Below are 72,089 nucleotides of genomic sequence, written 5' to 3' on the forward strand. Positions count from 1 at the left end.
ATATTATGTTGCTAAAATTTAATAATAAAAACAGAATACAATGAGGTCATTTGACAGCTGCTAGTTGACAGGTATGGATATTTTTTTCAAAAGTGTATTCCTGTTTGGTCCTTTCAAAGACCTTGTAAAAGAATATGATTTACCTCTCTATCAATTAGAACTCAATGGGAGACAGGATAATCTCTGGGCATTTTAAGTAGACAGAGATTATTTACAAGGAATTAAAAGATTACAAAATAATTGGAAAGGCTAGAGATAGCCGTTCAAAGCTGGGCATCGAGAAATGTTTCCAGAATATCCTACAAGCGATTCACAGGGTGACTACTGTTTCTGCCTCTACGAGGAAGGTGGCAAACGCAGAATTTCCAATAAAATCATCATCAAATTTGCCACTGCAATTACAACGAAAGGACCAGGGACCACCACAGCTGTCACTCAACAGGCTCTCAGACCAGTGCATCTATAACTCAGATGCGGATCCCTATCATAGATGAGCCTTTCTCCCACAAGGTCACTTCGCACAAAGCAAAGCCAGTGGCAGGAAGGCGACTTTGGCCTCTAACTGAATCTAATCTGCTTTCTGAAACTTCCATGGCATGGGAATCTGGGGAATTCCATTTTCGGCCCTTTGGTCTCTGCGGTGCAAAAATGCACTCTATAAAGAAGCAAGAATGGTTACAACTGGCCATATCCATCATCGGGATCAAAGTTTTGGGAAATGCTACAGCAACAAGCTTGAAGTCCAAGATTCTGGCCCTTTGCCCGGCCTTCTTTCCAGCCCATCAGCCTGCAGTCCTGATTGCTCTAGAGACACTTGCCAGGAGAGACATATTTTCAAATCGTGTGCTAATTGTATTTTTCACTGAAGCATTAATTCGGGCATCTGCAAAAACTGTTACCTTTTAGTCTCCTGTCAAAGCTAGTTTTCCTTCCAAACTTGGACTTAATCTCATTCTATAGTACTTACAGTTAAACCAACACTGCTAGGGTTTAATACCTCCGAGCATTTTCTCAGCAGGCTTGCTGTTTAATCCTTTTAATGTCAGCGCTACACAAGCCTCCTTATTCAAGGGGGAAAGAACATTATTGCAAGCTGCATTAGTGCGTTTCTTGGTGCCCTTGAAAGCTACCAAATGGCAATATTTGTAGCTTTTTTTCTTTACTTTAATTCGTGCTGTCTGAGGACCACACACAGAAAAAGGAAAGAGCTGAGGTATTAAATTCTCTTAAATTTTAATCATGCATAATAGAAATAGTATGTAAGATTTCAAAATCAAATTCTCTTAGATGTATAACTTAATGTTGAATATTATGTAATCTGCAAATAAAACATATGAATAAAATGGAAAAATTGACTGGACCTTAAATGTCTCATTCATTTTCAATTACATTATAATTTTCTCCAAATACGTCTTAAAATGGCTTTGGAGATGTGTGTGTGTGTGTGTGTGTGTGTGTGTGTGTTTGTGCTCAATGATGTAAGTACAAAATGTCCTGATTTATACCTGAAAAGAGAATTTAAATTTATAGTACGCTTCTGTTTATATTTATGATCAAACTGTTTTTGTTAGTTTGTTATATCTAAGGCTGTTTCCTTTATTAATATTTCATGGAGGCCATGTTCATAGGTAATTGGGGAAATTCTGTTTAGACCTAAGTGAAATATTAGGTTAAAATTCAAGAGATGATGAAATTTATATAAGAATTCAGTCACTCGAGATAGTTAAAATGGATCAGTGTTCTCTGTAAAAATGAACAACATGACTGGCCTAAAGTTGTTGTCCGGGGTGCATCTGTTTGTTTTGTACTATAAACATATAGACAAAGGGATATTCAACTTTTAGAAATATGTGTCGTTAAGGATGAAATGATTGGCGTCAACGTGCCTTAGTCTTGAGTTGATTAAGTGATTTGTAAATTGGAGTTTTCCCAAAACCTTTAAACAAACTGCCACTTAGCGACTTGACATGTTAGATATAACTACAGCGTCTAGTGGGAAGGTGTCTCATAGTTCACTTTCTACAAGAGTGGATTTTTCTTTCCTTAGGAGACTTTGAAAACACAAGGAAACAGTTATGGGGCGGCAGCAATTATGGACCTTTTCGTGCTGCTGTGACATTTGATTTCTTAAGAGTGACGGAAAATGAAGGCTTTGACAATAAAGACAGTTCGGTGCCTGGAAATCACAGCCAACTTCGAAAGAGCTGGTGCATCGAATAAACGTCTCAAAGTATGAGCTGTTTTATATTTCCTTTATCGATATATGGTGTGGGATATGCTTACAAGTAATTGGAGGAAATTCTATCAGAATGTCACCTTCTATACGCCACCCCACAGGCAAATTCAATGAGGGAACACCAAGGGTTGGGGCACTGTGCTGCCTGATATTGGCTTCCACTTGTCACGTGGTTCCGCTAACACCATTTTCTCTGAAGTGAGCCTTCTGCTCTGAATTCAAGGGAAGCCCAAGAGAGCCATTGTTTTCACCTTTACAGCTTCTAAAATCAAAGCCTGTCAGTGGGCTTCAAAGTGGGGATTTTATAGAGTGCATATTGACTTTACTTTCAATGGCGATGTGCATTTAAAGAAATCTTTTGAATATTTGGCATAAGTAAGACACTAGCAAAATGTTCTTTTATTAGTGAACCCTATAACTTTCCTATGGGAAAATGACATGTGAATGTTTTAAAGTAAGTTCTCAAAAAGCTTGATTTCTAGGTTTAAAAAGTTCATATTACCAAAAAAATTGATTTAATTTTTTAGTATGTTTTTTGATCACCAATGCGTTGTCATCTGTTTGATTTGTAGCTGTTCCCTGTGGAAAGTTTGCTCAGTGTAAATATGTTCATTTGCCCGTGTATTTATTCTCTGTGGTAACAGAGGATGAACCCAGGACTTCGTGTATACTAAATAAGCTGTCTCCACAGATGAGCCCAGCCCTGTGTGACTTCTTCAGCATAATCAAAAGGATTCAACTCACAGCAGAGGTGGGCAGGATGTCAACGTTGTCTATGAAGTAGAATAAACTGAACCCCTAACTCATTTCTATTGGGCCTCCTCCAAGCACCCGGGAATTCCATCTGTGTATAGGCCGGGAAGTCACTCAGCTCAAACGCAGAGCTTCACAGGGGACATTCTCACAGCCTGATTAAGAGAAGGGTTGTGAACGTGCTGCTTTCCAGAACATTCTGCTCCTTGCCATTAAATATGCAACTAGGTCAATCAGGGAACGACAGAACTTTCTTTTTCTTTTGATTCCTTATAGCACCGTCTTTGGATAGCACTTTTCCTAAGATGGGTACCAAAGCACTCATTGTAATATGTAAGTCCTGACTACATATGTGTTATAAAGTCTTCTTAACAGGGAAAGTTCATAAAGGAAAAAAGGCCAGTAGTTTTGGACTAAAAACAAAGTATTTGCATGAAATACCGTCAGTGTTCATTTTAGGGTATCTGGATACATATATGAATAATTTGTGTTTAACCTGTTCTGAATTACATGGCCAACTACACATATGTTCTTTGGCTCTTTCATGTTAGAATAATATGCAAAACGGATTAGGGATCACTGTCTACAAGACTGATTGAATGCAAGCTGAACATTTCTCAGGAATATATTACCCTGTCGCTTGTTCTGCGTAAGAACGTGTTAGTCTTTCCAGGTTGGCAAACTTATTTTAAAAGGTTAAAGACTTTTAGATTCAGTTCCATTATCATTTATCTTTCTGTAACATTTCAAAAGCTAATATCATTTTCTCTTTTTAGAATAAATTTATTTTCTTTTCACCTTGTTCTATATTTTTGGCTTAACATGCAGAAAGCACATATTGTTATTCCAACCTCAAATATATTTATCTCCGAAGTTGAATATCTTTACACATATATATTACAAAATGTTTACTAAATAGGATATGAACCTTGTCGTGTGAAATATAGAAATCTTCTTCATCAACTTCCTCATGATTTCACATATATTAAAATAAGAGGCCCTGAAAATAAAGCATTAGCATTTAAACATAAGAATGTTGGGCCAGCAGGGTTGCTGGTAGGTAAAGTAACTCAAGACCATGCCTGACTGCCTGAGTTCAATTCTCAGAACTCACGTGGAGGGAAAAAAAGTATGGCTCCCACAAGTTGTCCTCTGACCTACACATGTGTGACATGACACAATGTGCTCATATACATACAGTGCCCTCTCCCACACAGATAGATAGATAGATAGATAGATAGATAGATAGATAGATAGATAGATAGATAGACAGACAGACAGACAGACAGACAGACAGATGATAGATAGATAGATAGATAGATAGATAGATAGATAGATAGATAGATGATAGATAGATAGATGATAGATAGATAGATAGATAGATAGATGATAGATAGATGATAGATAGATAGATAGATAGATAGATAGATAGATATAGATATAGATATAGATATAAATATAGATATAGAGACAGATACATAAATGTGAATAAACCTCTTGATGACCCCTAGGTAAAAGAAAGTAACTTTGACTGCTAACAAATAATGCTTACGTTTTATTGTAGGTTCTTTGTCAAGGACGACGCCAATTACCCTTGTCAGTCTCACCCTTGTTTACAGAATCCTTCCACCTCTTAAGTCTTTGTTCCTTCTGACTCTGGCATTATGGGAGAACACCCACACCAGTAAAGGAGAAATCAGGCATCTAGAAATAACTGTGACACATAACTAGAGTCTTCAGTTCTGCACCCCAAAGAAGCAGTGTTTAAGAAATGAATTAAAGCAGACTGGAGAGAGATAAGCTATATTTGAACTGCAGAGTTGACAAGCCCTAGAATCTAAACTTGTCTCTGTGGGCCTGAAGTTTCTGGCTTCTTAAGTGAAGAGCAGAAAGATGTCAGGGTTTTCTAAACTTTATTTTTTAACAATATTTTAAGTGTATCCATAAGTTTTACAGGACTTGTAGGCAAAAGAAAAAGCAGTTGAATTTATTAAGTGGTTATTTTCAAACTTATGTATGTCTAAGAACTTAGAAGTCTTCCAACATAGAAGCTATATAAAAAACAATAGACACACATTAGATACTTTATATCATTCTTATTAGGCTATTCATCAGTGCAGTATGTTACTTATAGTCAGAGAGCAAACAACTTCATTTTGTGTTCCACAATAATTCCTCATCATTGTATTTTATGATAGCAGTGTATAGAAACTTAGCCTCACACCAATATGGCAGAGGAACGGAGTAGTTAAATGCTTAGGTTTGGACTATTCTAAGTTAGTTGTGTGTGTGGTGTGATCTCACTAATGCTGGCCTTCAAAATTTGAATATCTATCTAACACAGTTCCTTTCTGAATTTGTCATTTCGGTCAGCTCAGTACACAGTTTGGAAGTCATGGACTACCATCTTTAAAGAGCAAAACAAACAAAGAAAAAAACCTAAAGTGTGTCACCGGAGAAATAGAAAAGCATGGCAGGTGGTAAAGAGATACAGAACTGAAGAGGAGGGAAAGCGAGTGTTCCAAACGCCCTCTGCCTGAAACAGCCTCCCCTCTACACTTGCAAAACGCCCGTTCCTATTGTGAGACTCGGTTGGGCTGCTTCAGAGGACAACAAATCAAGACCACTTGTGACACAACCCATAGTATTCCTGAGAGCATGCATCATGAATGCAGCTACACACTTACATACACGACCACTTGATTAGCTGTTCTTTCTTCTATGACAAGGTAGGGTCTATTAGGGAATCTGTTAACGCTAATGAGTTACACAGTGTCTGACTTCTTGGGGAAATTCAATATATTAGCAACATGAATGGATACAAGCATTGCCACAGAATTGGTTTAGGATTATTTTAGTTATTTTCCTTCCTTATAGAAGAATTATATTTATAATATTCCTAAAATGTGCTGTTCTCATACTTGGTGAAGTAGTTGGGTGTTAATGGATTATTACAAATTATTGCAAGAAAAAACATGTTTCTAGATGACAGAAAACAAAGTATCTTTGTGAGGGGCCATACATGATAATTTGAGAGCCATGTTCTGCAGTGGTACTTGGAAGCATTGTTGGCTAGAAAGTATCGGCTGTGTTATGTTGTTGTTTTTACTACCTCACAGGAAAGACTGGCTTTATCAGCACACTGATTATTAAGGGAACTTTATACTGTCATTACTGAAATGAAATGAATTCCTGAAATTTGATTGTGAACATTAGACCGTTAATCTTGACCATACAAAAATTTATTACCTAAGACTGAATATGAGAACATAGCACGATATGACTCCTGTATAATGTTTTAGTCAAACACAGAAAGTAAGATAGGACTAACCACCATTTAAAAAATGACTTTAAAAACAAACAAAAAACCCACTAAGAGTCTAGTACAACCCCTTCCTGTAGAGGAGCGATGACTGATCAGTCAATGGACTGTTTTGTGTGTTTTACACTTTAGGTTGCTAAGCAAAGTGGAAATTATTCTTTTCCAGTTAAAGCATGTTGGCATAGAATGATCCATCTACGTGGATGAAGGAATGGAAGAAAAGATTTTGGTTTTTGCCCTTGATTTGTTGATCAATGTGAATATGTGAATAGTCTCTCCAGAAGGAGTCTCTCTCTCTCTCTCTCTCTCTCTCTCTCTCTCTCTCTCTCTCTCTCTCTGTCTGTCTCTCTCTCTCTCTCTCTCTCTCTCTCTCTCTCTCTCTCTCTCTCTCTCTGGATTATTTGAGAGGGATATGTATGAGGGACACTGCGTTGATGCCCACCTTCCTGTTGTCATTTCCCAGATCACTTTTAAACCATGCTTTTCTAAAATTAAATTAAAACAAAACTACTAACCACGGGGCACACCCATTTCTCTACAGCTCAGGCTAAACTTCCCTGCCTATTGTATTTTCCCTGTGACCTTTATCAGTGGACTCTGTCTCATTGGTATGTCCCCTCTCCCTCTACCTACTACACAGCACTCAATCTCAAAGAGCTGGATCACCTGGAAGGCCTTATTAAGTCAGAACTGGCTCAGTATGGATACCGGAGAACTCAGGAACCCTGCATTTCTTTTTTTTTACCCCACTCCCCTTTAAGATAAAAACCATACTCCATTGCTTAGACTGGCCTTGAACTTTTAGGCACTGTCCTGCCTCAGCACACCAAGTTCTGGGAGTACAGGTGTGAGCCACAAAGGCCCTGGTCCCCATGAGAAGCTATGGAGACTTTGAAAAACAAAGTCCCTGAAGCATTGCTTTGGCTCTTAGCATTCCATTGCAGCCCTGACCTTGTTTCTGCTTTGGCACGTTCCGGGCTCTCCTACTAATATATACCGTTCCTTATTGCCCTTTGTCTTTCTACGGAGTCAACTTCTGCTCCTCTTTTCTGAAGATGTAGCACCCATTATCCCCCATAAAACCAACCCCATATTATTTTTAATTAATAATTAATAACGGGGCCTCCCAATTTAGTTCAGACTAGCCTCTGAATCTTGGATCTCTTGTCTCAGGCTTCTGAGTAGTTGACATTAGAGGGCTATTTTCACCTTCGCCTCCACCAGCGGACCCAGCTCTCCCATGTGGGGCTCTGGAGTTTTCAGTTTTCAGTTCTGCTGTTCTTTCGCAGGTCCACATGGCATCGCCCTGTTCTCTTTACTTGTCCACCAGCAAATGGCCTCTAAAACACAGCTCCAGCTTGTCCTTGAACTGGTACACTCAACATCTTTCCACAGATGCCTTAGCTATATTCCAAACCTAGGAAGCATGAAGCCAGGTGATAATTTCTCCCTGGTATTGCCTGCCATTAGTACTCAGCCAGAAACATAGCTGAGAAAGTTATTATTTTTAACTTTTAAGTTTGTTCCTAATATTAGCATACAACTTAATGGGCTTAACCAAATGTGTGCACTTTCAAACTCTGATTCTGTTGCCTCCCCCAACTCCTTGCTGCATTCCTGCTGCCCCTCCCGTTCCCCAGGAGCCCCTCTTCTGTTTCAAGTCATTGTATTCTCTTAACCTCTTATTTTCTCTTCTCACCCCCTCGGGAGCTCCTTTTCCTTTCTCACGTTCTCCTTCCTAGTCTTATTTATACAAATCAAACTCTAGGACCTACAAGAGAGAGAACACAAGGTATTTGTCCTTCTGTGTCCACCGTGCTTCACATAGCAATTCCAAGTTCCATTCATTTCCCTGCAAATGTCGTGATTTCATTTTCCTTATGGTTCACTAAAATTCCACGTCTTGATGTGCAAGTAACCTAGGTCCACTTCTTAAGCTGTTATGACCGAGAGTCCTTCAGGTGTGCACACAGAAGTAGTACAGCAGGTCATAAGGTAGCTCTGTCTTTAACTTGTTGAGAAACTCCATACAGTTCCACAGTGGCCGGACCAGTTTACACAACCACCCACAGTAATTAAGGGTTCCTCTTTCTCCACGACCTCGCCACCATTGGGGCTCTTAGTTTTCTGGATATATCCTTTTCCTTTTTTGTCATGTATCCTTTCTTCTAATATCTCTTCCAAATCTATTAAACAAATCAAAATCATCGCCACCATCACCCCCGACTCCCAAAATGCACTTCTCTGCCTCTGCTCTCTTGAAGCTACCCGCTCTCTCCCTTCAGTCCTCTCTTCTTCCCCATCCCCACTGTTGTCATTGGACTTGCACCTGGATCACCTCATCAATTTCCCAAGGACTCTTTCTTCATCCATTCTGCTCTCCAGTCACAGAGTTCTCACCGTTTTCCACAGTGACTTTCTCAAGGCAGAGCACGAACATCAACTTCCAAAGGAAACTTTTAAAAAGCCTTCCATTGCCTACAGATTGAAACCCAAGATCTTCATCAAGGCTTTGTGATTTGCTTCTAGAATTCCTGAATATCCATTCCAGTTTTTCTCTCCGGCTCTACCAGACTACTGACAAAAGCTCCACTCTGACCACACCAGTACCCATCCAGCGATGCCTCAACACTCCTAGGCTACTTTCGAGGAAAAGTATTTTATGGTCGACTGTGGAGCTACAGTAAAAGTGGGAGGGAAGAACTGTAAAGCGCTTAGCCTAGAGGCCTCGGCTTTGTAGGGCATTTCTGAAGCCCTTCCCCTCTCCCCAGCTGCAGTATTTATCTCCCAGCTCACTGTAATTGTTTGCCAAAAATGAGGTGACTCAACTCTAGGAGGAGCTAAGCTCTTTGCCTAGTCCATCTTGATGTCTGGCTGCAAGGAATTTGCCTGGGCATAATCAGGCCTCACACCCCTCCTAGGCTGGAAAACAGGTACAGGGTGAACACTGCCTCTGCCCAGAACCTCTGGAAGAGGGCTAAGAAAGGGAGTCACTACGTGCTGCGTCATCACGCGCTAGGAAGAGGGGTGGAGCCCCCCTGGGAGCCGCGAGGGGCGGGACCGAGCTGGTGGGGCGTGGCCAAGGGGCGTGGCCGGGCTGCGCGGGGTCGCGGCTGCGGAGGAGCCGGTCGGCGGCGGGCGGCAGCGCGTGTGTGCGGTCCCCTCGACGCTCGGTGCCCGGCGCGTGCTCGGGAGAGGCTCGGCCCGGGGCGAGCGCGCGGACGGACGGGTGGACGGACGGACGGACTCGGAGGGGAGGTGGCAGCGGAGCCGGCCCCTGAGCGGCGGCACACGGCGGGAGCCGGTAAGCCCCAGAGCACCGCGGCGCCTCCGGGTCCCCGGCACGGAGCGCGGCGGGCGAGCGTGCGGGCTCCTCCTCCGCGGCCACCCCGGCAGCCCCGCGTCCTCTCCGTCGTCGCCCGCACCTGCGCGTCGCGGTCGGTCCCGCCCTCGGCGGTGGCGGCTCACCTGGGCGCAGCGCGGGCCGGGCGCCGCCTCCGGGACGCAGGTGGAGCGGGCAGGGCGCGGGCACCATGAGCAGCGGCGCCAACATCACCTATGCCAGCCGCAAGCGGCGCAAGCCGGTGCAGAAAACGTGAGTGACGGCGGGCCCGGGCGCTCGGCGGGGGCGGGAGGTCTCCACGCGGGCTGCCGACCGGGAACCGGGTCCGCTCTATGCATTTAAAAATCCATCCCCGCTCCGGGCACCGCACCCTCGCAGCTCGGCGACCTTGGCTGGCCCCATTCTTTGACAGCTCTGACCTACCTAGTGCCGCTCTGGATTATTTAGCTATTTGCTAAGCCTGTCCTGAAATCCTCCTCCACTCCAGATCGCCACCTTGGTGAGCTTTAGAGGACGTGTAGGGTCCTCGGTAGGCAGCTCGCTGAGGTGAGGTGCTGGGAAGCGCTAACTAAACACGTACAGGTTTGAAAGAGGGGGTCCTGGCCTCTGAAGGCATTCCTTTCTGTTCGCAGCAGCTAGCTTTCTGTTCCGCTGTCTCGTTTACTTGCTAGGCAGCAAGTTTGCAGGGCTCAGTATAGGAGCAGAGTCGGTAGCAGGTTGGAGTGTATAGTGGACAGGTTGTCCCGTGGCTCGGTGGCCTTCTTAGCCACCCTTTGGCGAGGCTCTGCACTTCCTTTTGGAGTAGTTTTAGGGCCTATAAGATCAAAAAGAAAAAAAGGAAGAAGAAAAAGAACAGGACTTATAAATTATTCTCAGTCTCTACCTGTAATTAATTCATTTCCCAGTTTTAACAGGGTGATTGCAGTCTTCTGCGTGAGATGGGAAATGCTTTTAAATCCTTTTCCCCAGAGAAAGATATCCATACTTGAGACAGGTTTCCATGTAGGAGTTGACTGTATTGACGCATTCATTCATAATTATCTTGGTGTTTCTACAAGTTACCATTGCCCAGTTGTTGTTTTTAATAAATAGTTTTAGGGACACTTTCAGACAATCAGTAGTGTGCATTTTGCTTAAAATTTGACTTAGCTATCATACTAGCAAACCAGAAAAATAACATTTTAAGATTATACCACGCTTACAACTGGTTACTCGCTCAAAAGTTTGGTTATTCGTGAATTTTAATCTCCTTTAAGAATTTCAGCTGTCCTAGTTCCTCATATCTCGACTTTTAAATTAGCATTGAGAGAAGATGTTTGTATGTAAGTAGTCCGACCAGAATTTGGAAGTTTTACTGTACAGCATATCTGCCTCAAATACCGCCAACTCAGCGGTTTCCTGCCGGGCCATTCTGAGGACCCCGACTCCTGGGCCTCTGCTGTTTGCTGTTTTGTAGAATGGTTTTCTTTATTAAAACGTGTTTGCTCTGCCTGACTTTGTTCCCCACGGTTAAAGTCTGAGAGGCTTTCGAGTGCCGGTTCTCTATTTTCATTACTAGCAATACTAACTCAGCATGAGGTGAAATGGGTGTACCTCAGATTTTATGTCCATGGGCAAAGAGATCTGCAGCTCCGTGCGAGTATTTAAGTCACCTGTTTCCATGGTGTCACCTAAGGACAAAACATGCTTTCTCTGGGAAATTCAGGGGCTCAGTTTTCATTCGTTATAACCTTTAATGTTTTTTTGTTTCTAGTTAATAGAGCAAGCTTCCTTTTTAACATTACAACACTTCCCTTTAAGATACAGCTTTTATTATGTTGTCTCAGTATTTTTATTACTCCCTCACTTCTGTAATATACTTGCATTTGATAATTTCTTATAACCAAACTCTTGTCCCCGCTGACTTGTGTTTGGTTTTGTTTGGTTCCTAGCTGCAGCTCATCAGATCTTGACTGAGCACTGTGGGTCGGCTGTAACCTTTCAAGTGTTTTAAAGGTCACCAGCCTGCTCTGCACAAGAGCTCAGTGTTGGCACTTAGATCACCTAGTGAAAGTGCTCACGTTTTTCCCCTCAGTGGAAAACAGCTAACTTTATAAGGCACCGAATCTAAGTTCACTCTTAAAAATTAGGTTATTAAATTTTAATATGAATCCTTGAGTTAAAAGAACAGGTTGTGTGCAGGGAGGCCCCAAATACCCCAAGTTCAGGAAAGACACATCTTTGGGTTGACCATGCTTTCTCATTTTGTTTAAACCATAGACCCTTTACGGGATAGCCATTTTATTTTACTCCAAGAGCATATGCACCATTGTTTTACGGCTTTAACAAAATGCCCACTTAAATATACAGTTCTCTGAGAATTTAGACTAAAATAGGCAACATGATTTGAACCTGAAGCACATTCAAGTCAGGATCGGGAGGCAGAATTAGCGCCCTCTAGTGGCTGGTCTCACCATGACAGTCATCTTTAGTAGGAACTGAGTTTCATCCCAGACGAGTGTCCTGTATACAGTTGACTGTGAATAGCTGTTTCCTTCCTCTTTGGTGCGATGAAAGTTAGGAAATTAAAGACTCTGAAGCAGTCTTTATCCTCATCTTCAAGGACAGAATTTCAAAGACAGCCTCCAGGAGTAGAATCTTCTGCTACATTTCTTAGCTAGTTGCTCCACACTTAGTAAGTTTGCCCCAGAAAGTGAGCAAATGTTTTCATTTATCCTGTTCTTGCTTATTCTCCTTGGGAAAGAACATTTCGTCGCATGAAGAGGGCTGGAAAACCTACCGCCTGATGATTACTCAGCCGTTGATATCTTTAAGTACATTGTTGAAGCTTTTGAAAGACAGAAATGGTTTTTCTGCTATTTCAGCTTATCATGTTCCTAGAAAGTTAGTAAAGCATGTTAGCAAACAACAGATGTTCAGTAACATCTGCATTTGAAGATGAGGCAGTCCTGATGGCCAGCAAGCCTGCCCTCGTGGATGTCGGGACAATAGCATTCAGGAGTCACGTGAGCTGCTGAGGAAAGCAGTGCAAGCAGCTTTTTACCTTATTAACGTTCCCTTCATTCTGTTAAAACCCTGCGAGCCTCACCTGTACAACAAACCTCACTAAAATTTTCGTTAGATTATGTAATGCCAAGTTTTCCACAGAGCTGTGGTATGGTGTCCTCTTCTAGAGAGCACCTAGAATTCTAGGTCCTTCTGGACACTTTATCTTTTCCTTCATTGCTTTCTCTCAAATAGCATTATTGAGAGAGCGTCTATGTTGAGGCTGCAGATAGATACGCCTCACGTTCACTAACCTGTGGATGGATCCAAATGCAAGGGCTCACATCAAACAGAGCAGAAGAAACCTCAGGTCCAGACTATTGGATGAGGCCTAGTTTCTCACTGCTGGTAATCAGGTCACGGGTTTGTTGTTGTTTGTTTGTCTGTATTAATTTTTTCCCCTCCTGCAACTCATCCCAGGCTGTCTTCGCTCCCCACCCCGCCCCATGTTCTTTCTCTCCCCCTTTCCCGCTCAAGTTGTTTAAGAATGTCAGGACAGTCTCCTGCTGTCTTACAACTGAACTAGATAGCAGAAGGTCTGGTAAAGTGGAAGGCTGCTTGAGACCTGAGTGAAGGCCTGCTGTCTACGTCCTCCTAGCTATGTGTGGCAGGCCTGAGGTGGCCCTTACAGATATGGCCGTCTCTTGCTTTCCCGGCCAGTGTGCTCAGTACAGGTGGTGTCCTCTGTTAGTTAACACCGTGACATAGAAGTGGGCACTGTGCAAATCTCCACGGCCCTCTCCTGCTTTCAAACCCCTGAACTTAATTCATTTGGCTTAGCAGTGTAAAGTAACAGAAAAATGCTGGTTTTTTTGCTTAATATGTGGTGATAGGAGCATTGAACGCAGGATTCCCTCCGGTTCACTTTCATTTTCACAGTAGAACTATGGGGTGATATTATTTCTCATTCAAAGGTGGTTCATGGAGTACGTGAAAAACCAGACTTTGGGTATTGAATCTCTAGTTTTTGGCTCCAAAACATGATGTTCTTACTAACAGGCAGGACGGCCTAGGTGAACAGGTTAATCGGTGGGCATGACAGCCTCTGTCCTGGGGATTGCTCCTTGCCTACCGCATCTTTTTGTAAACACCGAGGCAGAGAAACCCCACTTGCCGTCTCAGGATTTGATCTGTTCTTGCTCAGCTCCTGCTTTGTGTTCTTGTCCTTTCTTCCTAGACCCTTCCCCAGCTTCCTGCATGGTGGCACACGTCTCCCTGTGAAGCATTTTTAATAACTGTGTGGTGTTCTATTGAGTAGCTTCCATATTTTTCTTTCTAGGGGACATCCAGTCGTTTCTAACATTTCAGTAATTTAGCTGGTGTTTTAGAGAGCACCCTGGACATTTGTAAATTCCTGTACAACTGTATAATTTCCATAGGACAAACCTCTCCAGGTAGAAATTGGGGTCACAAAGGTGGGCATCTACTTCTAAGGTTGAAGCAAATGTACTCAGATATAATGACAAAGTTTATTATAGGATTTCTTGTGAATTATACCCCCATTGGTTGTCTATGAAACATGCCTCTATCTGCGTATTTCACTTAAAAATATTACCAGTTTGACAGGTGGAGGTGGTTGAGCTTGTGTGTTGGAACTGGGCTCGTGTGCAGTGGTGGGATCTGTATAGGGTGTGGGTTTTGGATTCTCTCCTTCCTGTATTAACTGACTTTTCAACTTCTTACTGTGTTCTTTCTCTTGTTGTGAACTAGATCTCTCTAACATGCATACACATTTAAAGTCAGTAACACACAGGCAGCGGTGCCTGGCACTCAGTGCGCTGGGCATTGTCTTTGATGCCTCCCTTTAGGACTTTAGCATCCCATCTCTCTGGCGTTTTTCTCACCTCTCCCTAGCCTCCGAGTTTTGGATTATGTATGCTTCATGTTTTTGACTGTGTAAAAATCCTCTGTTGCTGAGTAAGTAATGTCCTGTGATTGCATTTTCCTAGTATACATCGGTAATTCTTACCATCTCCAATCATCACATTCTTTTCCATCTGTGGGCAATGTCTTAGGTTTATGAGAAACAGAATTTCTGCCTTTGCACCCCCCCCCCTTTTTGGTCTTTGTTTATAAAAGAGAGTGGTAGTTGCAGAAAGTGTTGTATCCTGCCATCGTGACTCCCGAATGTCTTGCTTAGATTTAACACCTGGTTTAGAGGCCTGCGTCTTTATGGACTCTTGAGCATCCCTGCTAACCCACCCACTTCTCTGAGCAATGCAGCATCCTTGCTTGCCTTGCTGTAAAGTCTGTCTGCTCCTGTCACAGTTGTCTTTGCGGGGACCGGAGCCTCCCACATAGCAAGTGCTTGGTATTTACCAAGTTACCGGTTGATCACCACTTAACATTATCCTGGCCTTACCTTGATGACTGTGCTGTGTTGGATCGGTTATGTGTGCTCAGGGGGCAATGCTAAGAAAGACTGTGCACATGCTTAAGAAAGAGGAAGAGACAGCATCCCTCCTATGCTCGGGGTCACCTGCAGATTCACCATTCCTAGGACGTATTTCATTTTCCTTTTTTGTCTTTTTCTTGGTATGTGTTTCTTGTGTGACCTCCTGCTATTTACATAAATCTCTCCTTAACTAAAGCCATCCACAAAGTAAAGAATCCATCAGAACTAGAAAGCAGGAACAGGACAGTGGCAAGAGAATTCTGACTCAGTGTGACTTCCAGGTAGAAGGTCTGTAGATGCCTTTGGTCTCATATAGGGAAATAAAAAATCAAGCTGAACCAGCCTGGCAATGAAATTCATCTTTATGCCATATAGCGCCCCCTTCATTTTAAATTAAGCACATAGTTTATAATTGTTCACATTTGAAATTCTTGTTCAGAGAACGCCGCACTTTGGAGCTGGGGAACAGATGGAAGAACCATGGGGTTGAGGGTTGAGAGTGTTCCCTTCATTCTGACGTTATTCCCCTACCGTGTGTGTGTGTGTGTGTGTGTGTGTGTGTGCACATGAAGGCCAGAGTCAGGTATCTTCTTCACTTTCTTTCCACATTTTAAAACTATGTTTTTCTCTGAGAATTTGATACAATGTATTTTGACCATATTCATCCCCTCCCCAACTCCTCCCAATTCCTCCCCACCTCCCTACCCACCCAAGTCCCCTCATCACCATTCTATATAGACATTAAAATCCATCTACTCTATTTTTTGGGGGGCCAGCTACTCCTGGCTGTGTGTCCCTCCATGGTAGAAAATTTGCTTTTTCTTTCCAAGCAGCAATCAGGTAACAATCGCTTCTCAGCTGGATGTGGGAGCTTCAGGCTAACCTGCTCTCCTCCCTGCTGGGTTGTGGCAGGCTGGAACATTTGTAGGCCTTGTGTGTTGTTACAGTCCTGTGGGGTTGATATGTCCTCTGCTCTGATGTCACCCACCCTCTTTGCCTCTCAGGATATTTGTTCCCCTTCTTCCGTGTACATCCCTGGGCATTGTGGGTGAGGGTGTGGTATAAACCTCTGAATTAGGGTTGAGTACACTTTTTACCCTCTTTTTCTTTATCTTCTACGTGTTTGCCAGTTGAGGGTGCCTGCTGATGGCTAGCCAGCGAAACAAGGAGCTTCTGTCAAGAGAGCTGAGCAATGCTCTAATCTATGGGTGTGGCAGTAAATCATTAGGAGTCGTTTTATTGCTGTGTCCATTTAACAGAATAATGGTAGTAGGTTTTCCCCTAGCCCCATAGCTCACTAGTCACAGGCCCTTGTGTTCACTGACAGTGTCAGCTATGGGCTCCATCTCAGGGAGCAGGCCTTAAAATCCAATCAAAAAGAGAGTGTCGTGGTTCTGTACTAAGGCCATAGAAGTAATGGCAGTAACAGCACAGCGAATCTTAGTCTGTGTGAGAGGAAAAACTAAATAAAACCTTCAAGAAAGGTGAAGGAAGTAGGAATTTGAACATCAGTTGTGACGAATATGTAAATGCTTGACTGTGGAAATCAATAAACATTACAAACTCTAAAGCCAAATGCTTGTTTGATAGTAGTTTTCTAAGTAATATTTTTGCCTAAAGGCTCTCTCAGTATGGAAATACTTCTGCTGTAATTGCACAGCTCAATGGTTGTAGAGGATGTGTGCCCGGATGTTGTGAATCTCTTGGTGTTTTGGGCAGTATTTGTTATTGTCTGACCTTTATCATAGTCATGCTACTGAGAGAAAGAAAGCGCTGCGTGTAGCTGGTGTGGTAGAGGGCTTTGTTAGGAACTACTTCAGAGTTCTTGGGTAGAGAGTAGCATCCCACAAGATAATAAGAAGGGGAGCCCAGGTTCCATGAGGTATGAATGAGGACATTCAAGCACAGGAGGAGACTTAGAGATATGCAAATACTGAAGGCGTGGGCATAGATTACGATTACATTGCAGAGAAAAAAGCTAAGAGAGTGAGCTTGGGAGATACAATGATGTCTGTTGTTAGAAGACGTGACTGTAATTGTCTGGGATGGCTGAAACCATATGTTTGCATTGCTAAGCACCTACAATAACACAAACTTACGATTGACTCAAATTGTTCCCTTTTCTCCCACGTTGCTTCAAATACTGGGTACAAATGATGAGCCGAGCAGATGTAGATTAGCCTGGTGGGTCCTTAGAGACTGTAGACAGCCTGCCATTAAAACTCAGCACCAGCTACAGTGAGCTGGGCTTCTCAAACAAGCTTACCTGCCTGCGTCCAGCTGGAGCCTGTGGTCGACAGGTGGGAACAGGAGTCTTGAGGTTAATCTTTAAACAAATCATGAATTGTGTCTTTGCCCCATCAGCATCCTAAAGTCTTTCTTTCAGGAATCTGAACTCCATTTCTCCTTAATCCAAGCTTGCAGGTTCTTTACGGCTTGATTGAAGTTCAACTTTATTTAACGATTTTGTGAATTTGGTCCCATGCTAAACAATTCCGTAAAGTCTATGGCAATGCATTAAATGGTGGATGATTTTGACTTGTGGAAAGTAACAGTCTCAGAATCTAGTGCAGGGTTAAATCCTGCAAGGAGCCATCCCAAGAAGCACTACATGGCCTGTGGCTCTCGGTCATTGTTACTTCTCTGTGTCATCTTAGGGATCTCGTGTCTGTTTATATGATTCTCCCAATTGTTTCCTGGCTGTCACTGCAAAGCCATCTAGCGTGGATGGCCAGATCAAGTAAAGACTTTCATGTGCAATTATTTGTATGGTTCATCCGTTAGCAAGGTTTGCGTCATGATGCGGGGTAAGATTCAGAAGACATGGGACAGGGTAGCAATCTGTTGCAAGGCAGGTCATAAAAGGCTTCGTTGTAGACTTGAAGGGAGTGAGTCAGATCAAGGAGTTGCATGAAGGCACCAAAGTACATGTTGATAGCTGGAAGGGACTTCTTAGCCCTGGAGTACAATGGTCTAAGAAGACTTTGGCCAGATAAAGCAAAGTGGTAGATACAAACTAGAACAGTCACAAAGGGTTCTCTGTTAGCCAGGGAGCCCAGGGCTAACTAAAAGTTATATCAGAGAAGCTCCTTTGGATCTGTATTTTAGAAAGAAGTTTCTCATGACAGAATTGGGACTTGAGTGATCCCTGTCCTGCTGTCCGTATTCTCCATGACCAAGGGCAGCTTGGCAAAACACAGAACTCCTAGGGTAGACCCCAGCTGAGAGCTTACGATTGCTTCCGTTGTGAGGATCCAGTTATCTGCCATGGCTCTGCAGAGACTTGCTTCTTCCTCCTCAGTTTTCAGCCGCACCAGGCCCTCCTTTATCTTGTACACGTCAGTACCGAAATCTCAGACGGACTTCCTCCACCAATCCTTCCTTAACCTTGCTGTAGGCTGCTTCACGACAGATGTACACACTGTATGTGCGGGCACCGGTTTAGTTCCCTGTCCCCCGTGACGACAACACCAGAATGAAAGGGTTTGTGTGCCACTTTCACATCTAAGGGCTCTGCATCCGCACAGGGCGGGCATTCGGTGTTCTTGAAGCAATGTGGCCTCTGCCGTGTCCCCCGCACATTTTCCTCCTCCTCACCTCCTGGCTTCAGACCCCACTCCGTCCTTACCCCGGGACCATCCAGGTCAGATGTCATTTATATGTGACGGTCTCTTCTAAAGCAGCTCGTCATTTTATGGAGCTCCCACAATAGTTTTTAATATAATTCAATAACATCTTTATGGCAGTCCAGGATAGGACATATCTGAATTAGTAATTGTGACATCTTTAATTAACCACCAGAGAGACTTTCAGAATGAGGTAGATACACATCATGAATGAAGATTGAAACTGGATTGGTTAATTGAGAAATATGATTATTAGCTGTGACTTAAATTTTATTATATGCATATTACTGGGAGAAATACATAGGGAAACAGTTACCAATTTCTGTTTAATAAGGACACCTTAAAGAAAGTATTGATTTTTAATCTCTATACCTCTTTACTCTTTTTTTTAACAGAAATAGTATGAATTCTAATATAGAAAGCCATGTTGTTGAAGAAGTTATTTTCTAGAGAAATATAAAAAGCTTGGTAAAATTCTGAATTTTCATCCATTTTTCTATTTGAAATATTTTTTCTTCATTTGTATCATTGAAGATATAAATTGCCTAGAAATGCTTTTTCAGTCAGATTACTGCCACTCTACCCAGTCAGTTTCTGCTCTGCACGACCCTGTGACCTCATTGTTATGTCGTCAGTGGCTTCGCTGTACAGAGCTTATGCCAAGGTGTAGAGATCTGATCTAAAATTTTATTTGGTTTTCCAATTTCATTTAATTTCTTTTTAAAATGTGTGTGTGTTTGTGTGTGAGTATGTGAATGTATATAAGTATGTGTGTCTTTGAGTATGTATATGAGTCTCTGTGTGTGTGCGTGTGTGTGTATGTGAGTGTATATAAGTGTGTGTGTGTGTTTGAGTCTGTGTGAGTCTGTGTCTGAGTCTATGTGTGTGTGTGTGTGCATGTGTGAATGCACAGTCAGACCGTGGTATGCTTGTGGATATCAGGACAGCATAGGGGAGTCCATTATCTTTTTCCTTGATGTGGATCCTGGAACTTGAACACTGTTCAGCAGCCTTGGTGGCGGGCACATCTTCCCACCAGGTCGTCTCACCTGTCATTTAATGTCATCTCTGTTTTCACGTGGGTGTCTGCTGATCTATCATCTGACTTTAAGTTGTTGATTTTCACTTTGAAATCTCGGATAAGACCTTTCTGTAAACCTAGGTTCATCTCCTAACCGTATCTTTTTTTTCTTTGTTTCTTTGTGTTTTTGCTTTGTTTTTCTCTCAAAGGAACATCATACTACATGGTCAGGGTCTCCTCGGCCTTTTAATTGAGATGTAAACCATAAAACCTAATCATTATGTAGGCTTAGCCCAGGATGAGAGTAGCAATTGCCTCTAGCATTTGACATGCAGCAAATATGAATACCTGAATTCAGATTTATTCCTGTCTGTATTTAAGGACCATATTATGTAGATAGTGGAGTATCTTCAGGTTCCAGAAGGATGGGGGAAGCCGTTTGAAGTGGGATGTGTACAGGAAGCTGCTGATCCTTCTGCTTCTAGCTTCTCTGCCATCCTCAGAAGCAATGGCGGGCTGCATCCCTGGAAGAGAGCAGAAGTGTGATTTCAGCACAGCGCAGTAAAGAACTTCCCGTTGCTTTGGCCATGGCTAACGATTGTTTTCAAGGGAAAATAAAGCCTAGTAGCCTTGCTCACTGGCAGCTCCTACACTGCATATATGTGAAGTGAGTAAGCACTTTTATAAGACATATTTAACATTTCTCCATGATGAGTCGGTGAGCTTTTAATGACACACCAGTGAAGGGTGTCCCCGTTCCCTGTTACTAAGATATCAAAGGAAGATGTGGGCAAGATCCGTGCAAGCTTGAAGTCGATCTTTAAAGTTCGTTCTGTTAGAGTACTATCTGAGGAGACGTTGGAATGTAACTTGACGTTTTTGCTGTGTGTTCTAAAGGCTCTTGTGACTCTTTCTTTTTCAGAGTAAAGCCAGTCCCCGCTGAAGGAATTAAATCCAATCCTTCTAAGCGACACAGAGACCGACTGAACACAGAGTTGGACCGCCTGGCCAGCCTGCTGCCCTTCCCACAAGACGTAATTAATAAGCTCGACAAACTCTCCGTCCTCCGGCTCAGTGTCAGCTACCTGAGGGCCAAGAGCTTCTTTGATGGTAAGACACCAGGGTTGACCCTCCCAGCAATGGCTTGTAAAATACTAATGTTAAGTATGCTTCTCTTAATGTTGATGACTATAAAAACTATTGATGGGTGAAAATGGTTTGTGTCATAAACAATAGTTAAGTGACAAAGCTAAATTTGTAACTATGGTCAAATTAGCCCTCCTGTCTCATTCACCAGACAAATATAGCCGTTTGAATGGTAGGCCGTATCATCCTTTGAACGTCATGTATTTAGGAGTTATGCTCAGGTTTCATTTTTACAAAGAAATAACAAGATACTTGAAGACTGTGATTGGGGCTGGGCAGTGACTTAGTGGATAAGAGAGGATTTGCTGTGCAGACATGAAGTTCTGAGTTCAAATCTCCAGTGCCCACCTAGAAGCTTGGAATTGCCTACACCCCTAGCATGGTGGGGACAGAGACAGAAAGGTTCTGGGGCTTGTTGGGAGTCACCCCATCTGCAGGTTCAGTGAGAGAGGGAAGAATGGCTGGGAACGCTTTGGAGCCACTGCTGCGTAACCTGAGCTTGGGCCACAGCTCTGTATCCTGACCCTTGATGTTTGCTCATACACCGCGCTCTGCCACACCAGATGCCCTTCGCTCCTCCCTGACGTGGGCGGCGCCTCTGCCCTTAGACAGTTTTATGTGCAGGCCAGGGACCTCTCTCGACTCTGAGAAAGGAATATTGGCATGAGTCATTCAATTTCTTGTGCCTTTGTAATGAGGAATGTTGATATGTGTGTATGTAGAAAAAATAATGTTTATGTCTGTGTGTATATATGTGTGAGGAAATATACACATTGTCCCCTGTTTAAAAGTAAGGGGAAGACACCAAAGCTACTCGAATAACTATGACGCCATGTAAGTACTACGTAGTCCTATCCTTAAGATATATTCATTCTAAGATGTATGTATCTTTACACACATGCATGTTTAGACTGCCTTATTAGCAATGCTGTAGAGTTCCAGGCATATTAAAAGTATTTTCTCAGCCCTTCATTCATAAGTTGGGGTTTCATTCCGGTCCGTTACCTGTTTGAATGATTCATCATCCCTTCCTTAGCGTTTATCCATCTTGCTGGTTTACACTTCGGTGTACGTGAAATGTAGCTGGAGATTATGTTAAAAGATACCTTCTAAAGAATGCCTGTCCTATGCTGGTTCAGTCACTTCAATTGAGGAATCAATATTTGAGCAAATGTGTTACAAAAGCTGTGGCATGTCTTAGTTGTTTGCTTTGCCTATGAAAGTAAAAACCCAAATAGACAATTTTAGGAAGACTGTCAGAGTGGTGTGTGTGTGTGTGTGTGTGTGTGTGTGTGTGTGTGTGACGGGGGTTAATGGTGTGTATTCACTTTGAGCAATACCTTGAGCTGTTCTGTATAGGAGTGCAGAGTTAGATGGAAATTGAGGGGATAAAAATCAGTTAAAACCAAAATGACTACCCATCTTCTCTGGACCATAGGGGGCCCGCAGTGTGTCAGAGCAGAGCCTAGGACCCAAATGCACAGAGCAAACCAGGTGGTGTGGTGCTCCCGACAGTCCCAAGGGTGCCTGTCCATAGTCGGTCTCACCGTCCCTCTATTAGGAAGCAGTGTGACGAAGTGAAGGGAAGCTCACGATGAATAACAGGATGCAAACAGGGGGTGTGTAGGTTCCTGCGGAAAGAACAATATAAACGAGTAATCATACAATCTGGCTCCAAAGGAAATTCAAGTTTTACTACAACAATAGATATTTTTCCAAGAAAATACATCTATTTATTGCAAGCTCAAATAATACGTCTTGAATTGATCTTAAACTTGGGAGCCGTGACTAAGCTGTTACTACTCTGTGAAAAGCCCAGCCAAATGTTAGGTAAACATTAATGTTTATCCATTCCTAATTCACTTCTTAAGTATTTAGTGCTGCTTAGTCATAGTGTAGGTAGGGTGAAGTTTGAAATAGTTTGAAACTGCTGTCTATTACGTCTGCTGCAGGAAGCTATCACAAAGTTCAATGACTACGATCAGTAGGAGCTTGGTTTTGGAGCCTAGGATTTTGGTGGCTGCATCCAGGTCTTCGAATTGACTGGTGTTTACAGAAGGTGTTTCTTCTGAGTCATGTGTCTTACATGGTTATCAAGCAGAAGATACTATGGTTCTTGATGACCAACCTCATTAAGGGTAGCATTAGTATTTATTTAGTTATTTATTTAATTAGTTAGCTAGTTTTTGTAGGGCAGGGTTTCTCTATGTAGCTCTGGCTGTCCTAGAATTCACTCTGTAGACCAGGCTGGCCTCTAAAACTCAGAGATCTGCTTGCCTCTGCCTCTTTAGTGTTGATTAAAGGTGTATGCTCTGCCACTCCCAGCTAACAATTGATTTTTAAGAAGAATAATATTGGCATTTAAATTTTGAATGACATTTTTTACTAAATATTGAAATTTTTCAGGAAGTACTTTGTTCAAATTGGTCTACATTTAGACATTGTCTTATGGCCACTATTTATGTGATGAAACTACATGACCAAGACAACTTATAAAAGAAGACATTTAACTGGGAGATTGCTTACAGTTTCAGGGGTGAGTCCATGATCAACATGGCAGAAGGCAGGCAGCCATGGCCCTCGAGCCATGGCAGAGCGCTAACACCTGGTCCACAAGTTGCAGACAGGGAAAGCAAGAGGACCTAGTGTGGGCCTTTGAAACCTACAAGCCCACCTTCAGTGGCACACCTGCTCTAACAAGGCCACACCTCCTGATCCTTCCCTAACAGTTCCACTAACTGGGAAACTAAGCATTCAGATATATGAGCCTATGGGGCTATTCTCATTCAAACCCTCTCGTTCTGCTCCCTAACCCCATAAGCCTGTGGCCATGCCATAATCCAAAATGCATTCAGTCCAACTTCAAAAGTCCCCATAATCTTTCACAATCTCAGCACTATTTAAAAGTCCAAAGTCTCTTCTGAGACTCAAGCTAATATTTGAACCGTAACCCCCTGTAAAATTAAAAAGGCAGATTACATATGGTGGCATAGATTATAATCACCCTTCCAAACAACATACAATGGCGCAAATTACACATCACCCTTCCAAAGGGAAGAAGGGGAGCACAATGAGGAAACAGAGTTTAATGAACCTACAGTTGTCCACCGTGAGCTTGTTGCTCTTGCTTCAATTTCCCTACATCTGTGGGCTGCATTTGATTGTTGTATGACAGAATATCCCATTGATTCCTGGTCATGTCTGTGTCATGGAGGAGGCACATGTCACCCAGTGGGCCAGTTTTTGTCTTTGAGAGGCCCTTCAACCTTCCTGCATCACACTGTCCTCACCGTCTCAGTGTGGACCTAACGAGGCTTGCCTGCTCCGAGGTCTGACGTAGCTTGATGCTGAATATAAGCTAGGCTCTATGAGTAGGTTCTATAATTATTAAAATTGTTATCATGGAACCATACTTGCTTCTTACTGTTTGGAAATGTAAATATACCCATTCACACAATAATAGATTTTGGAGAACTCCCTTGTTGTGATTGCGTATGCCTAGGAACCTTTAGGGACCCAGTGTTAATGTCACCTAAGAGCTCCCATGTTGAAGAGGTGCTGCCCTTTAGCTCAGGTGGGAATTGGCTAATAAGCTCTTTACAGCCTCTCAGGGGAGTAGGTGGTCGTTGCTTGTCCATGTTTTAAATGGCTCCTGGCTCAGGTCTAGATGCGCCCAGGGAAGAGAGCTGTTGCTTGTTTGGGGGGCATGAGCCATGGACAGTGTGTTCATGGATTAACCCCGTGTGTCAGTTTCAATGCTGTGCAGCAGTTTATGTCTTGGTGAAGTTGTCGGAGGTATCTCGGAATGTCCATACTAGTAAATGTACGTGCTAAGCCTGTGGTCAGCTTAGAAAACATGGGACCCTAGAGGATATTCTGTCATTGGTCTTCAGAGAGAGGCATGTGGTTTGCTGTGTTGCCTGGGAACTGTTAATGCACACAGTGGAGTGCAGTTCTAGCTGTCGGTGCCTCCCAATCTCTGATTCCAGGGTCTGTGGAAGTTCTGTAATAACTGGTATAACTTATTAGTCACATTCTGCATTTTACAGTCATGTTTAAATCTCACTCTTGAATGTAAATAACAGTTTGACACAGTAAGGTTCATGGTCCTATCAAAAACCACAAGCTAACAGACACTTCTGCCCTGTTGCATCAGTGTAGAGAGGGACTGCGTAGAATTGCATCCAACTGAGTGTGTAACATGACGTGTGATTAGCTGAGTGTGCAACATGATGTGTGATGAACCAAGTGTGTAACATGACGTGTGATGAACCGAGTGTGTAACATGACGTGTGATTAGCTGAGTGTGCAACATGACGTGTGATGAACCGAGTGTGTAACATGACGTGTGATGAACTGAATGTGTAACATGACGTGTGATGAACTGAGTGTGTAACATGACGTGTGATGAACTGAGTGTATAACATGCCTTGTCACGAACTGAGTTTTAACATGATGTGTCACAAACTGAGTGTGTAACGTGATGTGTCACGAACTGAGTGTGTAACGTGACATGTGACGAACTGTGTAACATGATGTGTGATGAACTGAGTGTGTAACATGACGTGGTAACTAGATCATTGGAAATGGGTTTTCACTTGGAATTCAGGATGGAACTAACCTTTAAGTCCCTTTGCATTTTGAAAATGACCTGCTGAGAAAACAGTAATTTCCCAAAATGCTGTCACAAACCCAGATGCAGTGAGGCACTTCAGGGGCTGCAGGGCGGGTCAGTAGCAGACAGCACTGCCTGCCTTTCCAGATGACCGAGGCTTGATTCCCAGTGCCCACATGATGGCTCACAGACGTTTGGAGCTCCAGTCCCAGGGGATCTGATGCCATCTTCTGGCCTCTGAGAGTGCTGGGCATGCTTGGGTACACAGATGTATGCTGCAAAACATCATACAGACAATAATAAATATATATGTTTTAAAAAAGAATACATTTCATACACAGAAATAAACTTTACAATACATTAAAGTAAAATGTACCTTTTATCTCAAAGTATATAGAAAATTCTATTTAGGTAAATGTGATTTATTATTTAGAAATTTATTCCTATTTACTAAGTTGAGGGTATTTTCTTAAATTAATAAAAACTTTTTCTTAAACCATTCTATTATATGTGTGTGTGTTTCATTGATTTTAAGTCATTTCTCTTTTATGTTTACATCAATGTTGGGATGGAATTTACTTTCCCAATCAAAGTAATAAAGGAAATGATAAATATTATAAGATACACTAAATTAATAGCAATTATTAGAATAAATAGCATGCATATAGTTTCCCCCCACAAACTGTATCATGTCAAATTTCAATTTAAAGGTGAACTTCTGAGAGGAAAGTTGAAAATGTAGTTTACTGCAACACAGTATTTTGTCCTAGGAATTTTCTTTCTTCAACAATTCAAAATAATGCACCAAAGAGGAAAGCACTGTTTGAAAATGTGAGTTGGGTGGATGTTGGTTGATTTCAGATTGGAGTCGTGGGTGCTGTGTGTGCATTCACACACAAAATTCCACCACTGAATAAAATCAGTTCTTTGTGCTATGGAATCGCTTCAGGTCCCTCCAAATGAAGATATGCTTGAAATACTTTAGCATTTTACTGTCCTTACCCTGTGCTGTTGTTATATTCCCGTCCCTCCAGAAGGAGATCTGTAGCCTACTACTGGGGAGGTTTACCAGATGTCTGTCAAAGTTCAGCAGGTGTCTCTCCGGTGGCAGAGTCAGTGACAGTTTTGGTTGCTATGCTTTATTTCTACAGCCTGTCACAGATCCCAAGACTGTTAATCTTCAAGGATCATATACATTGAATTATATGCATGATTTGTGTCCCCCTTAACATCCGGAAGGTGTCAGGTGCCATATGGTCATCATAGTAATTCTACCTACTTGATGTTTATCGGAGTGCTCGGTTAAGGCTTTGGAAATGTTAGCCCCAGCGCAGCCTACTGTAGGTTTCCTGGAGTGGTCCCAGGGCATGTGAACACAGAAGGGTTTACTACCTCTGCCCTTGACTGCCTCTGAGTACCTGGCATGTTATTTTACGCTCACCAGCATTCATCTCAAATGATAGCATTGCTCTCATTTAAAGACAAGGAAACTGAGGTGAGAAGTGGTTCACTCTGTGTGTGAACTGTAGGGTAAGCAGGATGTCCATCGCCTGCCCACTGGGAGCAGGATGCTGGGATTTTCACCCAGGCTTCACCGCCTCGAGTCTGGGAACTCCAAGAAAGTCTCTTCATCTCCTTGTGTCTTAGTTCCATATCATATTGAACAAACAATACTAACCTCATAAGGTTGCTAGGGAAATTAAATGGGTCGTAATAGTTTGTAAGTGCCGGGTATAGATTATAGCCCCAAGATCATGTGTCATTATTCAGTAATTAGAGTCATTCAAATGGTAGGAAGCAGTTGCTTTCTTCCATTGATTTCTTAAGTTAAGCAACATGAACATGAGAAAAGAGTATTAATATAGAGCCTAGCAGTGTAGAAAGGGAGAGGCGATAGTTAGGAGACTAAACCTTCATGGGAAAGTGTCACGAAAGGTTGAAACAGCTTAGCCTGGACTGAGAAGTGTGGGCATAACCTCAGCTTTCTGGAGCGGCAGAGAGGGGTTTGCGGGGGACCTTGGGAAGGGAGTGCACACACTGTCTCTAGACTCGTGTTTGTGCAGTGTTGGTTTTCGTCCTTCACTGGGGGCTAAACAACAGAAATATCTCTGCTCTGTTTGGAGTAGAACCCTCCAGTGACCGTTCCCAGGAATTCGTTCATGGTGCGTATCAAATATTGTGCTTCCAAAATTTAAAACTCCAAGACTTAGGCCTTGTGAAGAGCCTGCTCATAGTCTTAGCCTCGCCACACTTTCTGTAAGGCCTTGTAAAGCTGTTCTGATGCCTGACTCCTATTGACATTCTCTTCTGGTTCTTAATTTCTGTAGCTTGTACATCGTCCTTAAGCCTGGCTAAGTCGGGTTACCTTCGTGGCTAACCTCAACACAAGCCCATCAACAGGTGGTACATTACTGAGACAAACCCTTTGGGTCCTTCTTCACTGCTCCGGTGATTCAGGGTGCACCTAAATGCTGAGCTGTTGTTTTCTGTACTGGTGACTCTAGCTGGCACCTACATGAATTCTGTTGACTACAAAATTAACGTGAAGAGACTCCAGATGATATTTGAGGTCTCTCTGTCTGGCACTGTATCTGCCGGTTTTAGGCTGCTTGTTTCGTGGGAATGTGGGGGTTTGGGTGTGGCTTTGACCCCATCTTTTCAATGGTGGGTCTTACTCGGTAAAATTCCTAACTTGTTCATTCTGTGGAAACTCTTGGCAAAGTAGCAGAGCCCTGATTTCTCTTCGGCATTGTGAGGCAGCCGGGGCTTCGCAGCGGAGTTTCCCACTGAAGTAAGCAGCCGCAGCAGCTGCTAATGCCCAGGCCAGGAGGGAGGAAAAGGCCGTGGTCTGCTCTACATCTCAGTGAGAAACATTTAGGCATTTCCTTTTCATCTTGATTAACAGTCAGCTCTCTTCACCTTACACTATTTTTTGGCCCGAGGAAGTCTGTTCTCTGGCCTTTGGGATTTTTTATACACAGAGGCCACACCCTGGCCTCTTCTCACAGAGAGATCTTTCAGCTTCTGCAAAGGCAAATGGCAGCTCGGCCTCCGATCCCAGGCGTGACACACACGCTGATGATTTACCAGAAAGTACAAACGTGAGAACAGTTCACATCATGCTTTGCTTCTAAGAAAGCTTTCCCTGAGCGGAGGGGGGGGGGACCTAAAAATGTAACAAAGCAATTCCCGAGGCCTGCTGAGTCAGCATTTAAACACCTCAGGTTAGAAAGGTATCAAGGGAGATAAGAACACAGGCATTTAGGAGAGTATTCTTTCTAATAAGGCAATCCTTAAACTCTTGCAAACACGACTGGAGCGACTGTTTATTAGAGTGTGGCTCTGCTCTGCGGTGCCCTCCTGTACACCAGCATTACTCTTTAACAAGCGTCACACCTTTGCAGGATGGACATTTTCCTTTGTAACCTCCCTTTTACATATTAGTTACAGCAGGCTCGAGAGCTGGTAGGGTTAGTAAATGGAAGAGCTAAGGCTTGCATCTGCCTCAGTCAGGAGACTTAACGGCGCACGCTGAAAAGCTGAAGTCACAGTGGTTCTGTGGAGTTATGTCACCTCTCAGCACCCTGCGCACGGCATTTCACATCCTCTCTTTGATGGTTTTTATCGTAGTCTTTTAATATGACTTGTTTAATACATACCGTTTGTGTCCTTACTTCTTCTCTTTTATCCCCCTACAGTGGCATTAAAATCCTCCCCTGCTGACCGGAACGGAGGCCAGGATCAGTGCAGAGCACAAGTCAGAGATGGGCTGCTCCTGCAGGAAGGAGAGTTCTTACTACAGGTAATTCTCGTCACACAGTCCCTTCCGCAAGGACAGTAGGGCGGCCTCGGTGGGCGGTCCTTTGGAGACTCCCTGTGCCTCTCATGGGCACTGTAGCTGGGTATTGGATTAATCATAATAGTAATACATGAACTAATCATGTGGTAGTAGCACAGGCTGAGGGAGAGAGGGACACGGAGTAGCTAGAGCCAATAGAAATAAGGAGAACACGTGAGGTGATGCGTTTAAATGAAAAAATACAGTTAGATTAAGCTGGTAGTTAATGTATGTGTTTTATAGCTGAGAATTATATTTAATTTTTTGAGTGTTACATTTTACATGCATTATGCTTTCCAGTAAAAGTTTTCATTTCTTTATAAGTCTTTGAAAGCATCTAAATTTCAATCAGTGCTGGAGGCATTTTGGCTGGAAGCCGTGCTGTCTTCTGTCTAGGTTTCTTCACTTAGAGATCCAATAAGGAGACCCGTCCCGTCATCCTGTCCCATCCCGCCACCCCTCACCCCTGACAGCTGTCCTCCCTAAAGAAGAAAGGCATGTGATTATAGTGAATGTTTGCTGTGCCGTTTATTTCATCAAACATTAGATGAAATGCCTTTAAAAAAGAAATCTGGAGCATAAGGGAAACAAAAAACCTGGTATCTTATTCATGTACCTGGTTGGACTTTAAATTTAGTTGTAAGTTTCCCTCAGCCAAGTCCGAGGCGTGGGTACGTTTGCCTCAGTCCACATGTGTGCCTGTGTTTGGGGAGTCATTTTGAGACAGTGTTTGTGATGAAGAGAAACAGCGTTTACCTAGCAGTTGGTACTTCCCAGTGACGGTCTCACACCTTCCTGTGTGCTTGTGTTTGAGGAGTCATTTTGAGAATGTTGGTGATGAAGAGAAGCAGCTTTTACCTAGCAGTTGGTACTTCCCAGTGACGGTCTCACACCTTCACACCTTCCCTCCTGCAGGCGCTGAACGGCTTTGTCCTGGTTGTCACAGCAGACGCCTTGGTCTTCTACGCTTCCTCTACTATCCAAGACTACCTGGGCTTCCAGCAAGTAAATACACTTCTCTTTCATCATTTATGATGGTTGTTGTTAGAAAATGAGCCTTCTACTGTCTTGTCTATTTTAAAATGTAAGCTCAAAGTTGGCCATTTATACATGGAAAGTCTTGACTAAAATGTGTGCTCTTAACAGAATTTAAAATATGTTTTAGGCTGTTGTGTTTTTTTCAGTATTGATAATGTGTAGCACTGATGCTTTGCTTTGTTTCATGGTTATTATGTTTCTTTTGCATCCATTAATGATATCATATATACACATACATGAAACTTTCAGGACCTTGCTGATGAAGGTCTATGTTACATAGTATCTGCTATGCTGGGTTCAGTCAGTTAGCCTGGCAGGAGGGGACCAGAGAAAGAAAATTTAAGTCAGGTCTGGTTTTGAAGCAGACAGAAAATTTGCCTTTAGATGGCATGAGCTACAGCTTAAGAAAGTTGAGGATTAATGAGACACATGAGAAGGCCCATGTGAAAGATCGCGGCCTATACTGTTAGTTCTGGTGCATCTGGAGGATGAGCATTAACCTGAAAACTGTCTTGAGGCTGAGCTGAAGTATGAAGAGCGCACAGATGGTTGATGAGGGGACACAGGGGAAGGTAGAAGAGCCGTCTGCAGCAGACAAGACATCCGGGGAGGGGGAGTGTCTGCTGTGTGTCGGCAGCCTTGAAGGGATGGTGTGCGGTGGTCAGCAGTAGAAAACCAGCGGACTGTGCGCTGGTAGAATTGTGAGACGCTGGTGTGTGAGGGACTGGAATACCTGATCTGATCTGGGAACGGGCCGAAGTGAGCACACTTGGATACTTGCTCCTCTCACGAATCTGGCTCTCACACTGTAATGCCAGAGGCGTCACCTGTAACACTTGATAGGATCTCTGGGCTCCATTCCCAGATACTCCATTTCAGTAGGTCATAGTGTGGCCATGACTTTGCATTTCTGCCAGTCCCACAAGGTTGCTGGTCTACGTACCACAGACTGTTTAACACGTAGGTGGACTGTAGTTCTTATTATATATGTAATATATAATATTTTTTAAAATATATATGTATATTATCAAAGGAATGGAACCTGGCCGCTATTAAACGGGGTTTAAACAGTGTATTGTCTGTAGAAAGCCTGTTTGAAACATAATGGATCACTTAAGGTTTTGATAATGATAGCATGATTTATATCAGTTAAAAAAGCTCAAGTAAAGGAAATCCAGATGTGGTGATGATTTTAAATCCAAGCACTTGGGAGGCAGAGGCAGGCGGATCTCTGTGAGTTCAAGCCCAGCCTGCTCTACCTAGTGAGTTCCAGAACATCCGTGCTGTATAGTGAGATTCTGTCTCAAAGTCAAACCTAAGTGAAAAAATAACTAAGACATGAGCTATGTTCCCACTTACTTTTCTCATTCATATGCATACTTTGTACATTCTTTTTGCGTGGGATTAAGATTTCAGTTTTGAAAACTGCAAGTTGTGACATATTTGTGGGAAATGATTCAGGTAATATAGTGGATAAAGGATCAAACTTTCTGCTTCAGTGCTTAACCTGCAGTAGTAAAATGATAATTTTGGGTATCATCCCAAATAAAGAGGCTACACGGGACTTTCCTACACGTATATGTTTGCGTAGGATGGAGAGAAAATGTGTTATGTGCTGTGAGTTTCAGTGGAAAAGAAAAAAAAAACAAATTCTCATGAAGATTAAGAATTCAACATTGCAGTCAAGGCTGAGAGGCATGGGGAGGAGAGATGGGGTGGGTACCATAAAGGCTTTATCTCTTGCTGTGGAGTCTGAGTCTCTTTAGAAAGAAAGTCCCTATTAAGAAAACACACATGAGCCGGGCGGTGGTGGTGCACGCCTTTAATCCCAGCACTTGGGAGGCAGAGGCAGGTGGATCTCTGTGAGTTCGAGACCAGCATGGTCTACAAGAGCTAGTTCCAGGTCAGGCTCCAAAACCACAGAAAAACCCTGTCTCGAAAAACCGAAAAAAAAAAAAAGAAAACACACATGAAACTGAAGGAGATCCAAATGAAATGCTTTGAGGTTAGAGGCGATGGAATAAGATGCCGGTAGGAGATTCGTGGGTCAGAGGGTCTAGAGCAGTGCTTCTCAGGCTTCCTAGTGCTGTGGCCCTTTAATAAGGAGCTCCTCTGTGTGGTGACCCCAACCATAAAATTGTCTTCTTGCTACTTCATATCTTTAGTTTGGTGCTGTTATGAGTTGTAATGTCGATATCTGATATGTGACCTCAAAGAGGTCTTGAGAACCACTGGTCTGTTGTGGCATCAGCTGGTGTGAAGTGGACAAGGAATATGACCAGTCCTTAATATGGCACATCAAAGGAGCAGAAAGATGCATTGTGAACCAGAGTGTTTGTGTTGGGGAGTGATGGCAGCTAATTCCTTCAGTCAGTTACAGTGCTGGTCTAGTTTCCCTACTGCAAATGACTGGGATTCCGCAGGCCATCATCTGCGTTCAGTTCACCGTTGCTATCCCGTGACCACTGATCTCGACATGTTTTGGAACCGCTTTACTAAAGCTGATCATTTGTAATCACTGCTTTATTTCCCCTTGCTCCTTTTCCTTAGTCTGATGTCATCCATCAGAGTGTCTATGAGCTCATCCATACAGAAGACCGAGCCGAGTTCCAGCGCCAGCTGCACTGGGGTCTAAACCCCACACAGTGCACAGACTCCACACAGGCAGCGGATGGTAAGGAGGTTTACCAGAAGGCCGCGGTGATGCCTTTGGATTATTCTGTGGAAATCGGGGGGCATGGAGCTCCATGCTGAAGACAGGGCACGAGTCAGGTGGTGTTAGTCTCTGGCCTTAGATGGAGCCGGACTGTGAGAACTGAGGAAAGTTTAGCAGAGGAGAGCCATGAAGAACACCATACATAGAGGAGTGGCATTGTCAACAATGTGAATTTATACGTGTCTGTGCCCACTGGTGGGTACATGTGTGGAGGCCAAAGGTCACCAACCTTGGGTGTCATTTTGCCCACCCTCCATCTTACTTTTTTTAAATAAGACCTTTCATTGGCCCGGAGATCCCCAAGAAGTCTAGGCTGATGGGAGCCGCAGGGATCCTGCTGTCTGCACCTCCCAACCCTGGGATTGCAAGCACAAGCCTGCATCCTTGGGTTTTCTTGACATGGGTTCTAGGGATCAAACTCAATGTCATGTCTGCATGGTAAACGCTTCACCAGTTGAGCTAGGGCCCACGCCCAAAGCAGCACTGTGTTTTATAAAACTGCCCGTGGCGCCACTGTGACAGACGGGAGGAGTGTACAGGGTAGCAACTGCACAGTGCAGTCGTTGTTAGCAAAACGTACCCACAGAAACGTACAGAAGCGTGTGCAAGAATCAAAAGGCTTTTCCTGGCGTAAGCATTGTTTCCAGTGAAGCTGCTAAGACAAGAAAACTACAGCTAGAAATACAGACACAGTTGGCAGCAGCAGCTCAGAGATACAAGCAAAAAAGATGTCAAGTTCCACAGCACAGATTTGCTAATAAGCTTGGGCTTCTGGATTAATTTTGAAATGGTATTTTAAATTCTGAATGCAGGCTCCGGTTTAAAACGTGTCGCGGTTTTAACTATGCAAAGCCTTAGTTTCTACAGAAAATGGGAGTAGCTTGCTGCTTTGTTTCCACAGACGCTCATGGCCTCCCACAGCCACCGGCAGTCTACTTCAGCCCGGACCAGCTTCCTCCAGAGAACGCGTCTTTCCTGGAGCGGTGTTTCATATGCCGGCTGCGGTGTCTGCTGGATAATTCGTCTGGCTTTCTGGTAGTGGCAAATCTTAAAATCCCAGCTCTTGAAGTGACTTAATATGATAAAAGAAAGCAGCCTTGAGAAATTAACATTTCAGGGCCAACAAGAAGGCTCAGTTGGTAAAATGTTTGCCTTGCAAGAATGGGGACCTGATTTGGACCCCAAGGACCCATGTAAAGCTTGGCGTGGTGATCTGCACCTATAACTCAGTAGATAAAAGGAGAAAACTGGAGAATCGTGGAAGGTTATACCCAGCACCACACATGCACTCACACAGGCACACAAATTAGTATTTCGGGGTTTGGGAGTCTTCCACAGTTCGTAAAAGCCTATCATTTAAGATGAAGTTGTAGAAATTCAGTGGTGTAGCATGGCTCCTGTACTTTGAGTATTCTGAAAGAAGTTTAAGTCTAAGAATTAGCGACCGTTCTTCAGTAGGATGCCTAGCATCTGGGAGTTGTATGCCATGCACACAGGAAAAGCATGATGTATCTATGTCTGGGATAAGTGCAAATACAGCGCCACTATTTGTGGCTCCCGAGTTACCGTCTGACAGGAGTACTGTGGCAAGAGGTGACCCTGGGGAGTCACCCGGCAGGCACAGACCCTGAGCAGGACCTTCCAGCCCCAAGCCAAGAGGTGACCCTGGGGAGTCACAGGCCAAGAGGGGCTGCATCTTAAGTGTGTTTTGTTAGTGTTATGTTTTACAGTTGTTTTGCTGACCTGGCATTCGAGCTGTGTATTGAGGTGTCTTTCCTAGAACCGCTGTCTGTCGGTAGCAGAGTTAGGTGGGATTTCAGTGCACAAAGAGTTTCTTCTACTTTGTGCTGTATCAGGTGTGAGTCAGAGTCCCACAGGCTCCGAGGTCAGCTAAGTTTATCACAGCCATGTTTAAATTTTCATTTGTCTGCTAAAATCACCCTTTATCTTGGATCCCTGCATTCCTTATATAGTTTTATAAGCTTCATTTTACTGTTTTAATAAAGTTGTATATTTTTCTCAGGAAAGATTATGGCACACTATGTCATATAGGTCACACATAGTTGAAAGTTAATGCAGTGACTTAACTGCCGCTCTTTCCTTGAAGATGTGTTTTGAGTGTCTGATGTGCAAAGAGCCAGCCGTGGAGGGTGGAAATGACCAGGTGGTTTGGGCACAGAAAGGACAGGGCTCTCCTGCCATGATGCTAGGGACCAGGAACAGTCCCGAGAACCCTAGAAGAGCCAGGATGGCAACTCTGGAAATGAAACTGTGACACGCTGTTCCTTTTAATGACTTTCCTTAGGCCATGAATTTCCAAGGGAGGCTTAAGTACCTCCACGGACAGAACAAGAAGGGGAAGGACGGGGCACTACTCCCCCCTCAGCTGGCCTTGTTCGCAGTCGCCACGCCGCTTCAGCCACCATCCATCCTGGAAATTCGAACCAAAAACTTCATCTTCAGGACCAAACACAAACTAGACTTCACACCTATTGGTTGTGATGCCAAGTAAGGGAGCCTTTCACTCTCATTTCACTAAACATGTGCTTGATTTGTTGTGTGGGACGTTTGCCTTAGGTTCTGATATTATTCACTGCTATATTAGCAATTAATCATTTTGTTTCACTGTTGCCTACTAAAATAAGGTGATTTTATCAGTCTGACAAATAATCTTATTTTATATTACTTACCATACTTGTAAGAATTATTCTTAAGATGTTGGTTAATTTTACATTTTATAAAAATATTATTTAATTTTTAGCTTTAGAAATTAAATAAGTATCCAAAGTTAATTAGTTGACAAGAATTTATACCAAAGCATTTTAGTTTTTTTCTCCTTTCATATGGGAGCATGCAGTGACGTGACTTAGGCCTTGTCTCCGAACTCAGTCTGAGTACTGCATGTTTTAGAATTGTTTTATTTTATCGTCAACTCTACTGTCAGTTCATGTTTGGCCATCCTAATTTTAATGGCCTTACTCAAAAGAAGAAAACAGGCTAACACTGAGACTTCATAGCCAGAAGTAAGAAAATAAAAAGATTAAAATTCAAAGGGATGTTTCCTGTGTTTTAATATGAAAACTTTGGAAGTCAGCTGCAGCGTTTGTAGAAATAGCGAACACCCCGTGAACGTGTGGCGGTTCTCTTACAATGTGATGCTTTTCTGAAACAGAGGGCAGCTCATCCTGGGCTACACAGAGGTAGAGCTATGTACCAGGGGCTCGGGCTATCAGTTCGTCCACGCTGCTGACATGCTCTACTGCGCAGATTCCCACATCCGCAGTGAGTACTAGACCGTGTTAGCTTGTTATAATGTTTCCTGTTTCGTGTGTGTGTGTGTGTGTGTGTGTGTGTGTGCGCGCGCGCGCGCACGCATGTGCTCATGAGGTGGGCAGGGACAACTTGTAGGAGTCATTCTGTGTGTGTGTGTATGTGTGCGTGTGTGTGTATGTGTGCGTGTGTGTGTGTGTGTGCATGCACGTGTGCAGGAGGTGGGCAGGGACACCTTGTAGGAGTCATTCTGTGTGTGTGTGTATGTGTGCGTGTGTGTGTGTGTGTATGTATGCGTGTGTGGGTGTGCGTGCACGTGTGCAGGAGGTGGGCAGGGATACCTTTTGGGAGTCATTCTCTGCCACTTTGTAGATCCCTAGGCCCAAGCTCAAATAGTCAGGCTTGGTGGCAAGCGCTCTACCCGCTGATGCACCCCCCTAGCCCTCATACAAGGGGAGTTTCAGTTGTTATGAATGACAATGTCCTCACAGAACTGTTAGGATTCGTCCTGTGTGGCATTCTGTCACGTTGGTTAACCAGCTCTACCTTTTACTTCCTAAATCCTTCATGGCTGTCATTGCAGTAACATAGTGTTATGATGATTATGAAAATAACTATTTGGCCAATGAAGCTTTGCTCAGAAAATCTTTAATGGCACCATTGACTCATACATATATGTTAATATAAAGTCAGAAAACACTAAACATATTGCTCCCTGAGCCTGAAAAGTTGTAATTTTTACTTTTCTCCCAAGTGAAGCTCTTCGTGTGTGTTTACCAAAACCGTCTGGCCTACTCTTGCCATCACCCTTTTTCCCTTGTCCATGCTAAGCTTCATCTAAAATGGGAAAGCACAGCTCTGGAGAAGTGTTTCTATATCTCTCAATATGCTTACTGTGTTTAAACGTTTTCAAGATATTATCGTCATTGCTAGTTAAAGAAATAGGTCAACATGGCTTTTTAAATATTTTGCTTTATGTTTTAATTGTGTGTTTGCTGTGAGGGAGTATGTGCACATGGGTGTAGGTGAACTGAGATGCCAGAAGAGGGCGCCAGTGAGGTCGCTGGAGACCAAACTCAATTCTCTGCAACAGCAGCAAGTGCCCTTAACCAATGAGCCATTTCTTCAGCCCTGAAGAGGGGCTTTGTGGCGGGGGTTTTCTGTACTATGCTGATGTAGGGCTTAACTTTGTTTTAAATGTCTACTTTTAGTGATTAAGACTGGAGAAAGTGGCATGACAGTGTTCAGGCTTCTTGCAAAACACAGTCGATGGCGGTGGGTCCAGTCTAATGCACGCTTGATATATAGAAATGGAAGGCCGGATTATATCATCGCAACTCAGAGACCGCTCACGTAAGCTAATGGTTTTGTGTTTTTGTGAATCTTACCAGAAAATTTATAAACAATCTAAGGCAACTGAACCTATAACTAAAATTAAAAGTTAAAAGAATATATCTAGAAAGAACAGGGCAAAAGTGAGAAATGTTGAAAAACAGAAGTGACAAACTTCATTGAGAGTAAAGTAGATAAAGCTAAAAGAATCCTACTCATCTTCCAATTTAGGAGGAGATGAAAAGTCCATGACATATTTAAAAGAAAAACCTAAAAATGCTATGGTGTGCTCTCAGTGACCTGGGAACGCTGTGGTGTGCACCCAGTACACTGTGTTGTGTACCCAGTGCGCTATGGTGTACACCCAGTATGCTATGGTGTGCACCCAGTAATCCGGGAGTTTCTTACATATTCCAGAGAGGAATGTTTGGTGAAGTATTTGCACTGCAATGACTTCTCTCACATGAGAATTACTTTTCTAGGTATAGCCAGAGGTAGGAATCCTTTGACCAATAGAATTTATTAAAGAGACAACGTCTTGGAGCTCGAGGACTCTACAGTCCTGTTCCTAGAGTTGCTGGTCCAGCTTCTTTGTCTATCTCTGTCACCATAGCACCTTAGTTGTACTGTCTTTGTTAGCAGTTTCTTTGTCTGTCTCTGTCACACATCACCTTGTCTTTGTTAGCAGTTTTGAGTTGTGAATGCATGTCTTTGCTTTTGTGTCTATTTTGTTCTCATCCATGATTGTCTATGCTCTTCTTTATTCTTTATGTTTCCAAATGCACTTGAGAATTCACTGTAAATTCCCAGTAACAACAGCGAAACTGTTGGGATTTTGAGAGCATAGCTCTTTGGGGGAAGAATTAACATCTGTACAGAGGTAGTCATCAACCCATGCATAGTGAATGTTTATATTACCCATAAGAGTACATGGATGTGTTCTTCACATACCCATGTAACAAGCAGACCTCTGTCTTCATTAGTCTCTTCCAGGCTTCATTTATTGATTTTTCTATTGTTCATTTGTTTTCTATTCTATGTCTCCTGGCTATTATTTTACTTGTAATTTTTCAGTATTTATGTATTTTTCCTGTGTAGCTTTAGCTATATTTACATAACACTAGTCATGAGATAAAGTCCGTGTCCTGTGCTATCTAGTACATTTCACTTATTTTTCTTCTCCTTTTAAAAATATTTTCCTTAAAACATGTATGATAAAACTAATGCCTGCAGACATTCCTGCCCTCCCTTCTAGGGATGAGGAAGGAAGAGAGCATTTGCAGAAGAGAAGCATGACACTGCCCTTCATGTTTGCTACCGGCGAGGCCGTATTGTACGAGATCTCCAGCCCTTTCCCTCCCATGATGGATCCCTTACCAATACGTACCAAAAGTAGCGCTGATGCAAAAGACTGGGCTCTGCAGTCAACCCCGAGTAAGGATTCCCTCCACCCCAGCTCTCTTATGAATGCCATGATCCAACAGGATGAGTCCATCTATCTCTGTCCTGCTTCAAGTACCATCCCCATAGACAGCCACTTTCTCAGCGACTCTACGAGCGAGTGCGGTGGCTGGCAAGACAGCATTGCAGCAATAGGAAGTGAGTCTGTGTTTAAACATGAGCAGATTGGACATGCTCAGGACATGAACCCCACACTCTCTGGAGAACCCCCGGATATCTTTCCAGATCATAAAAATAACGACGACTTGTACAGCATCATGAGAAACTTAGGGATCGACTTTGATGACATCCGGCGCATGCAGAGTGAGGAGTTCTTCAGGGCTGACCTCTCCAGTGAGGCTGACGTCAGAGACTACGACATAACAGACGAAATCCTGACCTATGTGCAAGATTCTCTAAACAAGTCGACCTTGCTGAATTCAGCTAGCCAGCAGCAGCCTGCAACTCAGCACCTAAGCTGTATGCTGCAGGAGCGCCTGCATCTAGAGCAGCAGCAGCAGCAGCAGCACCAAGCTCAGGCCATGGAACCCCAGCATCAGCTGTGTCACCGGCTGGGTCCCGTGGCACTCCCCCCCCAAGAGCTGGGTCAGAAAGCCAAGCACATGCAAGTCAATGGCATGTTTGCAAGTTGGAACTCCGCCCCTCCTGTGCCTCTCAGCTGTCCTCAGCAGGAATTAAAGCATTATAATGTCTTTCCAGACTTGCCAGCGACTGTGGATGAGTTCCCCTACAAACCTGAGGTGGACGGCGTGCCTTACGCACAGAACTTTGCTCCCTGTGATCAGACTCTGTTACCACCACATTCCGACTGTGCACCCTTGGACTTTCCGGGGAAGGGTTTTGAACCGTCCCTGCACCCCACTACGACTAGTTTAGAGGATTTTCTCACTTGTTTACAAGTTCCCGAAAACCAAAGGCCTGGGATCAATCCACAGTCAGCCATGGTCACCCCTCAGGCATACTATGCCGGGGCCATGTCCATGTACCAGTGCCAGCCTGGGACTCAGCACACCCCTGGGGACCAGATGCAGTACAGCTCCACAGTTCAAGGCTCCCAGGCATTTATAAACAAGGTAAGGGTGCTTAGAGCTGCCTAGACCTGTCAGGCCTAAGTGTCTCCATGTTGCCTGTTACATTTACACATATTGTCAGAAACCTTCTACACAGCAAGTAGTTTCAGAACCGCTTTTACTATAGTTATGTTCGCATAACTAATTTCATTATAATTTGAATACTTTTCTTAAAAATAGGTTGATGTTAGCATAATTTAGTAGCTGCTCTCAGTTGCCACGCAAGGGTATATCATGCTCACACTAATAAGTTTCTGTTAGAGAATGTTAGTTTGTTTGAAAATGTACTGGTTCAGCTTCTAAGAATCTCTTGACTAACATTAAGTTCCTTACCCAGTTTGCTGTTGAGTGTGACTTGATTCTCAGTCCTGATTGCTTCTTCTAGAGTGTTAGCACATCTGTAGACTGCCCGCTCTCATATTTGCCTGTCCCTTTTTTAGCAGTTCTGAAAAGGAGACTAGTTTGGGTGTAAGAGTGCGGGCATCGTAGTTAGGGTTGCTCTTGCTGGGATGAATGCCACAAACAATAGCAAGGTGAGGAGAAAAGAGTTGATTTCACACATAGGTCCATATCACAGCTCATCATCAAAAACAGGAGAGGCAAGAACTCATGCAGGGCAGAAAGCTGGAGGCCGGAGCTCATGCAGAGATCATGGAGGAGTGCTTCTGACCGGCTTGCTTCCCATGGCTTGCTCAGCCTACTTTCTTATAGCTCCCTCCGACATCAGTCACTAAGAAAATCCCCTGTGGGCTTCCTCCGACAGCTCGATCTCATGAAGGCATCTTCTCGGTCGAGGCTCTCTCCTCTACTGTAACTTTAACTCAGTCAAGTTGACATCACACTCATCAGCACAACTAACTCTCTGTCAGCCTGATACAGAAAACATCACTTTTCGATTAGAACCTTTCTCATCTATTCCCAATATGCCATGTTAATATCAACATCATAATGTAAAACATAAATGACTTTAAAAGCCCCATGATCTTTACAAATTTGAACACATTAAAAGTTCAGTTTCTTTAAAATATCCAGTATCTTTTAAAAATCTAAAATCTCTTTTAAAAGTTCAAAGTCATTAAGCTGTGGGGTCCTATAAAAATCAAAATAAAATTAAATACCTTCTGACCTCAAGAGAGAAATGCCAGGGCACAGTCACAGCAACATCAAAGCAAAACCAAACTCCAGCTCTATAAATAGCGCAGTGCCCAATGTCTAGGGCCCGATCACTTCTCCGGCTCCATCCTTGGCAGCGTAACAGTTTTTCCCCTAAGATCCAGCAAGTTCCTCTCCATAGCTGCTGCTGTCCTTGGAAGCCATCCCATGCTACTGGCATCTCCACAATGCTGGGGTCTTCTGATGCATCTGGGCTGCACTGTCAGCAGTAGCCTCTCGTGAACTCTTCATGGTGTCAAGCCTCTGCTGCTTCCCATGAACCCTTCATGCCTTCAAACCCAGAGCCGCCTAGGTGACTCTTACATTACCAGGTTTGGCGGTCAGCACAAGGTGCACCCTTGGCTGCCTCTGGAACACAGCTTCTCTGTGCTCTCAGGAAGCACTTCCCAGAAGAGTCAACTTCTCTTCTTAATCACATCTAATTCTTAGCTCTGGCTGGCCTACTGTCCCATCTTTTGGGGTCATTTTCTCAATTGAGGTTTCCTCCTTTCTGATGAGTCTAACTTGTATCAAGTTGATGCAAAACCAGCCAACACAGCAAGCAAGCATTTTCCATTCTGTAACTTGCAGAAAAACTAATTAAACATGTATTACAAATGAATTTATTAAGATCATTCCCATAGTGTAACAGTATAGGAACAGCAAGAAACATTTTGAAACCCAGAACTGAGCAAGAGTCCTGGTCTCTGAAATGCAGTGGAGAAATTCTGGATATCATCAGCTCGCTGACTCCGGGTGCCTGATTGGAGTGATGGCAGGACAGAATAACCCTCTGGTACCCTGTCATGGGATTCCATTCAGGTCCCAAGACAGACGAAGTGAACCATTGTTACAGTCTCTGTGCTGTCTTTAACTTATCTCATAGGATTAAGGGGGAATCCTGATTTTCTCAGTGTGTGTGAGCATTTCTCTGTATGACTTGAATGGTGAAGGGTTGGGCCCCGAGCGTCAGTAGAGGGCTGTAAGTGTAACGACACACAGATGGAAGGGTCTAGAATATGTTTTTGAGGTGTTTAGAGGCTTGTAACAAGTGGCTCTGCTGTTTTTGTTCTCAGTTTCAGAATCAGGGAGTGTTAAATGAAACCTACCCGTCCGAATTAAACAGCATCGGTCACTCCCAGCCCGCGCCTCATCTTCATCACCCAGCAGACTCCAGGTCTTTCCCTGATGTCACCCCAGGTGGATTCCTATAGCTTCAAGCCCAGGAAGAAGATACTGACACAGTCCACATTGGGCTTCAGCACTTCCAAAGCAGATTTTAATCTCTGTGTTTAGAAAAGGAGTTTAAAAAACGTTATCAGTCACCTATAAAATGGGAAGGTCCTTGGGAGTCTAGGAAGAGACCCCATGCATTTACAAAGCTTTAACACCTCAGGGTGCACAATGCTCACTGCGGAGAACTTTAGGGTTCTGGAAAGTTGAACTTCTCTGCTCAATGACTTCAGCCAGAAAAACAGCGGGTACTTTGAGCTTTGGACTTCAGGATTCTTGTTAGTATACCAAATACTGAGTTACAAGACTGATCGATTTCCTATATTTTTAACCTCTGTTTTTGTCTTGGATGTTAAAATAAATGGTTTGGTGCTTTTATCAAAAGAAAAATCTCAATGTTTTCCTTCTACACTGTTAATATAAGTGCCTCACATATTTTTCTGTCTACCTGTAACACAATAGGGTGTGTATTTTATACAAAATATCTTTATCTTTTTTTGAATTACTATTCTTTCTGCACACAAATATTACCGGCATTTCTTAAAGCCCATCCTTTTTTATTAATTCAGGCATGTGTTTGCTGCACTACTTGTGCCCTTTCTTCAGATAAAGGGCAATGATGACTGAGAGGTGACTATTTATTATGTAATATACTTGCTTCTGGACTTTTGATGTTTCTCTGTGCCTTATGTTGCAAGATTTGAAAATAACATGTTACCAAACTTATTTAATTATTATGTAAATGTTGAGACAGTAGCACTTACATGTTAACAGTGTTTGCCGAGGCGTGGCATTCTGAGAATGCCACCGTTGGCTTTCACAGAAACCTCTGTAATGGTAAGAGAATGTCACCATGTAAAATGCTCATGACAGCCGCACTCCCTAGGCTGCCCCAAAGGGAAGCAGAGTTTGTCTAGCTCCTTCGTTCAATTAAGTAAAGCACTCATTTCATGACGTATAAGTTGTCTTTAAAAGCTATGTTGGGTCTGCAGTCCTTTTTGTTATATTGACTTTATAAATTTCACTTCTTATACTAGTGAAAGGTATTAGTTTTTCTCATATTTGAGGAGTGTTAAGATTGAAGATGCCGTGTTTGGTGCAAGGTATTTTAATGAATGAAATGAAATGGTGCATTGTATAAATGTAACGAACAAATATTCTGTAAAATATTTTCAGTTTTCATTGAAGACTAGTCCTTACCTCATACGCATATTTTTCAGTGTATCGTGTTAAGACATCAAATAATGAATTGAGGCTTCTGAGCTGGTGTTAAGATAAAGATAATTTGCTCACTTCCGTACATTGTTTATATGATGTAACCTTTGCTCCCGATATGACAAATTCATCCCGCTGCCAAATATCCTGTGGTCAGTTGGGTTAAAGAAAAGAAAAATGCTAATGTCTGTCCTTGTTTCTGTCATTTACCTAGATATAATATATAAGGACATGGACCTGTTTTTCACGTATTGTATAAAAGTATGATGATTTCCCAAATTTAGGTGTGCTATTAAAATCCAGCTGTGGTTCTCAGTCTCCAGGGCTTCGACCTCTCTGCGGTCAGACAACTCTTTCACGGGCATCGCCAAAGGCCATCAGAAAACACAGATACTCACATTATGATTCATAACAGGAGCAAGATTACAGTTATGAAGCAGCAAGGAAAATAAATTTATGGATTAAAATAAATAAATTTATGGTTGGGGAGGTCACCACAACATGAGGAACTGAATTAGGTCACAGAATTAGAAAGGTTGAGAACCACTAAAATACAGGAGCTCTTATTTTTCTTTTAGAAAATTAATGCATGTAAACATGGCTTCAGGCAAAAAGTAATCTCTCAATTCTATGCATTTTCACTCAAATTTCTGAATCTTAGGATTAAGCATTGACAAACAACCATCTAAAACATTTCACAATTTGCTTCGAGCATGGGATATCACTAAGGATGTAGACCAATGGCCTAGATTAATGTTCCATTTTCATGTTTAAACTTTTTATTAAAAGTTGTCATAGAAACCATTTTGTCAGTCTCTTCAACATGTTAACAAATGGTCAGTTAAACAATACTTTGGACATTGTAAGCATGGTGCATTTAATTACACACTTATAAAACTGAAAGTTTTCAAAGCAATATTGTGTATGTTTACCCATTTAAAATAACTCAAACATCTGAGAATAATAAAATCCCATTAAACAGAATGTGCATTTCTCTGTATTGCTAAATGCCAAACAGAAGGAGTGTTTAAAGCAAAGCTGGACTGAGGGATTAATGTCTCAGTGAAATGCACACCTAAGGCTGTGTGGACGTGTGACTGGAGTACCTACACACCCGAACACTTGCCAGTATGCCATTGTATTAGCCTTGCAGTTGTTACTATGCACAAGCTATCTGGTTTCAGTGTGAATAGATTTTAGGTTTACATGGCTTCCCGCTACTCTTCAGACCATTATTGCTGACATATGCTATGCATAGATTGTTGTGTAAAGTATGATTTATAATGTCCTTAAATGCCAAAGAAAGTGTAAACAATGATATGTGATAATAAAATAACCACCACGTATGAATGATGTTTTCATGCACGTTCTTCTTTCTGTCTGCATGAGGGAAGCGGGTCCCTGTAGCCTCACACGATCGCTTGGTGGACGTAGCCTTTGTGGGAGGTAAAGTCATTTGAATTTGATCTGAGCAACTTCAAACTGAAAAGTGACATCCCCAACCACTAGTGTGTTATGTTGGCGGTCACGCATGACAGTGAAATTGCTCAGTGGACCACACCCCGAGGTTTGGCTAGCACACTCTGTGATGTGATGTGATGTGTGCTATCACATGTCTTACTGTATATCACAGCATAGTCTACTTGGCGATAATCTTTCTGGTCTCAGTTCACACACTCACTTCATTGGCTTCCTTAACTGTGAATGATTCCAGCTTACCACGTCTCACCAAGCCTGCTGACCCAAAGGTGTTGGCCACTCCAGGGACCTGGGTGGTAGTTATGATTCCTGTCTTACATTTTGCAGGTGACCTTGCTTCCAGTTTCACCAATAAAATCTGTAGCCTCACCCACTGTTTCCCTATACCTTCATCTCTTCCACACGGCCAATACATAGGAGGAGAGGTTCCTAGACCTGACCTTGTTTTTCTATTCTTTGGAGTTAAAAATAAGCCTCTAAGCTTTCTGACTTTAACTTTCTGACTTCTGTAGATCTCCCTGTGGACAGGTTGCCATCCAGCTTGGGAAAGCGTGGTCCTTTTTGCCCTTAATTTGTTCTCTCTGCCTTATACAAAAGTTCCCCCACTCTCCTCAGCCCTGCCAGCTCTTGAGTCTCCACTCACTGTCCTTTCTCATCAGCCACTCTTCTGTCTGGATAAGTCTTGGCTCCAGTTTCAGCTCTCTGCGTGTTCACACATGCTGCAGCTCTTCCCTGTATGAGCTGTATCCCCTCCTGTTTCTGTCTGACTCACACGACTGACCTTCATCATCTCGATGCTCTCGATTGTAAGTGACTTCCAAATAATGGTACAAAACAGCAGAAACACAGTTCATGAAAAACTTACACACTTAGCGATGAGGAGACCAAGGCCAAAGAGTTACCGTGGCATTGTATTCAGGGACAAGGGGTGTCTGAGTCGACATGCTGATGAAGAGCAGAGTTGCTAGCTATCCTGCACAAGGCTTTCCTCTTTCTTCCATTCCACCTGATGCTTATTTTTTTAATCTCATGTACATCCCCCTGCGGTAACTTTAATTATTCCCTTTTTATAAACTTCCTCTTTATTCCTCAAGTTTGTTGAAATGGACAGACGTTTCTACATTTCCCTCCTGCAAGGTGCACTGGGCAGTGATATGGCCAAGAAGCCATTGATGGAAATCCTGGAAGTTACAACTTATTCTTTTCCTCTTCAACAAAAGCTGATAGCTGCGTGGTGGTGGCTCAGGCCTGTAATCCCAGCAGTCAGGAGGCAGAGGCAGGCAGATCTCTGTGAGTTTGAGACTAGCCTAGTCTACAGACTGAGTTCTAGGCTAGCCAGGGCTACATTAAAAAACAAAAACAAAACAAAACAAAAAAACCCTGTCTCAAAACAGAACAAAGATGTCAATAGGAATAGGTAGATATCTAGATAGATGGAGATAGATAGATGATAGATGATAGATAGATAGATAGATAGATAGATAGATAGATAGATAGATGATAGATAGATAGATAGGTGATAGATAGATAGACAGACAGACAGACAGACAGACAGACAGACAGACACAGATGATAGGTAGATATAGATAGACAGACATAGATAGATAGATAGATGGTAGAGATAGATATGTATATACACACATACACACAGACATATATATATTTTTTCAAGAAGAAGGTTGGAGAGTTAGAGGGGAGAGAGAGGAGAGGAGAGCAGGAAGTTAGAAGACACTTTGTTGATGCTGTTGAAGATGTAATGCCAAAGAATTCAAAAGGGTCGAAGAAGCTAGAAAAGACAAGAAAGTAGCTCCCCTAGTGTTTCTGGAAGTATCGCAGCCTTCTCGATGCCTTCATTTCAGAGCTAGCAACCTGTGGGCCATGACCCCTTTGTTCATGTATCAGATATTCAGTTTATAACAGCAAAGTTATAGTTATGAAATAGCAGTGAAAATAATATAGTTATGGGTCATCATGTGAGGAGCTGTATTAAAGCGGCTTACACTGGGAAGGCTGAGAGCCACTGCACTCATTCTGTTAAGGTAGCATTTGTATTGTCCTAAACTAGTACATGCAGTCATTCACTGTAGTAGCCACTAGAAACCAACACAAGTGGTTCAGATTTTAAGGAATGGTGCAGTTGGAATGGAAACGTCTCCATTTCCATCATTTCTGTAGAAAGAGTTGTTCTGTGCGTTCTCCCAGGTTGCAGTAATGCTGCTGTTTCAGAGAACAGCCAAGGAGGATTGGTAATGCTTCCTCCCCTTCTTCTGGTCCCTATGGACCAAGAAAAGAGATTATACCTTAGGAGTGAGTTTGTGGTGGCTGGGAGGCTCCAGCAAGGACCTGTGGGAGAGCATGCTGCAGCCTTGCCTTCTCCAGATGTTTGCCTCCTGTCGGAAGTCAGGAAATGCATCGCTCACAGTCACACATATGGTTCTAAGGCAGGGTCTTAACAGTGTCTGCTTGATGCAAATCACCATACAAATTGGCCCGACTCCCAGAAGGAAAATGGCCATCCTGAAGTCGGTTAGACATTTATGCCCAAATTGCCATTTATACAACTTCAAGGAGTTTTATGCATTTAAAATTAACACAGCTATTTGCAGGGTAATTTTGTCACCCAGCAACTAAAGTGCTTGTGTATGAAAAAAGGGGTTTGCTTGTTTCAGACATCCATCAGGATATTATCACCTCATGGAGTCCAAGGGAAGCCCATTACATGGGGACAAGTCACAAAGCCGTTAAAATACTGTCCTTTTATACACACTGCACCAGATAGTAATCCCGTGCTTGATTTACACACAAATTTCAACTCCAGTATTGGAAATGATTCGATTATTAGACAATGAGGTCAGTTTATAATCCTGTTGTTTTCTCTGTAGTGTCTTGATACCTCGGTTGACTGTGGGTAGCAGAACCAGAAAAAGCAAAACCTTGAATGGGGGTTCTTCTTTATTTCAGCACGCTTTTTTGTGGTGGGACTCAATGATATCTGAGACACCGATTTAAATACATGCCTAACTCAGGACAATACAGTTTTCCTCAAGGATTTTACACTGGATCCCACTCAGCTTATTCTTGAATCTATTGAATAATTATCCCTCTGTTTAATGGCATTAAGGTTAAAATATAAGCTGACGTTTAACTGAAACACTCTTTTTAAAACATAGAAGTGTATTATAAACATTTTAGAATGATTCAGCTATGTGCCAAGTTTCAGGTTTCTCTCCCTGATTCAAATAAAGTGTGAGTTAAGGATAACCCACAGGGCACTGAAAGGCAGCTTGCTCTTTCCTACGTTCATCTAGAAACTGATACATGTCTCGGCACAAAGAGAATCACAAAATTCCTCTGTGTGGACCAATAAAAAGACCTTAACTGCAAAAAGGACATTTAGAGAGACCTAGGAAATTCTCAGTTAAAACAAAAGTGTTGGAATGTTTGCATAATAGACTCTTGATTTCCCTTGAATTAGCAAACTGCACTTAAACATCCCCAAGACTCAGGGAGCATCCCCAAAATAAAGGACACAAAGAATGTGGGAGCTGGGAGATGGGGAGGTAAAGGGAAGTGATGTCTTCTGGGGACCTCGGGGCTGTGAATCTCACGAATTTCTCCACAGTGAGGCCATCTCTGCAATTCGCTCTCCAGAGGAAGACATGGACTTGCAGGTCCCTCCTCAGAGCTCAGAACTCGGGCTGTTTTGAGCTCCCTTAATGCCCAGCCCTTTGTGGCCAGTCCTTTTGTTTCCAGCTGATCTTACTTCCAGGCTCTCTGCAGACTAGATTCCTGCTTGGTGGCTAATTTATAAACAATGTCCATGCAACTAGGCTGAGAATGAATGCTCACATGAAGAGTATAGCTTCAGGTCCTAAGGGACGGGTACCCATCATTGGAAGCAGATTCCTTCCCATTTGGAGGTGGAATTGCAAAAGAATTAGGTGATTGTTAATTAACATAGATTAGCTGGCATATGTGGTTAGTGTGTGTTAATTAATATATCTATTGGCCAGAGACTCTTTGCCTCTCACGTTATTAGTCACCAGGGCAGTCCCAATAATTATAGGTTAACCCAGGAAGAAACCCCAAGTCCCACAGAGCTAGGAAAAGTCTTAGTACTCCTCCCATCCTCTCTCTGTCTCTGTCTCTCTGTCTCTGTCTCTGTCTCTCTCTCTCGTTTGCCTTTGCAAATAAAAATTCTAATACCCAAAAGGTAAACCAGCTTTCCTAATACAACATGGTGGCTCTCACAAAAGTCCACATAAATAAGAGGTCTACATGGCTAGGAATGAGGAGGGTCGGCAATGCTTCTTGATCTATCTCATGCAGGAACTCTTGGGATTCAGGCATTATCCTGGCCTACCCTGTCATCTGGCAGACTGCACCCAGGCTGTACCCTGGCCAACCCAGGGTCCTAGTCTGTATACAGGTGCAAAGGTCTCTTCTGACAGTTCTGAAGAGGCAAACAGGTCTCTACCTCCCTCTCTCTCCTTCCCTTCTTCTATCTCCCTTTCTCTCCCTCCTTCTCTCTTCTTTCTCCCCCCCCCCACTCTCCCTTCCCTTCCCATTCACTTTATCTCAATAAACTGCATGCTCAAACTCTGTTTGCATGGCATATTCTCTCACCTGCTGCTAAGGGCTAACTCTCACCGTATCATAACAGGAAGCTGTTGCAATGCAGGCTGATTCAGTAGCTGGGACACATCCTTAAGAATCTGTGTATCTTGCTGTGCACCCAACAGGAGCTTGCACATTGAATCCTGAGGATTCCTAGGCAAGCCTCACCTGTGTGCCCCAAGTCTTCAGCAGAAAGGGATGCGGAACTTTCCACTGTAAATTAATTACTTCCTGAAACATACAGAATCCCAATCAGAGAATTCTTCTGTGCAGAGCAAATAGAATTCCTAGTGGGTGCTCCTTTCAGAAGCAGACCAAGAAGATGAGGCATCTACATCTCTGTCTCGTGGACAGAGGGGTTGTACTCTTGAGCCTTCCTCAGTGAGAGAGCCCCTAAGGGTTCACATGTGTGTCTTCCATCCAGCAGGAACACACTTTTCTTCCTCTTTGGTAACAACATTTCAAAATTGCAGCTAGGGAGCCAGCAGAATATTTTGTAGGAACAAGAGCCCTTGCTTTCTCACACACCAAGTCTCATATCCTAATTCTTATGCTGCCCTCATCCAGTGTTGTCTAGCAACCTGAGTGCTATCACCATTCTGAATGTGTCCTTCCTTGCTGTGCCGGGCTGTCCTGGGCACAGCAGGGTACTTCACAGTGTCATTGCTCTGATGTTGGCAACATTCTGTAATGGCTCCCAACATTGTGAAAAGGCCCCAGGATGCAAGAGCATCCACAGTGAGAATACTGCTTTACAACATAACTCCTACTGGGTTGAGGACAGCTAGCTGCAAGCACAGCAAGAGACATTTAAATGCCACCGCATGGGGGGATGGGGGCACCCACCGAGTTAGGTTAGAAAGACTTACTGACAGCAAAACTTTCAACTTAATCAGTTCCCACTACCAATGCTTCATTTCTGAGTGGTATGGATTTCAGTTAAAAGGTCCCAACTTATGTGTCTAGATGTTGTCTCTGCAGATGTGGTTGGCAGTGGGAGCAAACCGGTTCTTCTCTCCGCTGTCCTCAGTGCAGGCCTGGAAGTGTGAGACAGCACCGACTCTGCCCCCTCATAAGTGTCCGCACGCCCTGCCATGGGCTTGTCGGTACTAGCTAGCTAAACTCCAGAACACCTTGTCTTGACAACCATTTATGGTAGGCAGTAACTGGCTATACATTCTGTGTGGTTTTGAGAAAGGCTTTCTCCTTGCAATATTAATGGAAAATATTCTCCTGATATCCAATTGGCAAAAGTGAAGAGATAGGACAACCATGAGGCATTTTGCTTAAATGTACATAAAAGTGACCTACCAGAATAACCACTTGTTTATATGCTATCTCATTTTAAAGAGAACTCTGAAGTAAAAGACTTATATATGGAATTCATGTTTCTTGCTCATAGATTCTCTAAAATCAGTAAGAAGTTATGACCTTGGAGGCTGTCTTGAAGACACACGCTATTTATGGAGACCCAGGCACTGGCCGGAGGGAAGGGGCCATTTCCTTGCTGTCCTACTGAGAGGGGAAAGGCTGCAGTCTGTCAGCATAAGCTGTGGGCAGCACCCTTCACTGTGCAGCGAACCCGCTGCCCTGCAGCAGCTGCTGGATCTTCCTTTGCTCTCGGCTAAGATGTCTTACATCACTGCCAGGTGTGCCCCTCCGGTCAGCTTCATGTACTTTCTGTTATCGTCCCTATTTAGAAGCCTGAGAACCAATGCAGAGTCCACAGTGAGGCAGATGATCCACGATAAACCCATTTCAGAGAGTTTAGACTCAAAACCATGAAAAGCTGAACACACTTGAGGTTTTCAGGTTGAACCCATGATGTGGAAGGTCCTTCTGTATATATGTTGCTCTTATTGGTTAATGAATAAAGCTGCTTTGACATATGGCAGGGCAGAATATAGCCAGGCTGGAAGACATACACAGAGAGAGAGTAGGCAGAGTCAAAGAGACGCCATGTAGCTGCCAAAGGAGACAGATGCCCAATGGAACCTTTCCAGTAGGCCACAGCCTCTGGCAATATATAGATTAATAGAAATGGGTTAATTCAAGGTGTAAGAGCTAGTAATAAATACAATTGATCTATTGGCTAAACAGTGTTGTAATTAATTTAGTTCTGGGTGATTATTGGTTCTGGGTGGCTGGGAAATGACTAGCAGCCTCCTCCTATAAACCTGTAAGTCTGAGGAGAGGGTACTTGTGTGAATGGTCACATTCATTTCTTACTTCTCTGCTTGCTCCAGCCTGAAATAGAAGCTTGTGGCTGTATTTCTCTGCTTGTGGCCCCTTCCCTGTATCATTCCCACCAGAACCTTATAACTGTCTTGTAACTCTCCCACTTCCCTTTTCTAAAGACTGCCATACTTCTATCAGGCCATTTCAATATTTTCCCATTTCAAGATCCTGGGCTGCGTGTGTGAAGCGTGCTCTACATGTGCAGCTATGTCCACAGGAGTCACATATCTTGAAGTCCCTTTTAGCAAGCACAATTCATGTACACAGGAGTCACATATCTTGAAGTCCCTTTTAGCATGCACAATCATGTCCACAGGAGTCACACATCTTGAAGTCCCTTTTAGCATGCACAGATCCATGAACATAGGACCCAGATATCTTGGGGGGGGGCATTATTTATTTTATTATAGTGTTTAAAGAAATCACACAATAAGCTTGGTGTAAGAATAGTTCCTTTGTTTGTAGGGATCAAGCAGACATATCTGCCTTATACACTGCCACTGCTTTAAACTATAAACTTAAAATAGCATCAGAAGCATTCGTTTTTAAACAATCAGTTCATCTAAAAGAACAATAGACTAAAACATTTAAGGAATTGTTGTGCAAGCTTTCAGTTTTAACGAGTATCTCCGTACAGAAAATTCCTTTTGATGTGGAACCTATTCTGCTTTTCATTAAAAGGTAGTGTCTAATACAGTTTCAGAGATAGACACATGCAAAAAGTACCCTAGGCAGAGCCAAACTAAAGTCAGATTATGAGGAAAATTACTTCTCCCTCCCTGGTCTTCCTTCGAAGCAATGATCCTTCTTTTTCTATATCCCCAAAGGTATAAGTTATCAAAACCTCACACACACTTAATTTTGATTTTATGGAGCTCTGGGTCTTAAAGATTTAGCATAGCCGAAGTCAAAGCCTCTCCCTTCCCTCCTCACAGTATCTGCAGAGAAACGGTCCTCCTGTGTCTCCCATGAGCTACGCGAGAGAAATGGACTCATGGGAGCTATCTCGCATTCTAGTCACACTGCTTTCTGATGCCCTGAGAAACAACCCGTGCTGGAGATCCAGTCAAAGTGATCTAAGTGGAAAGAATCAAGAAGCTTTAGTGTGTGGTTTCATATAAGAACTTCCCTGTGATCATTTCTTAATCTCGTGTCAGAAAATAGATCGAAGCCCACGTATTTGTTTCATCGGGACGATATTTGGTGACTCAGTGAGTTGCTTCCTCAGAACCAATAGAAAGCAGGTGTTCTGTTGGCTCCCCCACCCCAACTACTGCCTAGAAAATTGTGCTGGTGCTGGAATGTTCCTTTTGTATGATCAAGTCTAGCAGGTCCGTCTCTATGTGTGGATTTGTGTTACTGGAACCCATGTGCAAGGGATGGTTACTTCATGCTAATTTTATCTTCTTTGTTCAAATTGAAACATAAAGGCCACATTGTATAGACTGTTGTAATGTTCACATCGTCATTGTATGTGTAATGCTTCGGACAGGGTAAGCATCAGAAAGCTCCATGTAAAGGGGCGAGGAGCCCAGCTGAGCTGCAGACAGGCTTGGGAAAGCAGGGCAGAGAGCAGTGGACGGTGCTAAGTTACCAGTAGTACTGGTGTGCTACAGCCCAGCATGGAGGCTATTGACATCGCTTACCCAACAGTTCAAAAAACTAAAAAAAATATTCTGTTTTCATCATAAAGAAACAAAATAAGGACTGGAGCGATGGTTGAGTGTGTACAGCTCTCCTGAGGACTTGAATTCTGTCTCAGGTAGCCTTGTTGGGAGCCCCTGAGCAGCCTGTAATTCTAGCTCTGAGAGATCCAACATTCTCTGACCTCAACAAGCCACCTGCAGTCACACACACACACACACACACACACACACACACACACACTTAAAAACTATAATGAAAAGAATTTAAAATTGAAGATGACAGGTGCACTTGGTTTAATGGTGGGAGTCCAAGTCGACACAGTACTGTCTGGTAACTTTGCTTTCTCCCCTCTCTGTCCGGGCCATCATGCTATTGTGAGTCAGTTTCGTTAGTGACTGTGCAGCTCTAGACTGACCACACTCTTCAACTGCATTTCTTGCTAGGTCAAACCCATTACTTCCAGGTAAAGCATTGGACCAACATAAGGACCATCTCTGACAGACTGTTGGGACAGTGGAGGGCACCATGAGTCCCGTTGCCTGTCCTTATTCAGATCTTGCCTTTGCTACTGTAAACAAGCACTTTGGGGAACTCTCCCCCTGGTGTCTGTCAATGGAGGTGGAATTTCATACTTACATCACTTATTTTTGTTGAAACAAATCCATGTCAGTTATAGAAAATGCAATCATATATTATAAATACAGGAAATCGTGTCTGAGCCCCTACAGTCGGGATAGCATAACCCGTATTCCCACTAGCGTAGACACACACACAGGCTAACCCCTCCCTGCTCCGAGCCCTTTGCATCCTTCCATTTGCTTGAAATACGATCTTCTGGGTGTGGTGCTGCACACTTTTAATCCTAGCAGTTGGGAGGTAGAAGTGAGCCAAATGATCTCTGTGTAACTGAGACAAGCCTGGTCTATATAATAAGTCCTAGGCCAGCCAGAGCTCCATAGTAAGCCTATACTGAAAAACAAATTCTTCTTCCTCTGACCTACCTACGGCTATTATTTTAAAGTGTCACCTCTAAGGACCAGTCTAGAAGAAGGAGCAGAGCCATGGCATTCTTCCAGTCTCTCTATCAGAGTTCCCTATTTCATCCTTACAGTCTTAGCAAAAGTTGAAACGAATCCCTGTGTTTTTGCAGTATAGTCCTTGGCACTTCCAGGTCACCTGTCATTTCAGAGGTCACCACAGAAGAAGGGCCTATGTATTCGTGTGTCTCTGGAGCTGTATGATGACCTGTTGACTGGCACTTATACCATGAACCTTTCCCCGTATCAGTTATTATCTCTCAAGAACACCCAGTCACAGTTACCTCCAGTGGCTGTGTGGAGAGGTAGGCACGGGTGTTGCAGACTATTTTAATCAACTCACCTGTGGCCACAGGACATTTTGGTGCATTTCAAGGGCAGAGGTGACTGTGTAGTGATGAGCATGCTAATTGCCACGTGGCGGTGCGCGATAAGGGAAATCACGCGAAGAAAAATTCCTAGAAGTGTGGTGGCTACCCTAAAATATATGCACTTTTAAGGGACTTTGGCGATTTGTATTAAATTCTGCTACAAAAAAAAAAAAAAAAGAAGGACCAGTCAACATTCCCACTAGCAACAAAGGGGAGTGTTCCTAAGCCACATCCTTGCCAATCCCGGAGGACTGTTGTTTACAAACACTTGTCAGTGTAACTTCTTCCTGTGAAAACTGAGTTGAAAGGACAAATGCTTCATGGAGTTGCTGCATCAAGCTGGAGCTGAGGGAGCGTGATTGACAATGTTCAGCAGTATTGGCCATGGCATGCTTTTAACTCAGGCCAGAGGCTGCGCCTCATTTTCAGGCACCTTTCCTTATTAGTTGCAAATCCGAAAATGAATGTAACTGTCTCCAAATGGGCCGCTCTAAGCCGTAAATAATCCCCAGTACATTTAAGTCCAGTGTGCTCTAAATTTAGATCTTGTCATTTCTGGTTACATCTAGAAATCTTCAAAGAGAAACAAATCTTGGTCCAGAAGCCAATTTGGTTTGGCTCCGGCACTAGGAAATTATTGCTAAATACCTAAAACTCTCCATAACAAGTTTTGAAATGCTAACAGCATCTTAAGGTTAGAGAAATTTAGTCTATATCTGATGACCGACTCTGGGCAGAAACAGCATGAGTTAGATGGAGAGACTTTCTGTGCATCCAGGTTGTCCTCATGCTCAGTGGATGATTGACATCCTTGTAAATGATTGACGTTGTAAAACAGGTGGCCCGAGTCTTGACTGTCGTAAAAAGGCACTGTGGGACGGAGGACCCGAGCTCATATCCAGCCCTTCCAGGACACAAGATCTCTTAAAGTCCAAGCAGGAAAAACAAAAACAAAGCAAAGACAAATCCATTTTAAGACAAGAGTCCTGAACAACTTCAAACAACCTGCAGAAGGCAGGGCTTAGTTTCTTTAGTGGAAAGCAAACACAAGGGGGCACAGAGGGTTGGAAATTAAAACTGAGCTGTGTATGGAACTTAGGGTGGTGTCAGGGGCAGGCAGGAGGGTAAAGAAGGCTCTACCCAAAGCTGTGAAAAGCAGAGGAAATTAAGAGGTGGAATGGAGATGTCTGGGGTGTGGGTTATTTCTAAAAGAGAGTTGGGGCCATGGGATGCAGATAGAGCCCTGGTTGCCTCACCTACTAGTGTGAGCAAGCTCATTGAAAAGACTTCTCATTCAGAAAAATCAAATGGTTGCAGTAATTTTGCTTGTGTTGTAGTTGAGGGTAGAAGACTTCCTCAATAATAGTGGAAAACCTCATTTATTCTCAATAAATTGATAGACTCGGTTGCCATCAGACACAGCCCAAATCTGTAGTTTGATTTCAGACCTTACATTAAGGATCATGTAAGCCTAAAGTGTCAAATGTTTCAACTAGTGCCAATAACGTACTGGTTTAGCAAACATCCCTTCCCAACTATATCTTTTCCTTCACTGTCTTCTCGGTCTGAAAGTGTAGACTTTCTCATGGCTGAACATTATCGCCTGTCAAGATATTCCAATCTTGGGCAAATGCTACCTGTTGCTATCTCTGCAGCTTCCTGCACTGTTTGGTATCCCTTGCCCGTGGCACTGGCCTTCCTGTCTGTGCTAATGATCCCCATCCTCCGCCTACACGCCTTGTTTCTCCTACTCTTGATGCCCCAGTGGAATTCCAGACTGGGGATTGTTATTCTGCCGTTTGTCAAAAATCACGACAGACCAATTCATTAGAAAATGGTAGAAGTCTAAAGTTAAAGACAAATGCATCTCTTGGGAAATATTCCTGTGTGTCAGTGACCTGGCCAAATATGAGCATAATAATAATAGCTAATATTTGTTAAGTTCTGAGTAAGCTGGACAGTTCTTTAAGTTTTTCCCTACCACAGTTGAGTTGTCTTCCTGGGAATAACATGAGGAAATTAGCAGTTCTCTCTTCTATTACAAATGAAGAAGATGGCCTAGAAAAACCCTGTCACTGCCCAAGGACACAGCTGATACATAAGGATCTGAGATGCCTTATAAAATACTCAGTTATCTATTAAACAGGAACAAATACTCCATCAGGATGATGTACCTTTATTTTCTTAATCGTTTCCCTGATGCCAGTATTTAAAATGTGTTTTCCTTTGTAATTTAAAAATGACACCATAATTATAATTTTGATAGTGAAAATGTTTTAAATTTAAATTTATTTTTAAGGCACATAAAAATAAGAATAATCCCACACATGCGCAAGATGCCATGAGATATTTTGGTGCTTGTGTACAGTGTACAAGTCATGTATACAGTGTGTAGAGCACTCTCTGTGGCTGAACAGTGTGTACAGGGTACAAGTCATGTATACAGTGTGTAGAGCACTCTCTGTGGCTGAACAGTGTGTACAGGGTACAAGTCATGTATACAGTGTGTACAGCACTCTCTGTGGCTGAACAGTGTGTACAGGGTACAAGTCATGTATACAGTGTGTACAGCACTCTCTGTGGCTGAATAGTATTTATTTCTTTTCTGTATGTACTGCTTTACTCTGACCATCCAGCAGCTGATGGGTGTTTAGGTTGTTTCCTTTTCTTGGCTTCTATGAATATTGCTACAGTAAACAGGCATGCAGATGTCTCTTTTATATGACAACTTCATTTCTTTCTGATATATATCTCGTGAGAATATTGCTGACAGTGTATTTTCAATTCTTTGAAGAACCTCCATTGTATTCTCCCAAATGGCTGCGCTTACTGTCATTCCTACCAACAGTGTGAAAGTGGTCACTTTTCTCCACGTTTTTGTAGGCATATCATCTCTTGTGTTTTCTTATAATGAGCATCCTTACTGGAGGAAGACATTCTCTCATTGCGGTTTGCCTGGTTTTGCGGTGCATGGTGAAGCAAGTGTTTCCAGATTTATTCTTCTTGCTAATAGTTCATCTATTTTTTGGTAGCTCCATACAAATTTTAAGATTCATGTTTAATACCATTGTTCTTTGTGATGGGGATTATATTGAATCTTCTCTGTGGCAGGCTATTCTGATAAGACTGACTCTCCAGTCTACAAACACGGGCGTTTTTACTCTTTGTGCCGCTTCAACTTTTTATTAATAGAAGTTCCACTACATAGATTTTTTGTTAATAGAAGTTCCACTACATAGATTTTTTGTTAATAGAAGTTCCACTACATAGATTTTTTTGCCTCTTTCATTAGCTGTGTTTCTGGGCACTTATGTGGTTATTGCCAATAGAATAGCTCCCCTGATTGCTAGGTTAGATAATTCACGCTTTGTATATAACAATCCTTGCCAGTTTTTGTGGTGGTTTCTGAATTCTGCGGCTCTGTAGAACACATTGACTCCAATAGGGCTTTAGGTGGGGAGTAGACACTGTATATAAAGGATTATGTCATCTACAACATTGATGATTTGCACACTTTATTCAGCACGGAGCTGCAGACTGTAGCTAAAGCAACCAAGAGAACAGAAACAAACCAGGGGAACATAAGCTGGAAAACAGAGAGGCAAATTATCAACGTGGTTTCTCCCACTGGGAGGTGGAGGACTGCATTTTTTTTTCTTGCATCCTCTTCCAACTCACATGGTGGTTTGAGTGACTGTATCCAGTGTTCTGAAGCAGCATCCTCTTGGGGCCTTTTGGAGGTAGGGGGCCCTTCCCACAAGGGAAATGTCCGTGACATGAGGGTAATTGTGTTTCTTTCCATTTTGAATTATCTGCAAGTCCATGATGTTTTATTTTCAAAACCTTTCTAAAAGTTTTCAAAAGCCTAGTTTCTGAGATCTTTGATAAAGAACAGAGAGATACAACTTTTTGTGTGTCTTTACTCCACTCCATTTTATCTTGAGGGTAACTGATATTTCATTCACAATGGTAGGTGATGGGGACTCTCTCTTGCTGTTGGCATGTGTGTGTGTGTATGTGAATGTGAGTGTGTGTATGTGTGTGTGTGTGCATGCAAGCATGTGCATGCACGTGCATGTGGGGATGGGGTTTCTCATGGATTCCTTGGCTTTGAAGAAAGAAAGAAATGAATGAATCTTACAACACAAAGAAAGACTTCCACATTATATTTGAAGGGTGTGTGAAATAGCCTTGCGTAAAAAGGAAGTATTTGCCACCCGTTTTGGACACATCTCTTTGGGTGGAAGTTTCCAAAGGACAGCAATATAATTCCCAGTGAAAGACTAATCCATTAAATTCAAAAATATTATTTTGGGATATATTATCAATGAATGTGGTTCTATTTGTAGAGTACTATACAATATATGTAAGTTCACAGATCCCTTGGGGTGAACTTAACTCCTAGCCTTAAACGGTTGCCAGCTTCCATCCAAACAACACAACCTTAGTCACTATGGCAAATCTCATGCCACAGTACACTGCTTGGCCTTCTTTCCTTCCCTCCTCTTCTCCCCTTGCTCCCTTTCTTCCCTTAATATACACAGACACACACTCTCCAGCAACAAAAATCCTAAGAGACAAATAAGAATTTCTAAGTCAAGCCCATCTCGGAAGGTACATGTGACACTCATGACCATGTTTTCTGCCTACAATAAAAGTGCTATTTAGTTTATGGGTCATTTGCTCTTAAAGTAGACCTTAAATAGAACCTTAACTGAAACGCTAATCCTTCCTTTGCGGTTATTTCAGTTTTTGAAATTATCGGATAAATACAAATCTGTGAGAAAAAAAGGACTGTAGCACCCGGAGACAACCCTCTCATACTTCCCACTTAGAGGAAAAGAGAGAAATGTTTTTTAAAAAGAAAAATAAATAAATAAAAAAACCTGCTGGTTCCTTATTTTGATCTTACATGGGATTCAAGAAAAGCCAAGTAGAAGGTTACGAGATTCCGCCTGTCTTTGAAAAGGGAAAAGCATCAGCAGTCCCGAGGCGCACGGCTGCTTCCTCTCCAAGGGCGCCGATAGTGGAGCCACACACACCCTTCCTGTTCACCCAGGTGCTAAAGAGATTGATGCCGAAAATATCAAAACACTTGGAAATCCTAAAGACGTCCTTCCAGCTGGCTATAAAAAGACTGCTCTCGAGGTCTGCTAGGGTATAGCGGATACTTCCCTTTAATTCTATCCTAGAGCGAGAGGAAGTTCGGAGTTGGCTTCTTACCCCCCCCCCCCCCGCCCCGCCCCATACCTGAACGTTTTCCCTCCTTGTGTAGCAGTTCCCACTTCTGTCTCTGATGGATAGACTGGATTATTTCTGTTGCTTTTACCTGTGTATAAGCTACCTCAATAATAACAGAAACGTCCACTCTCTTTTCTCTAAGGGTATGAGAACTATTGTCTAGAGCTGTGAGCAGGGAACTGGTTGTTGTTGCCAGAGGAGTGGCAGAAAGTTATTTCTAAAATTAGCAACTGCTGTGTGTTTTGACCATGGCGGTAGAGGGCCAGAGGTGTGGCAATTTGGCTTCACCTCTGAAGGGGGCTCAGTTTTACACCTATTCATGTCTGTGTACCTCAAAGACATGCTACAGGTTTCTATGGTCACCACTGCTTCCAGTGTTGCTAATGCAATTCCAGTCTGGCAACTTTGGTGATGATGAATTTTAGTGTGTGGTTAAAATGAGGCTCTTAGCAATATTTGTCATGGAGACCATATCTGTGACTCCAGAGGTAGACTGAATCTTCAGGAAAAAAAGAGAAATTTGGAAATTGCAAAGCGTTTTTCAAACTTCCTTATTCAGACTTGAATGGAGCACCTTCTCCATCGGCAATTACCAAAGCAGTAGATAAAATCACAGCTGATGGTTAATCTATATAGGTCATGTTTCTGACCATGTGTGGGCTACCCTTTGTTTCCTGGAATGGTGTGGAAAGAATAATCTTGTGAGAGAATGGATGCTCACGCAGTGGGGACTCATAACTGATGTATAGGAGAGGAGCTTTAATAATGTCGAATTTCATGTCTTTTTAAGATGATGAAACCATTTCAGCTCATGCCTTAAACTCAGAGGGACATCAGAGATAATCATGCATGTGTGTGGGCATCAGCTCTGTTAGCTTATTGAGGTCAAAAGTATCAGGCAGAGCCAGGTGGCAGGAGAAGCATGGAAGGATGATGGGGGGGGGGCAACACACACTGTGCAAAGAGCGATACCCAAGGAACGAGGAGCAGAGAGGAAGGAGAGAGTAGATCCACTTCATCCGGCACCCACGTCATTCAAGTCCCAGGATGACCACCAACTCCACCTGGGCCTGATAAAGCCTTGTTAATTGACATTGCTCCCTTAAGCTGAGGTGGGGAGGCATTCCACTCAAGTATCTGCTGAACACCTTCATTCATGTTCTTTATTATATGTCAGTTCACAGGGATTTAACAGCAAAGCAGAGAGAGGCGGTTCTCACAGGATATTCAGGGTGGCAGCAGCTGCCATTTTCATTTGTCAAGTCAGTCAGAGACATTTGTACATTTGTGAGATATCCATTGTTGTATGTGCATGCCTACGTGTGTATATGTGCAAGTGTGCATGTCCGTGTTCTCTATCGGCAATTTTCAGACATCCAGTACAACACTGACTATGGTCGCCGTGCTGTACATTACATCTCTACAACTCACTCATCCTGAGTATCTAAAACTTCACAGCCTCACATTAATGTTTTCCAATCCTCCTACTCCTGGGAACAACCATTGCACCTTCCAGTTCTGCACATTTGATCTTCTGAATTCCATACACATGCTGTCTTCTGTAGCAGGAGTCTCCCACCGTTTAACACCATGACATGGCATTTGACCTACAGTGGTTGTCATAACGATGCTGGGACCCATGCTGCCCACAGGCCACAGGTTGGAGATGCCAGCCAGTGTGTTCCAACTCACTCATTTTCTAGGGCTATCTTTTATGTCAGTGATAGAAGCAGAAGGACGCCAGGAAATGGTGGCTAGCTATTTATTCACAACTATCTCTAAGAAAATGATTTAATATGAGTCAGGGGAGCGATAATGGTAAGAATCTTAAGCAGGAGGCATTATCTAAGGCTGGGATAGTGCGTTTTATATTAGATCAGCGTCAGAGAAGATTTGAAAGGGCAAATGGTTCTTACAATAAATCAGGTTACTAAAACGTGCATTCAATACCCTATTGATAGAAAGGGGACATAGAATATTTCCTTAGTTTTATGATATTTCTTGGTAGACACATTTAGGCTCAAAAGCACTAAAAATTAACAATTTAAGAGTTGATAATGGCAAGCAAGCTTTTCATTAGGGCTGGTGAGCTCTCAAGTTCGTGTCTGTGTGGTCATGTATATCTGTGTATACTATGACAAGCGAGAAGTGACTCATGATGTACATGAACAATAATTTCAAAAGTTCAATGGTAAAATAAAGTTGATGAGTATTTACTTTACTTAGAAACGATGATGTCAGTGGCGACCTTAACAAGAGTAGATTCTGTAAAATGCTCAGGGCAAAGCTTGGTGACAGGAAGGTGAAGAGGAGACAGGGGTTTCCTTTTCCGACAATATTGGCAGAGTAAATATCCTGAAAAATCTATCATGCTGCATAGTACCTAAAGGAGCAGATACAAAATAAAAGGCCTGTGTTAGTGTATGCCTGAGATGGAAGAAGAAGCCGTTATAGTCATAAAAACGCACTTGTATTTTAAAGACAGACGGGGGGGGGGGAGTCAGAGAGAGAGAGAGAAAGAGAGAAAGAAAAAGAGAGAAGGGCATGGAGTTAAGTGGTTGAAAACGTGGAGAGGATTTTAGAGGAGTTGTGGATGAGAAGGCATGATCAGAATATATTGTGTGCGATTTTTTTCCCGTTTATAAAAATAATTCTGGCAGGAACCAAGTGAGAGAACGCTGAGCTTTGAGAGCCTCTGTCAGTTCCTGTGACTTGCAGTTTCAATCTGGCCACAGAAAAACTTAGTTCTGCAATGGTACAAGCATTGGATTCTAGGATTTACAAAGAATTATGTCTTCAGTGACAGCATGAACTAGAAAAATAACAATATGCTTTGAGTGAAGAAACAAACAAACCTCCAAAATGCTTCTTTTCTCCCAAAAATTCATGTACCAAAGCCAGCTCTCAAACAGCCCTGAGAAACAAGGTCCAGGCTGGCTCATTTGAGCGTTAACTTGACTGCACTGAGCTGCGTCCTCATTGCTAGTAAAACACCAGTTCTGGGTGTGTCTGTGTGATGTTTCTAGAGAAGACACAATAAGGATGCTTTGCTTTCCAGGTGTGGGCTGCTACCCCAATGGGCTGAGGTCTGAGATAGAATAAAAAGGGACAGGAGAGGCCAGTGAGCATTCTTAATCCAGGCCCTCATCTCCCACCTCTGCATGTTAGGGTTCTGTATTTTCAGCTGTGGACCAGAGGGCCGCTTATGTTTCTCAGGCTTGAAACCTTGGATGGAGACGCACCAGCACTTCCCTAGGTTTCTAGCTGTGTCTGCTTTATTGTCCAATATCTCAGATTTCATAACTGCATGGACTATTTCCCTAAATGAAGTTCCTCTCATCTCACTGCCCAGACAGTCTAAAGAGGGTTCCAGCAACCCTGGGCTTGACACTTTTGTAAGGATCTATCGGAAAACAGAAACAAGACTTTTCCCTAGAAGAATGGACTGTCAAATCAAACTCCAAAGAATTTTCATGTATAAATTCCAAGCATGACTTGGATAGATAGATAGATAGATAGATAGATAGATAGATAGATAGATAGATAGATAGATAGATAGATTAGATATAGATATAGATATAGATAGATGATAGATAGATAGATAGATAGATAGATAGATAGATAGATAGATAGATAGGGGAGATAGTATGATAGGAAAAATATTACTTCCAAAGAAGCAGAATGATAGCTGAATGATAACAAAAATGTTTGAAGCCAGAAAATAAATATTAAACTGATGAAAATTTAGCACTATCATTAGAAGTGTAAACTAGGTTGATATTTCTATTAGTTGAAAAATTAAAAGAAAAGAACAAGGAAGGTTATACAGAGGCTTGGAACATTAGCTTTCCCAGCAAGCCAGTAGCCTTGTGTTTAATCCCAAGCACTAGACACACTGGCTGTGGTGGTACACACATGGGAGCCCAGCACTTGAGACGTGAGGTGAGGGTATGAGTGTCAGGCTGACCTGTGGCAGCAGCCTGGACTTCATGGGTCGTGGTCTAAAAACTGAAAAAACAACAGACAAACAGCTTGCCCAAAGAGGCCCTCGCTATGGGAGCTTTTGAGATACAGGGAGTCATGAAGAATAAACCAATAAAGTTGTAAAGGTAAGGAAACTAAAAACAATATGCACCAAAACAATAATAACGAGGTATGTTTTGACAGTATGCTAATTTTTATTTCCATGTAACACGTTGCTGCAGCTGTTGTGCCTGAAAAGTACACTTGTATTTGCTCCATGTTTCTTTGACCTCCCTTGGACCCACTGTCCTGGGTCTGCTTCAGGGGCTGTGATGAAGGTGGACAAAGGTCACTGTCATCATAGAGGGAACAGCAGAGAAGACTGCGTTTCCAGGATCTTTCAGCTGGTTAGATGTAGGCTTTCTCTGGTTCCTCAAATCCATGTCATTTCATGACCTTCCTGCAATATGAGAGTTATCTAATTATGTCAGCAAGGAGACTGTCCCTTGTCTACAGACATTCCTGAGATGGCAGCTATAACCCTTGTCATACAAGGTGAGCTAATAAAGGGAGTGACATCCTACTGCCTTTGCCAGACACCGGTGCTTAGGAGCAAACCAGCCAAGCCGTGGTCTCCACTACACAGGTGGAGAAGACTTTGCAAGGATCTGACTCCTGAGCATTTTAGAGCGTGCTCACCACAGAGGCGGTAAAACAGAATTGGAATTTAAGCAGTAGAGAGATCACAGTAAGAGTGAAAGCTAAATGTTGGTGGCATTCGGTTCTTGGGGACACAAACCATTTTGAAAAAAATCTGAATAAAGTGAATGTGGCTTATCAAATGATCAGCATGACAAAACTCAAGCTGAAATTAATCCGTCACTCATCTAGAATTCTATGCACTGAATTGTACGATTAAAATCATACACAGCAAAAGTGTATCAGAAGGGTTTACAAATAATGATCAGTAAACCTGAAATAGATAAAATGGGGGGGGGGGAATCACTAAATTGTAAAGGGCTATAAGAACACAAGCCGCAGTTGAATATTATCATTAAGCCTTCGAACAAACCATGAGGGGCTGCAGAGATGACTCGGGTTAAAACCACAGTTTGCCCTTGTGAAGAACTGGGGTTCAATTCCCAGCAACCACACAGTGGCTCGTCATCACTATACCTGCAGTTCTGGTATTTGATGCCCTCTTCTGGTTTCCATGGCCACCAGGCGTGCGTGTAGTGCACAAACATACATGCGGGCAAAACACCAATGCACAAAAAGCCAAAATTCCAAAAGGACAAAGTATGGAACAATTAGCAACGGCATCATTTTTTACCATACATGACTCTTCTTGACGACTGAGGTATATACAAGCCATGCAATAACTGTCAAAACTAGTTTTAACAAACAAAAAAGGCTTGATAAGAATTATGATCTCAGAAAACAAAAGGTTACACTAAAAATTAACATCATAATATCATTAAAAAGTTCATATTTGCAAAATTTTAGAACATACTTGTTTTCAAGAAATACTTTTACAATGATGTGTGTACATGTGTGTGCATGTGTGTGTGTGTGTCTGTGTGTGTTTATCTATGAGTGTGTCTGTGTGTGCATGTGTGTGTCTGTGTGTGTACGTGTGTCTGTGTGTGTGTGTGTCTGTGTTGGGGGCACACACTTACCACAGTGAACATGTGGTGGTGGAGGACAACCTGTGGGATCTGTTCCGTCCTTCCACAGGGATTGAACTCATGTCCTCAGAAGTGGCAGCAAACACTTTTACCCACTGACGCTTCTTGCCTCAACAACCCAAGAACACAGTTTTAAATAATGTATACATTAAAGTACAAATAAAAAATGGAAATTTTTTGAACTAATCATTATGAAAAACATGTAAGATTAATAAATTTTAAATGGCTCCAATATAAGCCATACCAATCACAGGAGCAGGCGAGTAACCCGCTTGCCAGCTGAACCGTCCCGCTCTCTGGATCCTGTTCCCTCGAGATCCATCGCACGGCCCGCGCTCTTCCACCTAACATCCTCCCAGTGCCATCCCCCCACAACTCTGGTAAACTTCATTGGTTCAGGTGCAGTCCACACCAGTCTAAAGGACAGGTGAGTGACCTGCTTCCCAGCAGAGTCACACCACTTCCCAGACTGTGTCGCCTGAGACCATTCCACCTCCCAAGTCTTCTCCCATCACCAGCACCACTGCTGGGCCCTGCCCCTAACTCCGGCAGAATTCCACTGCTGGGGAGCAGGCTTCAGGAATTCAGGAACAGACCTGTTGGGACCGACCGACATGTTTCTTTGTGTCTGAAAAGGGGAGTGGGGGTTGAGGAGAGAAATAGACAAGAAGCAGAAGAACAGAGTTGAGAAGACTTTCAGTGAATACAGCAATAGCCCCAGTTTATCACTCATAGTCCTTATATATCCCAGTCAAAGGGGAGGACAAAAATCTTCCTTACAATGATACAAGGAACAGGCAAGTATAATGACCTCCTTACATCTCAAAAATACCTGGTAACCACACCCTAAGTCAAACATCCTGTTGTCTGGTCTTTGAGGAGCAAGACAGCTAGTAGCCACACCTTTGACCAAACATCCTGTTATTTGTCCTTGAGGAACAAGAATAGGTTTGAACTTTCTGACCTTTAGTCAAAATGGAATGGATTCAAAACTGTGGGTTCCCCCACCTCCCCTTTTTAAATTATTTTATCAAAGCCTGCACTGGCTAATCTTATGTCAACTTGACACAAGCTAGAGTCATGTGAGAGGAGGGACCCACAATTGAGAAAACTTCTGGATACGATGGAGCTAAAGGGAAGGCTGGAGTGAATCTTCTAAATTAGTGATTGCTGTGAGAGGGCCCAGACCACTGTGGGTGCAGTCACCCCTGGACCAGAGGTCCTGAGTTCCAGTAAGAAAGCAGGTTGAGCAAGTCTGCAAACAGCGATTCTCCATGGCCTCTGTAAGTGGTCTTGGCAGCTGACACTCCCGTGCTGTGCATCCTCTGACTGCTGATAGCCCCATTGCTAGTCTGGTGGTTGAATTCAGGAAGAGTTCTCCGTATCTGTATAGCATTATGTCCCTGTCCTTCAACATCACTGCCACTGCTTCTTCATTGGTTGTAAGCTAAACTGCAGCCTCTCTGTCCTACCAGGGTCAATCTCAATGTGAACTCTCACGGGTTTGAGTAGAGAGAAGATGCAAACGTCTTTGTCTCTTGCTGTGTAGGTTGACCTGCTCATGGGGACGCAGTGGCCTGTGGTGCTCTGCACTGTGAACTTCTGTCTCCATGTCTGAGGTCACACCCCTGAAAGTCAGGAGCTGCTGTTTTCCCCAAACACGTCAGTAGTGAGGCCATAACCATCGCAGCTCTCATAGCCTGTGCCGTAGGCGTGAGACCTCATTCTATCCCGGCTTGCCTGTTTCACAATGCCAAGGTCCAGGTTGTGCCAGGCCAGTCACAGGGCCGAGGCTTCTGCCTGGAGTCATGAAGACGGGAACTTGAGATGTAGATCTGATTATGACTTTGTTTTAACACCTTGGGACACTTCAACACCCATGCCCAATCTCTCCTCATGCTTTCCTAGCGCTTACTTGGCCAAGTCTTGTGAGGCAAACTGAACCAAGGCCTCCCTGTAATCTTGCCCTCTGGACCCACAGGTAATTTCAAACCTTGAGAAGTGTTGAAAGATTTCTCCCTTTGTGCATTCCAAAGGGAATCCCCGAAGCCTCATGAAGCCATCACTGGCATTGTAGGTGCTGTTTGGAGCACTGGACTTCAGTACCCAGTCCATCTCGGTTTTGTGTGACTTGAACTCCTCAACATACTGGTGTCCCATGCTTTCTCTGTCTCTTTTCAGAGCCAATTTTATATCATCATCTAACTCAAGTTTAACAAAAGCCTCACTCCTGCCTGTCTTCTCTAGTATAAATGAAATTAACACCTGAGACCCCAGTCAGTCAGAGGGGAAGTACTGTTCATCTTCAATTGAGCAGGACCAGGGTAGGCCTTAGCGTTTGACCATATGGTTTTCACCTCCCTCGGGGCCCAACATCATGAACACCTGACAGGGCTGATGTTACCTAAACTTCAGCAAGTTTCTGTAGCTTAAGGAATCACTGCAGATACCTTCTGTAGGAGACACCTCAGAGCATAACAAGTTTTCCAGGAGGAGGAGAGAAGTGACTTCTATTTTCGAAAAGCATCACAACTTATGAACCCAACTCCACCCAACACTTCAACATCATAGAGAGCTCCAGGGAAAGTCCAGGTGGATCTTCCTTTTATTCTCAACCTGAAATGGAAGTTCAAATGCCTGAGGGCAAGCACTTTTGGTGGGAGCAGAGCCCTCAAAGTTTTGGCAGGAAGCGGTGAACCCAGAAGTCACTAGCATTGTGTAGGCTGGGCAAGCAGGAATAATATCCACTATTTTTTAAAAAAGAAAATGGATTTCTGCTTCACATTTCTCATAAAATGTTATATATATAAATAATTGAATATAAAAGTCAAAATTTCAAAAGTTTTACATAATGAAGTCAGAAAATATTTAGATGACCATGAAGGAGAAAAATCTTTTTTAAAAAAAGAGAAGAAAGAGAAAATGAATTGATAAAATCGAGAGCTGGTTAGCAAAAGCCTTCCCACATTTTGTTTGGTGGCACACACCCTATTATCCCATCGTTTAGGAGGAACAGACAGGTAGACACAAGTTCAAGGCCAGTTTGAGCCATATAATGAATCCCTGTCAAAGTAAATAAATTTATAAAAGTTAGGGAAGAAATGCATACTACAAAGGAAAAGATAGATTTGTCATCTTTATCATTAAGACACAATACTTAAAAATAACTTATTAAATAATTTTAAAATTAAAAAACTAGCACAAACATAATAAGTAGACGAGGGAACATAAGTGATACAACACATAAAAGCATGAGATAATGCTCACTGTCATCACTAATAAAACAAAATTTAAAAACATGGTAAAATATAATAATTCTGATTCTCATGTACAGGTTTCTCACAGAAAAAATACATGATAATATTGTTGAGGACATGAAACTGTCACACAGGAGATCTTCTGAGCTAAACCACGGCCATCATCAGGAGTTGAGCTGGACCTGCTGGCCTAAGATCAACACAGCTAAGCTTATCCATTGTTATCCTTGCCTGTTGGAGAGGCTGGGAAGGTCGTGGTAGCCTCACCTGAGTATCCAGGTATCACGCCTAACCAGTTGTATCCAGTTCTTCCATGATTGCTATGGTCTCTTGGTCTTTGTAAGACTAAATGATATGGGTTTGGAGGATTGGGGGAGGAAAGTCCATCTGCCCAGCCATGGGGGTCATCAGCTACGCAGGGTGCAGTCCTGGCAGTGTAGCTACTTAGAGTCGCCCATGCTTCTGACCATAGCCCCTCACCCATTGCTCTTTGAGTATGTCTAATCAACGCATCGTTTTCCCAGAGTGAACTCTGGAGAACCACGCCTTGTGCTTTTATTGGGACCATTGGAGGAGGGCAGACATTGTTTATGTCTCTCAAAGAGAAGAATTTTAACAACTGTAAAAAGTAAATGTTTGCATTTTGGTAGTGAAGACATAGATCAGAATGATCATTCTGAAACTAATTTAACATGCTGTAGTAAACATGAAGCTGTTCTTGGGCTCCCAAGTTTAAAGAAACTCAGAGAGGACATAAAGAGTCATGGACAAGTGTTGTGGGAGCTGTGGGATGCATTCCTGCCACCCAGCTCCCAGTCGCCCAGCTAGCTTATGCCCCGAAATAACAACACACAAACTGTATTCTTTTAAACACTGCCTGGCCCATTATATCTAGCCTCTTCTAGGCTAATTCTCATGTATTAATTTAGCCCATTTCTAATAATCTGCATAGCACCACTAGGTGCGCTCACCGGGAAAGATTCAGCATGTCTGACCTGGTGGCTGACTGCATCACATCTGGCACTGAGAGGAGCTGTCCTGCATCTCAGCTCACTTCCTCTTCCTCCCAGCATTCTGTTCTGTTTACTCCACCCACCTATGTTCTAACCTATGAGGCCAAGCAGTTTTTTTTATTAGTTAACCAATGACCTTCCTCCATCAGACAAGGTTGTGGGCAGCAGCATTTAATTATTGACGCTTAGTATTTTTAATCTTATAATCCCTGGTTTCAAGCACCAACAGCAACAACCTGAATAAAATCTGATATACAATATACTTAATGACATTATGAATCAAAATTGTTCTGTGTCAACATAGGTATATCTCACACAGCTGATCAGGAGCAAAACTAACAAAGCCATAGAATTCTAACACTATGATTGAGTTTATAACCTACATCATATGAATTAAGGCGTGTGTTCTTTAGGCATGTATAGATTAATAAGAAAAAGAAATGACAGTGATTAAGAACACTTGCTTCCCTTCCAGGGGACTGAGTTCCATTCACAGCACCGATGTCGATCAGTTCACAGTCACCTGTGACTCCACCTTCAACGAATCCAGTGCACTCATGTGACATACAAACACACATGGACACATTAAGTATTTTTAAATAAATAAAAAAGAAGCAACAATTCACAATTACCTTTATCTGCAGTAAGACTAATTTAAAGTCATGGTCAATACTTTGTTCCTTAAAATTATCAGTGGACACATTTCAATTATTTACGCTTGTGTATGTATAATTTCTTTTACATAGATGAGATATTTTATAGTAAGTGATTGGTAAAGTGAGGGGTGGGGCCTGACAGTGCTTGGTGCTTTGTTTGCAGATAGTTGGAATTAAAAATATGGGGAGAGAAAAAACTAGAAAAGGAGGCCGGGTGGTGGTGCATGCCTTTAATCCCAGCACTTGGGAGGCAGAGGCAAGCAGATCTCTGTGAGTTTTAGGCCAGCCTGGTCTACAAGAGCTAGTTCCAAAGCTGTAAAGAAACCCATCTCAGAAAAAAGGAAGAAGGAGAAGAAGGAGAAGAAGGAGGAGGAGGAGGAGGAGGAGGAGGAGGAGGAGGAGGAGGAGGAGGAGAACCTTGCAGAGGAAACAGAAACAATCAGGGATTTCTTTTTTAGAAGCAAAGTTAACATGTATTAATTTACTGAAATCCAAAGGTGACTTCAAAACAGATGGGGTAGCTGGTGCATCGGGTGCATAAGGATATCGGATTGTGGTGGTGCTTTTGCATCAGTTTGAACAAGTTAAGGAAACGGAGCAGCGCCACCCTCAGTCCGTGTGGACAACTGCATCCACTGCAGTAAAGAGGGTCCAGGTAGATGAAAAGACAGTTTGAAGAGGATTTGCTCACTCCTAAAAGGGCATCAGTCTTCTCTCCAGCAGTCACAGATCCGGTTCACCGGCAGCAGACCCCAGGACTTACTCCAGTCCCCACAGGTCTTAGTTCTCTAACCTCCAGCTGGGAGGAACATCTTCGGCTCCCTCCAGTCAGTGCCCAGTACCCATAGTTCTCAGTCCTTTGACCTCTAAGCAGGAGGTAGATCCTCAGCTCCTCTGCTTCTCAGACCTTTGCACTTGCACCAGCAGTCTTAGACGCTCTCCAGCTGGCAGATAGCAGATCTTGAGACTCCACACTCCAGAATTCAGTAAGTCAATTCTCTCTCTCTCCCCCTTCTCCTCCTTCCCCTCTATTCCCCTAATTCCCTTTCATTCCT

At 42.9% G+C, this 72,089-nt stretch overlaps 1 protein-coding gene and 1 pseudogene across 1 annotated transcript; one reads left to right on the forward strand and one right to left on the reverse strand.

Moving 5' to 3' along the window:
* The first annotated feature begins 9,423 nt into the window (after window positions 1-9,423).
* Ahr (aryl hydrocarbon receptor) lies at window positions 9,424-45,162 on the forward strand. Its single transcript, XM_057783093.1, has 11 exons — window positions 9,424-9,906; window positions 20,664-20,851; window positions 29,201-29,304; window positions 30,256-30,345; window positions 32,929-33,052; window positions 33,996-34,129; window positions 35,400-35,602; window positions 36,267-36,376; window positions 37,576-37,717; window positions 38,952-40,230; window positions 42,456-45,162. Exons 1-11 carry the CDS (start codon window positions 9,845-9,847, stop codon window positions 42,591-42,593), a joined length of 2,574 nt encoding a protein of 857 aa, XP_057639076.1. The 5' UTR covers window positions 9,424-9,844; the 3' UTR covers window positions 42,594-45,162.
* A 22,148-nt stretch (window positions 45,163-67,310) lies between these two features.
* LOC130882288 (heterogeneous nuclear ribonucleoprotein F-like) lies at window positions 67,311-68,487 on the reverse strand (annotated as a pseudogene).
* Between the last annotated feature and the right edge of the window lie 3,602 nt (window positions 68,488-72,089).

This window comes from Chionomys nivalis, chromosome 10 (genome assembly GCF_950005125.1).
Source record: "Chionomys nivalis chromosome 10, mChiNiv1.1, whole genome shotgun sequence".
In the NCBI taxonomy this organism is placed as follows: Eukaryota; Metazoa; Chordata; class Mammalia; order Rodentia; family Cricetidae; genus Chionomys; species Chionomys nivalis.

Bases quoted from the DNA above. Each gene is read 5' to 3' on its own strand.
- Ahr (XM_057783093.1), top strand. From the start codon at position 9,845: ATGAGCAGCGGCGCCAACATCACCTATGCCAGCCGCAAGCGGCGCAAG. The intron at 36,377-37,575 runs GTGAGTACTAGA...GTCTACTTTTAG, and splicing joins CGCAGATTCCCACATCCGCA to TGATTAAGACTGGAGAAAGT. The intron at 37,718-38,951 runs GTAAGCTAATGG...CCTCCCTTCTAG, and splicing joins GCAACTCAGAGACCGCTCAC to GGATGAGGAAGGAAGAGAGC.